The 58564-nt window shown below is 33.7% G+C and overlaps 6 protein-coding genes and 2 pseudogenes across 7 annotated transcripts; 2 read left to right on the top strand and 6 right to left on the bottom strand.

The window, feature by feature from the left end:
- Positions 1-5486: 5486 nt before the first annotated feature.
- Positions 5487-10685, top strand: LOC120137521 (inactive protein kinase SELMODRAFT_444075). Its single transcript, XM_039153253.1, is given in 11 exon segments — positions 5487-5636; positions 6040-6424; positions 6796-6941; positions 7034-7128; positions 7263-8305; positions 8768-8928; positions 9221-9297; positions 9386-9533; positions 9691-9840; positions 10218-10299; positions 10302-10685. Coding segments are annotated over 10 exon segments (2217 nt in total). The 5' UTR covers positions 5487-5636; positions 6040-6240; the 3' UTR covers positions 10433-10685.
- A 1456-nt stretch (positions 10686-12141) lies between these two features.
- LOC120137522 lies at positions 12142-18553 on the bottom strand. The gene is made up of 10 exons (XM_039153254.1): positions 18279-18553; positions 17418-17480; positions 17245-17326; positions 17079-17159; positions 16849-16927; positions 16623-16665; positions 16375-16484; positions 16149-16218; positions 12520-12602; positions 12142-12437 (listed from the first exon to the last, which is right to left on the bottom strand). The coding sequence occupies exons 1-10, from the start codon at positions 18462-18464 to the stop codon at positions 12407-12409; spliced, it is 828 nt and encodes a 275-aa protein (XP_039009185.1). The 5' UTR covers positions 18465-18553; the 3' UTR covers positions 12142-12406.
- Positions 18554-19860: 1307 nt separating this feature from the next.
- LOC120137538 lies at positions 19861-20945 on the bottom strand (annotated as a pseudogene).
- A 1241-nt stretch (positions 20946-22186) lies between these two features.
- Positions 22187-27909, bottom strand: LOC120137476 (protein FLX-like 3). 2 transcript variants are annotated; one of them, XR_005517434.1, is made up of 7 exons: positions 27792-27909; positions 27594-27648; positions 26183-26723; positions 25896-26041; positions 25532-25608; positions 25255-25433; positions 22187-22423 (listed from the first exon to the last, which is right to left on the bottom strand). XR_005517434.1 is itself a non-coding variant. In XM_039153209.1 (6 exons), exons 3-6 carry the CDS (start codon positions 26710-26712, stop codon positions 25359-25361), a joined length of 828 nt encoding a protein of 275 aa, XP_039009140.1. In that variant the 5' UTR covers positions 26713-26723; positions 27594-27648; positions 27792-27909; the 3' UTR covers positions 25109-25358. The 2 variants fall into 2 exon arrangements, 1 of the variants encoding a protein (XP_039009140.1); XM_039153209.1 differs by lacking the exon at positions 22187-22423 and having other exon boundaries at positions 25109-25433.
- Positions 27910-28363: 454 nt separating this feature from the next.
- On the bottom strand, positions 28364-36191 carry LOC120137518. Its single transcript, XM_039153250.1, has 4 exons — positions 36181-36191; positions 30262-30347; positions 29987-30166; positions 28364-28714 (listed from the first exon to the last, which is right to left on the bottom strand). Exons 2-4 carry the CDS (start codon positions 30302-30304, stop codon positions 28401-28403), a joined length of 537 nt encoding a protein of 178 aa, XP_039009181.1. The 5' UTR covers positions 30305-30347; positions 36181-36191; the 3' UTR covers positions 28364-28400.
- On the bottom strand, positions 30122-36841 carry LOC120137516 (annotated as a pseudogene).
- An 829-nt stretch (positions 36842-37670) lies between these two features.
- Positions 37671-40998, bottom strand: LOC120137515 (mini-ribonuclease 3-like). Its single transcript, XM_039153249.1, has 7 exons — positions 40741-40998; positions 40516-40655; positions 40333-40422; positions 40186-40238; positions 38957-39059; positions 38183-38288; positions 37671-37776 (listed from the first exon to the last, which is right to left on the bottom strand). Exons 1-7 carry the CDS (start codon positions 40952-40954, stop codon positions 37757-37759), a joined length of 726 nt encoding a protein of 241 aa, XP_039009180.1. The 5' UTR covers positions 40955-40998; the 3' UTR covers positions 37671-37756.
- Positions 40999-55622: 14624 nt separating this feature from the next.
- Positions 55623-56359, top strand: LOC120137507 (cysteine-rich repeat secretory protein 38-like). Its single transcript, XM_039153241.1, has one exon. The coding sequence runs from the start codon at positions 55628-55630 to the stop codon at positions 56345-56347; it is 720 nt and encodes a 239-aa protein (XP_039009172.1). The 5' UTR covers positions 55623-55627; the 3' UTR covers positions 56348-56359.
- The last annotated feature ends 2205 nt before the right edge of the window (positions 56360-58564 follow it).

The raw sequence follows: 58564 nt of genomic DNA, 5'->3' as shown, positions 1-58564 counted from the left end.
GAGTAAGGTGCTTACTAGGCACAACACGGTGCCAATCAAAACTGAAATTGAGATATGATGCACTTCAGTTCAATCATAACCTGTGCATCAACGGTGTTGATCATAAGGTACACGAATGTACTATAGTTGAACTGTTAACTGAAAATTACTCAACTTAATGGCATGCCAAATGTACTTACGACTCTCAATGCAACATAAAATGAACTTATATACCACAATAAATTCATTTATAAATCAACATTTGATAACTATAAACGTTTAAAAAAACCATCACCATAAATATCATATTTGGGTAATTCACACCCTAATTCATTCATAAAATTGACATAAAATATTATGGAAATATTCCATAATTAAATTTTATAAATCATATTGAAAAATAAAATGAGGTTAAGTCATCGCAAATCGTCATCAATTATAATAATTAAATAAATAAGTTGCACTCACATTTGTCTTACTACTTAACCTTTTACGAGATATTTCTAATCATGTGGTTTTTCATTTTCTTTCAGATCACTAGATTTATTGTGATCTAACAATGTTATATAATAACATAATATATTCAAACTAAATGTTAATATCGAACTAACATAATCTAAGCTTAAAAATATAAAAGTATATAAAATTGAAAATCAATACTTAATCGATATAACTAAATTATTCTCCCATCATAAATTCAAACCTCCCTCAAAAACTTACTAAAATTCATAAATATTTATTTCACCATCAACTTTTAAACTTTTACTAAATGCATAATTAAGCCACTAATTTTGAATTTTTCTAAAATTCACCTCAACTTTTTCACTAATTCATAATAGCCATTCACTGTTATGATCATGTCATATTAATCATAAAATTTCCAACACCTTAATAAAATATTCAAATCAACACTTAAACATCCAAAAACTTGCAATTTCATCCTAAACCTTCTTAGTTTTTTCAAATTCAACCACACAACTTAATAAACTTGCAATTAAATCTTCAACTTAATAATTAAACCAAAAAATCAACATAATAAATAAAATTTCTAGCATTACAACAATTTACTCAAATGATACTTCTGCATTTAATAACTTGCAAACAAGTCTCCATTTTTCTTACGACCCGAATTCCACCCCAATTTAACCAAACTTGCAATTTGATTACAAACAACTTTCCAACTAAATTTTCAGCATTTCAAATATAAAAAATCAATAATGAACCTTCAAATATTAAATTCTTGCAATAATATCCTATAATTCCTAAAACTTGTGTATTAACCCTTTTTCTAACCCAAGGCTCCAAATTGATCTCCAAATCACATAGAACACTTCTAATACCATTTCTAAACCATATGAAATTTTTTAACATTTCCCCCCTAATTTCTTTCCCATGGCCAAATGCTCCATATCATCTAAAGGAGACTTTTGGTTCAATTTCAAACATGAATTCAATCTCATATGATCAAATTCCATGCATTTTCAATCATCACAACATCAAATTGAATCAAAATCCCATCATTCTCACAAACCATAATATGACCAAACCTTATATATGCATGTACAACTAATTTTAACCATCACAAATGCTTTTAGAATAATCTCCAACATCAAGAACATAAAAATCTTTCATTAATTCTTTAAAATCACCAAACCCTACTTAAACCCTAATAATCCAATCTCAAAACACAAGCATCTTCACCAAGCAATATTCGTACCAAATGATAGAAATATTCATGTAGATTAATTCTCTAATTCATAACTTAGTCCAAAAATCAATCATATAAGCTTAAAAATCAAAAACAAAATATTACCTTGGAGAACTTGATGGTTTCGGTCAAAAGAGAAAAACAAGCTGAAAATGATCCCTTTGTCTTGATTATTCTAGTATTTAAATACTAATACACTTGACATTCATCTAATTTAATTGAATTTAAAATTCAATTAATGAGAAATTCTAAAAATATCATTAACGAAACTTAAAATTACCAAATTCCATTATATAATTTTCCATTAAAATGTTCCTTAGTCAAAGATAAATCAACTTGACTTTGAATTTCTAATTTGGCCATGAAATTTTTGAAAATTACATTTTAGTCACTAATTTTTCACTGTTCAACCAAATCTAAAAAATTATTATGTTTTGAGCCAAATTTATTTGATAAAAAATATTTAAATAATATTTCTAATCATTTTCTAACATCCTTCAAATTTTCGTAAAATTCTGGCTCGATTCTATTATTCGATTTCAATACCAAACTTCATCACTTTAAACACAAATTTCGTACTGAAAATATGATCCCCATAGAAATCCTTGTTCTAAGCCAAACTATTCATTTATTGGTTAAAATATATAACTTCTCAAAATTATATTTTTAGTATCTAAACTTTTACAAATTTATACTTTAACCAGCAAACTTTTAAATCTTCTATTTTAGTCACTAGTTAAAATTTGGGGTATTATCATTTAAATTTGGGAATTAAAGAGATTGCAAACACCTTAATCATTAAATCTAGTCTTATATTCGATTAAAATCTATAATATTATATATATATATATATATATATATATAATCATTAAATTAAGTTTTTAAATAAAAAAGAAAATTTTAGATTTTTAAAATATATTTATTTTTTTATAATTTCTTTATATTTAATTTAATTTTTAAAATAATTTAATAATTATATATATATATATATATATTTAAATAATTATTAATAAAAAATATTTGAAATGTAAAATTATAAAATCGCATGTTAACAGACTTAACGAAGAAGAAAGCAAGCAGCGAAAGATTTGGTAAACTTTTTTTTCCCTAGATTCATTATTAGCATTATCTAGAATTATATACGTAATGTTGTGAAAAATGGATGTCCTTTTTTCCCATATGTATGGGGTAAGGGGAGGTAAGATAGTAGGCTACCCCCAACACCAGGTTGAGAGCAGCTTCCGTAAGAGACCTCCGAATTATGAAATACCCTCAGTGGGAAAATGGCTATCTATTTTTTCCATATGTATGGGGTAAGGGGAGGTAAGATAGTAGGCTACCCCCAACACCAGATTGAGAGCAGCTTCCGTAAGAGACCTCCGAATTATGAAATGCCCTCCGTGGAACTCGATCCCACGACCTCAAGGTTAAGAACCGTGTGAAAATATACCAATTGGATGGCATAGCCTAACGACTTAGGTGTGTGTAAGGGTGCCAAAGGTCTTTGGTTCGATTCCTTTTTTGGTTGCAAATACTCACCACCTGATTGGACACAAAATAAAATAATTAAAATCAATAAATTATCTTTCAATTTAGTTGTGGCACGTTGTGATCTAATTGGGTATTAATTTTATTAAATTAAATTAAAATTATGACTAAATTAATAGAATATATAAATATTGATGATCGAATGTGTAATTATATCACTTTGATTAACAATCACATCAATACTTTCGTTAAATGTTAACGTCTAGTGGTATGATTAACAAGAATTCAAAAATAATGATCAAAATAAATAGGGATAATAGTTGGGTGGTCATTAGTATAATTTACCGAAATCTTAATACTTTTAAAATATAGTTTATTATTTAAAAATAAAATAAAATATAAAAACCCAATCTCCTCGAAATTCCACCCAACTTCAAGGGCACTCTCGTAATATCGTTATACCTTCCATGTTCCATCACCGTTCTCTCTCCCTCCATTTACTTCGAGAAAATAAATCAAACAATTGTGTATTTCTTTTAAATATTGAGGATAAAAATCAACAATTTTTATCAAACAGCTATCAACGCGTTTGTTTCTTATATCTGAATGATTTAGTACTGATTGATTCAGTAAAAAGTGCTGAATGATTCAGTACAGAAGTACATTATGAATGATTCAGAGTCATTATAAAACATGTCATATTCAGAGCTTAATTATACAGAGCATCTGAATCATTTAACATTTAAATCATTCAACTCTTAATTATTATGAGGTAAACAAACAGCCTGTATTCCTTGAATTATATTTTTTATATTTAATAATTTAAAATGTTTATCCTATTTCAATATTTAGAATATTAATTTATTTTGGTTTATCTCAAAGCTATAGACGTTGATTAGATTTTGAGTTTAAATTTTGATATTAAAATATGATATTTATTACTTCATTTATGTAAACAAGAATTACGAATCTATATATTTAAATTTGGTTCTAAATTATAAAATACATATATGTTTGTTAAATTTTAAATTTAGTCATTTAAAATCTTAATAGATTCAAATATAAAATTTTATAAATTTTAATATTTGATACATGATTTAAAGTTTTGAATTTAAACATATTAATTTTTATTAAATCAAGAATTATGATTATTTTAATTAGTAGTATGAGATGATTATAAAATAAACACATGTTAATTTTTTTAGTTATTGACAATATACATACACCTTACCACCACAATTATTTCAACTTAAAATTATCGAGGAAGACACCCTACAACACAACTATTTAAACTTAAATTTGTCAAGAAAGATACTATTTAAACTCGATCTATCAAAGAATAACAACGATTTCTTTATCATTGATGTCACTTAGTTCGGATTTAAATCAAACTTATAAAACTTTATAATAAAACTTATAAAAAATATATATCCATTTTCTGGCTCTCCTTTATTGTTTTTTTGGTAGAAAAATCTTCTTTCTGGTATTTAAATGAAGAACCAATTACATTTATCCGTATTTAGTTGATTTAGTTCTTCAAGCTTTGTTTCTTCTTCCTTTATTGCATCTCAGACGATGTGAAAGAAGAATTTAGGTAAAAATAAATAAATAAAAAATTAAATGAAAACAAATGCATATCTTTTCGTGTCTTTTTCTTATATATATTTTCTTCAACAATGTTATCCTTTCCTTTCTTTTTCCTTTTTTTTTTTCAAATGAAAGTGGCTTCCTTTTTGTCAACGGGCGTCTGGGTTTTTGTTTAAAAACAAATTTATGGGGTTTGGATCGTTAAAGGAAGGTAACTGGTAATGCTTGGCTTTGTATCTCTTCTTCTTTGTTTGTATTTTTAAATGTATTTTTATGTCTGTTGTTTTGTCCACTATTGTTTTAGTTAATGAGAAGATTGATGAACCTTGAATATTAAAATCAATGGCACGTCTGGGCTTAAGTGATCTTTATTATTATTATTTTTCGATTCAAAGAGTTGCAAGGGATCTGATTTTGTTTTCTTACGTTTTCTTACTCTTTTCTATGATTCCGATGGTTTGTCGTTATGGGTTTTGTTTACTGAAAAGAAGGGGGGAAACCATGTTGTTAGTTTGGTAATTCTGGTTGTTCTTGTTGTTTTCTTGCATTTTCTAGCCAAACAAACATACTATTTTCTCTTTTCTTTTGAATGTATGTTTAAATTTTAAAGTATTGATCTCTTTTTATATTTTGTACATTTTTTTGCTGGATTTGAACTTGGGGTTTGTGGCTTAAAAACGGTGCTTCCTCTTTTTCTTTTTACGGTTCCGGATGTGATATTCAATAGTCAAATCCATCTGCCGAGAAAGCTGTTCCCTGGCAATCATATACCAATCATTGTGATTTGATCATCTTTGTATGGACGCTTACACAAAAGAATCGAACGGCTGAATTTTTGTTCTGTTTCTATAAAGAATTGAACAAGAAAAAAAAGGTGGGAAAACTGATCTTTTGTATCCGAAATTTCTCAGTTCAATTTTCTTCTTGTTTTGTAGCTTTTCTGCTGACCCCAAGAGTTGATCCCTAGTTATCCAAAAAAAAAAAAAAAGAAGAACTAAAGCTAGTTGTGTTGATTGGATGTTTTGAAGTTCACTTGTAGGGTTGCTGTCGTTTTGCAGTCAAACAATGGTTATCTTCTTAATCCAGTGCCTAATAAGCTGAAGGACTTTTTTTCTTGTTTTTTCAGAGACAAAGGCTAGTAGCTAGGTCTTCTTCAAATTTACAATTAGGAAAATGGGTTTTCTTTTTCATTGGAGGGTGACCAATTATGAGGAGTTCATGTGAATTAGTGAAAAGGGTCTTGTCCTGGATGCTGGTGTCTCTCTGTCTCTCTGGAGATTATCTGGAATGAAATAGTTAGCCATGTCGGTCGTACTTGTCCTAGAAGCCAATATGGTGGGGGCATATCAATAATGCAGATGTTTTGTTTTGTTTGTGCCTTTTTAAGACTTGTTGTTTTGGCTTCTACAATGGTAATTGGTTTTTGAGTGTTGAATCTGTTAAGTGAGGAAAGTTTTGTAGAAATTTGTTGGTGCCAAATGAGTCTAGAACAGAAGAAGGGGAAACAGGAGAAAGGCGGCTCGAATGTGGCCAAGAAAGTTGTGGTTGCTGTTAAGGCATCGAAAGAAATTCCTAAGACTGCTCTAGTGTGGGCTTTGACTCATGTTGTTCAACCTGGAGATTGCATTACATTGCTTGTTGTTGTTCCTTCCCCTGGATCAGGTACTATTGTCTTGTTCTTTTACTGGTTTTTATTCTACCTGTAATATTTTCTGTATCACTTCTCATGGTTATAGTGATTTATGTTATTTATCGAGCTTTGAAAACATTGATTACTGCACATGGTAACCTTTGAACCTCCTGTCCAAGTGGTTTGGTTATACTTCGTTGCACAATTAGTGTTTGTCCGAAGAAGTTAGTGTTTCTTGTTTCGATGAGCATGGTAAGTTATGTCTTGGCACAGAGAAATGTGATCAAGGCTTGAAAGGATCATAATTAGGAACAATTGTGGTGTTTAACTTATGAAAAATCCTCTTTATCTTCATTTTCTTCTGTAACCCCTGCTTTTCGGGTAAACGCTTGTACTCCTACAGGTAGAAAATGGAGTTTTCCAATATTTGTTGGGGATTGTGCCAGTAGGAAGTCTCATGCAGGATCAAATTCAGAGCAAAAATCTGATATCACTGATTCCTGTTCCCAAATGATTCTCCAGCTTCATGATGTTTATGATCCAAACAAGGTAAATAACTTGCTCTGGGTGCTAGAGTAGATACTGTTGTATCTAAATGTCCTTCCCTTCTAAGGTTTTGTTTCCCAACTCAACCCGTGCAGATCAATGTCAAGATAAAAATTACTTCTGGATCACCATCTGGAGCAGTGGCTTCTGAGGCCAAGCGAGCCCTAGCTAGTTGGGTCGTATTGGACAAGTAACATCCCATTTCCTCTATTTTTTCTTCGCTTCTTTACCTTTTCCCATTTTCCTCGTGTTTGATCTAAAATGGTATATACTCACACTTTGAATATCCCCCATCCTTTTGTCTTTGTTTCTTGGATTTTATAGGCACCTCAAGCACGAGGAAAAACGGTGCATTGAGGAGTTGCAATGCAACATTGTGGTTATGAAAAATTCACAGGCAAAAGTTCTCCGCTTAAATTTGGTTGGATCACCCGAGAAGGAAACTGAAGCTTCTCGTCAGTTAAATTCTGCAAGAGATGAAGCATCCGAAAAGTATCCCCAAAACAAAGACGCATCATCCAGTTCTATTCGAGGGCCAGTTGTCACTCCCACGAGTAGTCCAGAGCTCGGGACACCATTTACTGCTACTGAAGCAGGAACTTCTTCAGTGTCAAGCTCTGATCCAGGCACTTCTCCATTTTTCAACTCGGAAGGGAATAGAAACCTGAAGAAGGAGGAATCATTGGTCATTAAAGAAATTCAGGATATTGATGAATGTGGTTCAGATTCAGAGAGTGAAAATTTATCCTTATCTTCAACGAGTTTAAGGTTCCAACCATGGATAACAGAGTATCTTACTTCTCATCATCAATCCTCACAACGCCTTGAAGAAACTTCAGGAAGAGCTCATGATGGAGCTCAAGCTTCAACAACGAAAGCTTTGCTGGAGAAATTTTCGAAACTTGATAGAGAGGCTGGCATTGGAATGTCAAGCTTTAGGAGTGATACTGAATTTAGTGGAAACGTGAGGGAAGCAGTTTCATTATTGAGAAATGCCCCTCCTGGCCCTCCTCCATTGTGTTCAATATGTCAGCATAAGGCACCTGTATTTGGAAAACCACCAAGGTGGTTTACCTATGCTGAATTGGAGCTTGCAACTGGTGGGTTTTCACAAGCTAATTTCTTGGCTGAGGGTGGGTTTGGATCTGTTCATAGAGGACTACTCCCTGATGGCCAGGCAATTGCAGTCAAGCAACATAAATTGGCTAGTTCTCAAGGAGATGTTGAGTTTTGCTCAGAGGTTGAAGTTCTGAGCTGTGCTCAGCACAGGAATGTTGTTATGCTGATTGGATTCTGCATCGAGGATAGAAGGCGCTTGCTGGTATATGAGTACATATGCAATGGATCTCTGGATTCTCATCTATATGGTATTTCTTTCAGTTTAAGTAGAATAAAATTTTCATGTTGATCTAATGCAACTGTGATATATATGTGCTTATTATTGGCCCTTACCAAGTAACCAATTAACTTGATACAGTCATCATGTTGGTCCCTTCAAAGGGTTTGCTGTGATGGCTTTGAGACTTAAAAGACCATGTAATCTTTGTATATTGAAAATGTGTTTCCGTAATTTTCCTAACCGTTAGGATTTGGTGATTGAATTGGAAAAAAGTGTTCTGCAACCAGTTTACCCTCTACCCTGACTTGCCCCCCAACATACTTTAAGGAGAGTAAATGAAAACTCAAAAACTAATGATAGCTGAAGTTACTTGCAGCTAGGTTTAACATAATCAGAATCAAGCATCTAGGAAGAAAAAAAAATTGTCATACTTAAATTTGCTTCTATATATATCATGGTTTTGACTGTAGCATAAATTCACGTCTTTCAGGGCGCCATCGGGAGCCTCTAGAATGGTCCGCACGGCAAAAGATTGCAGTAGGAGCTGCTAGAGGTCTGAGATATCTTCATGAAGAATGCAGAGTTGGCTGCATTGTGCACCGTGACATGCGTCCGAACAACATCCTCATCACCCATGATTTTGAACCTTTGGTATGCATAGTTTCTAACTCTTCTGCATGGTTTTGAATTGGTATTTACAAGCCAAAAGATCTTCATTCATTATTTCTTGCATCAACATTAGAGAGAATCCTTTTGTTTTTCCTTTTTGTTGTAGTAAAATATTATTTATGTGAAAACTATTAAAATAATTATTTTAATATCCAATCTTATCACCTTGAATTTTTTTTTTAAAAAAAGAGAAGCCATTAGTGTAACTAAACCTTTTATAGCTTTCTTGAATGGTTGTATCTTTTCGGTGTTCATTCAGTTTTGTTTTTGACAGGTTGGTGATTTTGGCCTTGCAAGATGGCAACCTGATGGCGATACTGGAGTGGAAACCAGAGTGATTGGAACATTTGGGTATTATTCAAAAACCTTTTCCCATTGTATAATTTACCTTCCCTGTGTGCCATTGCAGAATTCAACAATGTTTTATACTGTGATATAGGTATTTGGCTCCTGAATATGCTCAAAGTGGTCAAATCACAGAAAAAGCCGATGTATATTCCTTTGGAGTGGTGTTAATTGAACTAGTTACTGGACGGAAAGCCGTGGACCTTAATAGGCCAAAGGGCCAGCAATGTCTAACTGAATGGGTAATTTTGAAACTCTTCTTGTATATCTTGCTACAAGATACTAGTCTTTACTTCTATGTAACTTTAAGAACAATTTTTAAAATACACGGTGCCATTTGCCATAGGAATGAAGGGCCAAAACAAGATTACTTAATTCTTGTGTTACAATCTTGAATAGGCACGTCCACTTTTGGAAGAATATGCTATAGATGAACTGGTGGACCCCAGATTGGAAAATCGCTATTCTGAACACGAGGTCTATTGCATGCTTCATGCTGCATCAATATGCGTAAGGCGGGATCCTCATTCTAGGCCTCGCATGTCTCAGGTAATGAGAAACATTATACCAGATGAGACATATTTTACCTGCAATATACTGTTTCTGTATTGCTATTTTTATACACGATCTTTGTCGCCTTAAAATCAATGCGAACTCAACACAATATGGTTTGATTTTTGAAGCTGTGTTGAAATGTCTATTCAAATAATAAATCGGCTCTGATTGTTATTTTTCTAGCTGTATATTTTCCTATTTAATATTTGGAATGGAAGACAAATGGTTAGATATCATATTATATGCTTATAATGTAATTTATTTGGAACCAATGCCTTAAAAACTCTTCCTTTTCAAATCATGAATTTTGAAGTCACTGCTCAATAAGATTTGGAATTTTTCATTGATTGGTTGAATACTTTTTGGAACAGGTGCTCCGCATTTTGGAAGGTGATGTGCTCATGAATGCAAATTACTCATCTCCAAGTTATGATGTTGGCAACCGTAGTGGCCGTTATGGACAGAGCAACAATGGCATCACAGTGGACCGCTAACTAGCAATTCATTAGAGGGGTTCAGTGGAAAGCTCTCCCTCGAAGGACTAAGGCCGGGAACAAGGCGGCCTTCATGTGAAGATCATTTGTAAAAGGCTCACTTACCGGTTTCTTTATCGTACGGTAAGCTATATATGTTACATATGTGGCCTTCCAAGTTTTAGTAGTATCTTTTCTCTTTCCAAGTTTAGATTTTGCTTTTGTATAGCAGCAGCAGTAGTATTAGCATTGGAAGCAAGGTTCTTAGTGAGTTTTTGTAATTCGTTTTGGAAATGCCCATTTTCAAAAGCTATGGTGAATATGCCTCTAATTAAATCAATGAATCAGCTTGTGAAATTTGCTTCTTTCCCTCTCTTTTACATGCTTTGTGCACTATAAATTCAAGTAATCTGATCTTTATGCTCGATATTGGTGCAATTGTAAGGCACATTTTACTTTCAAAGAACCCAGATTTGTACATAGACAGAAGATAGACCATAAAAATGATGACATGGATGTTGACCATACAGTTTAGCCCCTCTTTCACATGCATGTGGGTTCAGGGTTTTGTTTGATAGTGCAAAGGCACAGGGGAGGGACCGGTTGCTTTGAATCTTTTATTGGTGAGCAGTTCAGGGTAAAAGACTGGTTTTTCTTTCCCCATTGTTTGGTTTTTGTGCAGACCGAAACGGGCAAAGCAAACAAATAAAACTGGTCTGTAATTTTGTCTTTGCATTCAAGAAAGATGGTGGAACATCCTTTTCAATAACATGGAAAGTTACCTTTGCATTGCATGTTTTTCTTATGATGACAAGTCTGAAGGTTGCAGAAAGATGGGTCATCCAGAAGGTAAAAGCAATTGAATTTGTTTTACCCTTTCTTTAATGGGGTGCTTTGACACAAGTGAAGCCATTGGGGTTCGTTGGTTCTGTTGTCTTGATGTTATCCTCTGTAACATGACGATGATCGAACGTACATTTGTCCTTTGCTGTTGGTTTGGTCTGGTTTTGAACAATCAATCTTTCTTTTGTGAAATCTTAGCCGTTTCATAAATTTCAGTGTAGCGTTAGCCCCATTTCCAGGGAAAAAAAATCTGATGAATAGGTCAATGGATGATAAACGAACGCCTATGAAATAGAGATGAACAAAATTCAACTTGGAAAAAATTGAATTTTTTTAACTTGATTTAATTCTAAAAAGCTCGATTTAACTATACTTGTAATTTTATAAATTTGACTCAAAATTTTTTTAAATTCAGATCGAGTTAAAAGTAGAATTCAACTAATTCAAAAAATATTTATAAATTAATAGATTGATTTTAAAGTTTGAGTAAAATCCTTTAACAAATTATATCATATATGAAAATATGTGTATCTTATATGTTTATAGAATACTGCTTAAATTAAAATTAAATTAGTGTAACATTATAAATATTTATAATTAAATTTAAATAAAAAATTAACAACTAGACTTAAAAAAAATTAAATAAAATTTAAGTTATAAAATAAAACTAATCAACTTGAATAACTCAAATTTTTTTGACTCATTCGGTTGAATATTCATACTACTATGAAAAACTTCAACTGTCTGTTTTTAACTTTCGTTCCAATACCACTAGTATACCTTAGACCAATCTTTCAAGTTCTGGTACTTTACCGGATTCGACCTATATATGGTTGAACTACCCAACCAGTTGGCTCTCGGTTCAACTGGTTGAACAATCCATAGACATGTAATTCAACAATGAAATTGCACACTCAAGTCCACAGCAACATAACCAGAATCTGGCCATTCATGCAAAAAAAAGTGAAACAGTTTGCCTGGTGAATAAGTTTGTATCCATTTCATGAATGCACTGAAATTGCCTTTTCCCATTTTTCCAGGGTTCGCAACAAAATGATTTATGAGAATAAGGTTTAATTTGATGATATCAGAAATGAGGGTAGTAATAAGTTAGCCTTTACAATGTAGGAAAGTTAAGTCACCCTTCAAATGGCGTCACGAGACTGCTTTGCTTTTATAATACAACTGGGATAGTGCCCTTCTGAACCATTTTGTGCAAGTCCGCCAGCTCCATTCCCATTTTCCTAGTGCTTCCTCATCTTGGACCTTGCATATCTACAAAAACCATTAAGATATGTTATTCGATTACCATTGAATGAGTCTACCGGACAATAGTATTCAAGGCAGTTATATGTACTCTATGTGCATGCCGCCTCGGTCTGATGAAGGCAACAGGCTGCTCTGGAGATCTGTTAGCACTTTAGTGGCTTGTTCTATTTGCTGTGATGCAATGACAGAAAACGAGAGAGAGCTTAACAAGACAGGGCATTAAAAATTTAAGATACAACATTGTTATTCTGTAAATTGTTCAAATTGATGATCTGAAACTGGATTTTCCCAGAATTTATTAGGAGCAGAATCAGTTCTTAGAGCAGGAGTTTTCTGAGGAGGAAGTTTGGGATGTTGTGAAGTCTTGTGGTAGTAACAAAGCTCGGGTCCTGATGGCTTTAATCTGGGATTTTTCAAGAGGTTTTGGCAGGTCCTTAAGGTAGATATTATGAAATTCTTTCATAATTTTTACTTGGGGAAGGAATGGGAACATGGAGTAAATCACACATTCATCACTCTTATTCCAAAGATTTCAAACATTGGTGGTCTGGACGATTTTAGACCTATAAGCTTAGTTGGTGGATTGTATAAGACACTCTCTAAATGTCTGTCAAGAAGACTTAGGAGCTGCATTTCAGATTTGATCAGTCCAATCAATTCGCTTTTATCCCCGGTCGGCAAATCCTGGACTGTTCTCTTATAGCCAATGAAGGGATTGACTTTTGGAGGAAGAATGATTTAAAAGGTTGTGTTTTTAAGGCTGATTTCAAGAAGGCATATGATACTCTTGACTGGCCTATTTGTTCAGAATAATGAAGGAAATGGGCTTTGGTTCTAGATGGATAGGTTGGATTTCGAAATGTATCACATCACAACTGTTTCAGTTTTGGTGAACAGGGTTCCTACCGAGGAAATTCCAATGGCGAAGGGTCTTCGGCAGGGCTGTTCTTGTCTCCATTGTTGTTCAATATAGTTGGGGAACTCTTGAATTTATTAATACTTAAGGCTGTTTCAGGAGGGCTTTTTTCGGGTTTGGTCATTAGAAAAGAGGAGAGGAATTTTAATTTAACTCATCTGCAATTTGTTGACGACCTTATTATGTTCTGTGTGCGTCGAAAAAACAGATCTTGAATGTAAAGAGGGTGCTTCGAGTGTTTGAGATTATTTCTGGTCTTCAGCTGAACTTGAAGAAGTGTAAATTATTTGGGGTGAACTTAAAGGAAGAGGAAATTAAGGATTGGGCAGCTATGATTGGATGTTCAATGGGTTCTTTTCCCTCAGAATATTTGGGACTCCCTCTAGGTCCACATAGGAACTCCAACATTCTATGGGATCCAGTGGTTCAAAGCTTTAATAAGAGGTTAGCGGGCTGGAAAGGCTCCTCTCTGTCACTGGCAGGCAGGCTAGTTCTAATTAAATCAGTCCTAAGCTCACTCCCTATATACTTTTTGTCAATGTTCAAGGTTCCAGCTTCAGTTTACAAGACTCTAAATTCTATTATGTCAAATTTTTTATGGGGTGGTGGAGATGGGAAAAAGAAATCCATTGGGTAAGCTGGTCAGACGTTTGTAAACCAAAAATTGAAGGAGGCTTGGGGGTTCCTAATTTAAATGTGGTGAATAGGGCACTTTTGGAAAAGTGGGCTTGGAGGTTTGCTATTGAGAGGAAGGCGGTTTAGAGGGAAATGCTCTGAATCAAATATAAATTGGACCCTTCCTTGATGCAGTTCGACAGTAAAGTTTCTCCTAAATTTTCTTGGATGTGGAGAGCTATGGTGAGTAATCATTATAAAGCTGATTCGTTGGGCTGTAGTATCAGAGGCAAATATAGCTATAAAATTGGCAATAGGAGGAACATTCGGTTTTGGCAAGACAATTGGGAAATGGATCATCCTTTGATGGTATTGTTCCCTAGACTATTCTCTATTGCAGTGAACAAAACAAGAAGATTATTTCAGTTTGGGGAGTTCAGTTCAGGGGGCTGGTTTTGGAACGTTCAGCTGAGAAGAGAGTTGAATGACTGGGAATTTGAGCAATGGGCAAATTTGATGGCTGTTATCTCTGATTTTTCTATTTCTGCCGATGCTGCTGATGGACTGTTTTGGAAGGGGACTGGAGAAGGGGTTTTCACTGTGAAATCATGTGTCAATATATCTTATTCGGGTTCTCCCGATTCGGAGGAAGCTAAATTTTGGAAGTCTATTGTTTGGAGGGGTCTGTTGCCTCCAAGAGTAGAGACTTTTCTTTGGCAAGTAATCTTAAAGAAGTTGGCAGTGAAGGCAGCTCTGGTTAAGAGAGGTGTTCTAAATGATACTTTGTGTTCTTTTTGTAATCTAGAAGAAGAGTCTTCATCGCATTTATTTTTTTCCTGTTCGGTTGTTTGGCCAATTTGGATGAAATTCTTGGGCTATTGGAATTTTCAGTCTGTTTTTCATGCAGATGCTAAAAGATTCCTATTGGCTTGGAATGACTTGAAGACCAACTCTCTTATCTGGTCATTTATCCCTGGAGCTGTTTTATGGACAATTTGGAAGACCAGGAATTTTATAGTGTTTGAAGGAGGGAAGCTTGATCGAGCAGAAATTTTCTTTCTAGCAAGGTGCAGGCTTGCTTCATGGTTTCTAGCTAAGGAAACTCAGATTACTATTTCCAAGGATGATCTTATTGCTGACCCTTCATTAGTGGATTCCTACTCGTCCCATTCTAATCGGATTTCAACCATGTTTCCTTGGTCCCCTCCTCCAAAGGGTTTTATTAAACTTAATGTGGATGCGGCTACTTCGAGTGATTGGAAGAGGAGTGGTTTAGGTGGTATTTTGAAAGACATGTCTGGTTCGATCCTTGGCTCCTTCAAAGAGCCTGATGGTCCGGGGCCCCCAACTTTAATGGAATTGAAGGCTATCCTAAAGGGTTTAGATTTTTATGAATCTATTCGCCATAGGTTTAAAGATAGATTGATTATTGAGAGTGATAGTAAGGTGGCAATTGGCTGGGTTAAGGATGTGGTTTCTTGTCCTGTTGTTTATGTTCAAATTGTTAAAGACATTATTCAAAAGCTTAGTGTTTATGAAGGTTTTATTAGTTGGGTTAGTAGGACAACCAATATAGAGGCGGATGTCCTAGCTAAGGCTGGTATTGGTTGAATTATGTTCTGTTAAGGGCTGTTTCTTTCTGGTTTTGTATCTCTTGAGGGAGATTAGTTTGTATTACTTTGTTATATTTGAGGTTAATGAAATCCTAGGGCACTCTTTTCCTCCTTTTGCGAATTAAGGAACTATTTTTAAGTTCCGTTAATCACGAAGGGGGTTTTATTGAGGCCTACTATTCCTATCAAAAAAAAGAGATGCTTGCTGTTATGTTTGTTGGTTACTTTCTTGCAAAAATACTTCTCAGTATCACATAATACAAGTGTGCATTTATCACCTATTTTGCTTTCTTCTTTTCTACTTTAAGTTTTAAACACTCTTTCTACATTATCAACCAGTCTTGCAGTGTATGTTTTTGCAAAAAACTTGAGTATATTTTACATTCAAGGTTTTATAATGCTTCCAAATTTCTAATATGGTCCAAAATACACACAATATGGGAAAAACAAAGAGTTTAATTATCCTAAATTTAAATATGATTCATGGGAATCAATAAGATAGTGTGTATTGTAATGAAAGGGTTATGCTGTGAATCTCAAGGTCTATGAATTACAGGTATCAAGTTTGGATACCTCAAAATCAGCAAATGCAACTGGCATTCCTCCTTTAGCCCGAATCTTGAGCATATTGAATCCAGGATACCTGGGCCGGTAAAATGAGAATGAAATCAACTACTCTTACACGATGGTAAGGATGTGCTCAGAGGAAAAAAATTACAAAATTCGGAATTTGGTTCTAACAGAGAACATTTTCAACAAAATATATTACTAGCACCTAAGGATTAGAACCACAGCTTACTTAGATATAACTTCCTTCAGTTCATATTCAGAGCAATTTGGACCTAGATTTGCTATGAACAAAGTGGAGCATGGTTGAGCCCCTTCATTGACAGTCCTTTCCAACTGCTCCTGTAATAGCAATGAAATTAAGTTTAACTTATCATTCTTTCTTGGTTACATCATGTGTACTTTATATAAAATAGTTTTGAATGCTTATCTAGTGATTCATGATGGAACCAAGATGTAAGTGGTTTACATTTAACTTACATTTGCAACTGGTACAGTGCGTTCTGGATCCAGTACCGTATCACTGCACATCACCATACCATAAGCTAAACTTAGATATCCAATAAAAGTTCAACACAACTAATTAAAAACAAGCTTCTCATTATAACTAGTAGTATGAAGCTTTCTATACTGGTCGTGCTAGACATGAAGCTTAAAACATTTACTTTTAATTGAAAAATTAATGTATCTCCATAGAGTTTTCAACCTCTTTACAGTTTGCAATTCATCATTGTTTGAAGAATCAACATTGTCAGCCCCAGATGGTCCTTCAGAGTCACCGTCTCCTGAAGATAAAAAATCTTGATAACATGAGTAGGTGATAAACGACCATGGTAAGAGTGCAGAGGCTCCCACATGAAGAGCCCATAGATATGCACTTCCTCTTTTAACACAATAAATAGGGAAAATGCAGAGAGGATGATTGTATGAGCTTACCATCATCACTTGATGTTTCCTGGGTATTATTATTAGCTGAGGCCTTGGTTCTATTATCAATAACAACATATGGACCACTACCTGAGCAAGTCAAGAATCCTTAATAGTTTTGGAGATGCATACCATTGATGTTTCAACCACATGAGCAATTTAAGACATTATCTACCTGGTTTACGTTTTCTCCTTGAGTTTGATCTGGCTATTTCAATATGCAAAACAGATCCCGCTTGGGGATCAAACTTCACACCCTAAATATGGTCAATCAAAAGAACCAACATAATATAAGGTCATAGAAATCTCCAAAAGCTTCAACAACTATTTTTAAGCAATTATACTCACATTTAATGCGTGCATTGCAGCAATTGCAGATTGATGATTTAGAAAGGTAGCAAATGCAACAACCTGCGGTCATAAGATGCAGTCCCCTGTTATTTTATTTCTCCAAGTACTATTTCTCTTAAAAATGCAAACAACAACAAACTTCTGCTTAGTAATACACAAGTCTCGAAGAGTATAAAGAGGTCAACTTAGAGATTAGCCCGGTCAATTCATGTAGACATACTTCAGAGGTCGCCTCCAACAAGTCCGGGATAAGAATCCCAGCATCCCTAACCTTTCCCCCATCCCCAATTCCCCAAGCTTTGTACAAAAAACAAAAAAAACAAGTACCATACAAATGGAACTGCAACATTAATATTCCCCTTTGTATTTATGTTCTCAATAAGTGTTCCTTCATCGAAGAACCACGGAAGAAATATTGAACAATGATGTGATCATAACACAAAAGGCTGAGTTCACAAGCATACCAAAATTGGTCAATACCATCATTAGATAGCAATAATGACGCCGCCTTTTCTTTCTAAAAAAATGGCTAAACAGATAGTTCAAATGTAACAGAAACTCAAACAGCACAGTTCCATATAAAAAAGTAAGATTTCTGAAAAAAGAAGAAGCAAGTAGCAAAATTAGCTAGCAATAGAAGGCCTAAACTTTACATTGCTTATCAAATTTCTACCTAAATAACTCCAAAATTTAACTACTTGTAAATTCGAAACACCTTCATATTTCCTTAAGTTAATAAATAAGAAGATTGCCCTAAGCTCCGGGCCTTATTACCATGTTCACTGCTACGAATGGATAAATTTCTCGAAAACCAAACAGAAATCAAAGGATTGGCGAAAATTAGAAATGCTAATTTACCTGGTTGCCACGGCCAGTGTATTTGAGTTGACAATAATCGAAGCCAGCGCGTCGTCGAAATAGGTTGTGAATCTCACGAGCCTTGACGTCGTCCGGGAGCCCCGAAATGAAGAGTGTGTTGATCAAGTTACGGTCTTGGTCAGGTTGAAGGTAATAGGGGTCGAATTCGTATGGCGGCCGAGCCATTGGATTCTTATAGTGGAGACCTCTCGCGGCTATGATTTTCAGATAGCGTGGTGGCCGGCGGTGGAGACGATTAGTCTGGAGAGTTTCAGCCTTCGGGGGCTTATAACTGAAAATTGTGAAGATTAAAAAGTAACAAAACTTTTTTTATTTGTTTTCACTGAAATTGTTTTTTTAATTAAACAATATTATTTTTTAAAAAATTAAACAACATATATTAAAATAATATTATTTCAAATTCTTTCATTAAAATGACATGTAAATAATATTATTAATCAAAATGTTATCCTTTTGCGTCATGTGAAAAATACATTTTAAAACAATATAGGAAGTGATTTTATTTATATGGTAACTTTTTTAAACATTTCCCGTTCATGTTATCCAAAATCAAAATAAATAAATAAATAAATATACAAATTTTATTAACAAAATATCGTACATGACACATGTTAAAGATATATATATTTATGTAAATATGCACATAAACTAATCAAACACACGTTCATAAATTGAAATTCATAGTAAAAATATTAAAATAATAAAAGTTAATTGTATCATATGTCCTCAAATTATAATTTTCATTTTAAATTAATCCTTAAACTTTAAATATTTCAATTTTACCCTAGACTATGATTATCATTCTAAATTGATCCTTAAAGTTTTAAGCATTCAAATTCATCCTGAAACTATAATTATATTTTAAAATTAATTCCCAAACTTTTAAATATTTCAATTTCATCCCTAAATTCATCCATATATATAATTAGTTTCAACCGTAGTTTAACTTAAATTTTGTTTTACAAACATATAATAATTGAACCTAACGATTTTATTAGCAAATATGTGATTAGTATATAAGTATAGTTTGAGATGAAATTGGAATGTTAAAATTAGTTTAGAACGCAGGTCATCATTTGAGAATAAAATTGAAATGTTCCAAAGTTTAGACTAATTTAAAATGATAGTCATAATTTAGAGATGAAACTAAAACATTTAAAAGCTAGGAATGAATTCAAAACTTTGAGGATAGTTAACCCAAATAATAACATAAAACTTGTCATTAAACAATAAGTCTTCAAATGATCATAATTCTATCAGTGAATACTAATAATTATTATTAATTAATAGTTAATGATATTTGGATATATGGCTCAAACAGAAATAATTACTTATTTTTATCTAAAACACATCAAATTTAAAGAGAGACACAGAGCCAATTCGGCTTAAAACACAAAAGCTCGTTTTGTTTCATACAATTAAATTGAAACAAACGTTAAGAACTCGTTGTAAATACATTTCCATTAATTCTATTAATCACTGATTTAATTAATTGATTTTTTTAATAAAAAAATCCTATTTGAATTTGGAGACCAACAGAAATGAATAATGGCAGATCAGATTATCCCAAACGTTTAATGACAAAACAAAGGTTTGGCCTCTAACAATTGTAATTGCTTCAAACCCCCAAATCGCATGTTATTGGTATTGCCACCTTTATGTTACATGACATGCCCCAATTGCACCCTCTTCGCCACTGATGTCAGGAATTAGTGTGGAAGACATGGGAAAGAACAATACATATAAATCTTCAAGAACAAGAACCATAACCACACTTTTTCAACATGCAGTTTATTGCACCAATTATCAAATCAACTCTTCACTTGAACAATGCGTGTGATTTAGAGGATCTAACATCTTTCGGTTTTAGCACCTAACAATGTCAAGTTCAACAACATTCATAAGAAAAAAATACCAGATATGTAACTCGATTTAAAACTCGAAAGAGAAAAAGAAACCCTGAACTATGAAGGATATGATGAAGGCCAAGAAATCAAGCCGGTAGTCTCTTCACCATACAAATCATCAATCTTCCTTGCCAAAGCGTGCACCAAGGCAACTACCACACCGATCAAAACCGACACCAAGATATTGCTGGTGGCATCGGTCAACAGAACCCCAACACGGCGAGCAACACACTATCGTCGATCGTGCGGTTGAAAATGGCCAAGGGTTTGTCCCGTAGGAAGTACAGGTACAACCAAAGGGCCATCGTTGTAACGAGGACTACGAGGGAGATGGGATGCCATAATAGGAAGAGGAAAAGGATGATAAGCACGATCATGACACAGTTCAATCGGAAGTAAGCCACGTTAGTTCTAAACCTGGAAATGGCTTCAGAGACTGTTCGAGGGCAGTTGATGGAGTGAATGTTAAACATGACATTCCATGGATGTCGAGCTCCAAGGCTGTCTTTGATACGATCTTTACCTCGAGATAGGTACTCTAGGTTTTCCGAGGGGGTTGAGGAAGTTGGGATCGTTCCATAGGTTGTCATGGCCGAAGCAAAAACTTCGTTTTTTGGGGAAGAAGAGAAACGAGTTAGAGAATGTTGTGAAGGGAAATCAAGAGAATATGGGAGGAACGTGACAGCTGTCAAGCAATAAAGTATTTGTGAAGGGACGATGGCTTTAAATATGACATGTATTTCAGTTACTATCTTTTAATTCTTCTAAAAAAATTACAATTTTTAAGAGAAGCACTAATTTTACCCTTGATTTTTTTAATACTTATTTAAATATATATTTTTATATATTAACTAAACTTCACAAATCATCCAAACAACATATTTATCAAATTAATATATTAGCAAGTACACAAACTCGAACCTACCCACAACTTCTTAAGTTATGACAATAACCATATTAACTGAGTTAAGAAACATACTGCAATCCCATAGAAAAGTGGGTAAAAGAATAGTTTTAAAGGAAACAAGTTATTATGCTCAAGAAACCTAAATATAGAAGTGTATTCTTTTCAAAAGAAAATGAAATATGTAGTTTTAGGCATAATTCCTAACATTACACGTGAATTATGATTAAATGCACAATGTCATATAATAAATTTGAGTTGATGTAATTATACACAAAAACAAATAAAATGAAAAGAGAAAAGACCACGCCAAGAGGAGGTAGGGACAGAGAGTGTTGGGATTCAAAACAGAGATATTGCAGATCCTAAACAAGCAATGCAAGAGGCTGTAATGATATGACTTTTGTGTATGCCAGTTTGTTCTGACAATGTTACATGTATATATATTTTTATGCTATGTAATTTAGAGGGTTGGCGTTTCATAGAATATCATATTAGGTCTACTTTTTCCATCATGCATGCAACCTAATTATGCAGGTGAGCTTGACTGATTTAAAGGGGGGGGGGGCAAGACTTCGGTTTCAAAAAATATTTTCTCATGATAGAAACATGCTAAGTAAAATAAAAAAAAATTCTTGAAACAAGTTATCATCAATGTTGTTCACTTTCCAGAAAAATGGAAATGTCACCCCTTGAAATTAAACGGATCCTATCTTTTATCAGTGTGAACCCTGTTTTTATTGATCTATTATATTAGCAAGACTGAAAGACATTTTATGGAAATCTTAGCTTAACTAAAACAATCTTGTATGCAAGCCTAATTGGTTGATCAATGATCATACCCAGGAATTGCAATGTCAAAATCATACCATTACTAGAGATTGCAGGAATCTGGGAATGAGAGGTAAAACAGAGATGGTTGATATAGTGTAAACTGTAACCTACGCCTAGGATTAGGAGAATAACTTACAAACCTGATTTTCACAGGCTTGGAACTTTAGCCTAGCAGACCACATGGACTTGGCTGAAAGTCGCTTCCTAGTACGTCTAAGTTTACCTTATAAACACTTGTCTTGGGGCCAAGAAGAGAGTAACGGTCCCGTCGACTTGCATCACCTTTAAGATTTATGCATGAGTATCAATGAATTCACATTTGGAAAGAGGGTTGTTTTTTATTATTATTTTCTTCATGTTTCTCTGGAAGCATATGCAACTTTACCTCTTTCATCATATGACATATGTCCTCAAGCTCATGTAAGATTATTACACGCTCTGTCTTCACTGTTATGGGTGATGAATACCAGGTCCCCGATCTGCAAACAATTAAAAGCACAAAATTAGTAAGAATCTCGAATAAAAAAGATGTAAGAATCTTCTATAGGTGAGTGGTAACCAAGCAACAACTTTATTTAACCACCAGAATGATCCAAGGAAACAACAACTATTCATTAACTGGTATAAAAGAACTTGCAAGGAAAGCATCAGTCCACGAATAACTCTACTCCTGCCTCCACTTCTACAATTACGTAAACAATCTTATTAACGTGACATTCCTAATTAAAAATTTCAGATCAGCAACAAGTTAACTCTTCAGAACTGCTAGCATCATTTTCCACATATCTTCGGTTACATGAAGGAAAGCCTTAAGTAGCAAATGGCAACTCTCTAACAATGTACTTCCAACAGTCCATGCTCAAGAGCACATCTTTGTAGAACAATAGATCCTATTTTTCTTCACATTGTTAGCATGATGCAGGGAAAACATCATCCTGAAAATGAGGAAACTATTTTTGGATGAGGTTTGCATCCAGAAAATTCCACCTTTCACAGACTCCATATTTATGATGAAACAACTACTTTCTCCCATAAATACAGTGCTCTAGCTATAGAACCAGAATGATTCAGACCTTGATGTCATTAAGAATAAAGATACCGCAATATTCAGTTGGAGATACAAATTTTTCACTTCCTCTAACAGCCTAGCATCAAAATAAATCATAGACCAAAGAAATTTAGCTTTTACGAATGATTCATCAATCCAACAGATTCTCTCTATCTAGTTAGAGAAGCCACTCAAGTTGTTCTTAGACAACCTAACAGATAGGTCTATCTATACAAAGCAGGAAATGACAAATTAAGAGAATGAAATCATACATAGAGTGTCAGCGAAATTCAACTTATAAAGAAATTGAAGATCCATGGAACACAAAAAAATGACAGAAAACTTGCCTATGTAAGTACGATCAGTAGTCAACCTCTTCCACATGGCTTCCCATCATCTTTCAGATATCTTTCCATGTCAATGAATAACAGAACTACTTATAACTATGGAGGGGCTGGAATACGTTGACCACCGAGTAACTTTGCAGAACAAAAACAGACAGCAGAGCTGTAGACTTGCAGCAGAACAAACTGCAGATGATTCTATGTGCAGGGAAAAACTGCAGATGATGGCTATGAGATTTAATTGAAGGATGAACTGAAAACTTCATTCGATCAAGGTGCCACGAGTTTTGTCTTCAAGCGCTGTTTGTTCTGAAAGGATGTATCCACGGAACTGGACCGTTTATGCAAGCAGATTCAATAACTGACTTAATATTCCAAAATCTAAATCCTTTTTCTATGTATACAAAATATTCCATTGCATAAGCCACCTGCTGAATAAGCTTAATACTAGAATCCCCTCAGTCATAGAAAATATGATCAATCCCTATTGCTAAACTTTCTCGTAATTCTGGCAAGAGTGGGAGAAAACATGTGTACATTGGCTCACACTTCTTTGCTGGGACAATCTATTTTAAAACTTCTATCATAATAGGAAACAGTTCTATCAACTTCTACAAACAATGTCAAAATTAATACTTTCTCCATCCAAGATAAGTCAAAATCCATTAAAAGTCAAAGTCAATTACGGTCTAGCTCTTTAGCGCATTCTCAACCGACCATAAGAATAAATGAAGACAAATACTTCAGCTCCAGTTTTCCAAGTAACATATTTCCAAATGGAAAAATAACATAGGAACCCCATTACAAGAAAGATATCTAAATAGGTCCTCAGACCATTTTATATTAGTGCCTATAACATTTGAACTCCAAGTTTCGAACACACCATATAGAAATGGATACCAAAGGAAGCCTACAGTAAATTTAAGACAAATGATTCTCCTCTAGATCACCAAATACCGAAAAGCATGTCCTTTAATTTTGAAGCAACCATACATCATTCACCACAACAGCAGAAATCAAGAAATAAGAGCTAATAAAAGCAGGCAAAAGGGAAGCTCCTGAATGCCTAAAACAATATACTTCTAGAGCATGAGACCATTCTCACTAGCCAATCGAATGCCTATATCACTTGGGAAAAGAACCCATCCTCACATATTTCTTCTGCAGACAAAACCCCAACTTATAACACCCTGAATGACATACAAGAACTGCACAGCTTCGAAGGAATAGCATGCAATCAAAATTTAATTAAATTCCCAATAGTGCCCAAAAAGTGACTGTTAGAAGTTAGTTGAATCATACCCACCGGCAGACTTCTGCTTCCCGTCAATACTTGAAATGCGTATCACGAAGTAATAACTATCAACTTTCAAGAGAAAAATGCCCTCCATCAAAAACACTAGTATTCAAGTGTTGCATGAGACGAATTAGAAAATAAAATAATCTACTAAGACATGGAGTTTGTGTCCAATTGGAATATTGGATGTTACATTATCTTTGTGCAACAAGCAAAACTTCATTGCGGTCTTCTATGATCTACTACCCAAGATAAATGGCTCCAGGAAATTTGCCGAATAGGTCAAAAAGGTAGCATGTATATTAACATGTAGGTTGTAACCAAAAGCTTCATTCATGGGTCATAAATTTCAAATGGACCCAAAATAACTACCTTATTTAGGGGGCAGCATTTCCACCCGAAGTAATATTAGTTATATTCAAGCAAAACAGTTAATAAAATAAAACAAACAACAATAAGAAATGGTGATGAAGGATTGGACCCAATAGAAGTTCAAATTATCATATTACGATCTAATGCATATATAAAGGGTATCACTTCCTCTACCAATGAAAAGAAAGCAACACAGAATCTTATCTAAGAAGCTTAAGATGACTAACTACATATTTAGATAAAAATTACTTATGTAGCATGCACAGATATATGATGAATTCCATGCTGGCCAATATTTTGCACTTCAAAACGGAGCAACAATTTTGCCTTTCTTGCATCAAGCAAAAACACTCCTAGCGACGAGAATTGTGAGGCTTCTCCCAAGTCCCAGGACGAGGACCGTGAAAAGGACCCTTATCAGCAGCAACCTGTAGATAAAAAACAAGTGGTAATTGGGAAAAAAATTCCCAATGCAATAGGTTTCCGGTCTAACAAATAAAACAAACAAGAACATGAGGATAAATACCATATGAGCCCCATATCCTTCATATGAAGCAGGAAAAGCCCCCTCTGAACCATTGAATTTCATTCCATAAGGTCCACCTTGAGCCATCAATTATCAAGACATTGAAATTAGAAGGGAGACAAATATAATTACAATCATTCAATTGAGCAGATCAAAAGAGCAAAGCAAAAAGCAGGAAACATCAATGCGGGTTCAATGGAATCCACAAAATGCACCTGACAATTTGAACTTCAGACGTTCCACAAGAAGGTCCCAAGTTCTAACCCTCTTAGTTCTAAAAAGATGAAAGAAGGGGAAGGGGAATCTAACCAGCCAGAATTTTTTTTAAATAACTCTACGCCATATAATAGAAGTAAGATCGTACCAGCAGCCCAAGGTCTACCATCCACAACGGTAAGTTCTGCACGCAGCTTTTCAACTTCACGTGCCATGGAGACCATGTTCTTCTCCATTTCTCGTCTCTGTTCCATCAGCTCGATATTTGCCTTCTTTTCATAATCAATGGCATTCCTGCAAAATAATTTCTAATTTAGCATTTAAATATATAAATGGATATATTAATGATTAGCACTGCAAGTTAAATACTCAACAGAAACATCCATTTGTTCGGATTTTTTTAAAAAAAGGATGAAAAAGGATTCAGGTATCTACCTCGCACGCATCAACTCCTGGTGCAGGCCATCAATTTCTGCTCTTAAAACAGATATCTGTTGATTATCAGCTTGCAGCCTGGAAATATCTTGCTTGAGAGCCTGCACTTGACCAGCCAGTTCCTGCTTAACATTATTCAGTTTCTGAACTTCTGCACGGAGTTGCACAGCCTCCTTCTTCAATGGCTCAGTTGCACGGAGATCTGCCTCCAGCTTCAAGCCTTTGTCAATAAGTCCCCTTGAGTGCAGCTCTTGTTCAGCATGAATTTCACCAATGACAAGATTTAAACGATGAATTTCATCTTTTGCAGCACCAAGCTCTTGTTGTATAGCCATTCGATCTTCTACCAGCCTGCTGTTATCACTCAAAAGCCTCCGAATTTCTGCATGCTGCATTTCTAGTTCTTCCTCCAACAATGCAGGATGAGGAGGTCGTTGTGGCAGCGGTGGACCACGGTGAAAAGGTCTTTCAGGAGGAAATCCACGCCTGTCATTGAAGGCCTCTCGAGGAATGCGGTTTCTCCCAGCCATTTTTAATTATTCTGGGAAAAGGTGACACGATAAAACAATCTTTAGTAAGCTTTTATGAATATTTGGATTATTTTTAAACCATCTTTTATGAATATGGTACCGGTGAAAGAAATAGTATACACAAAGGGCATTTTCATGCAAAAAGAATTAATCAAAACCTTCATGAAATTTAGGTGGCCTACTTCCAAGAGGAAAATGATATATTAACCACACAGCAAGTGGCAACTAGACCCAAAGATGTTCTGTAGTTAATAACCAGAACAAAAGGAGATCAACTGAGTCTAGCATGCAACTATTCAAGATAATCCAAATGAATGATATATATGATACTGAAGAGCAGAAGCACCGAAGTACAGATTTTTAAACATTTTCCTGTTTTTAAATCAATGAGTGTGGCCTATCAGATATTAATTCACCTTCAAATTTCCCTTAACTAAATCATGTTCAAAACTCTTAAGGCAGAAACCTAACAGCAAAGTCGCCATTCTTTATATTGGTACCCACCCATAGCAGGGAAAAGAGAAATAAAGAGCACTGAGATCCGTTAGGTTGTTCTCATCAAATACCCATCTGCAACACACTAGAAACCACACTCCACTAAAACCAACTTGAAACTTCTAATCGTCTATCTCCGATTGCAATATTAAGTTCTCTTTTGGCAAGTTGTTGCAGACAAAATCTATACATAAAATTACTTTTCAATACATACACGCGCGGGCACACACGCAAACACAAACATTTATATAAATTAGCAAAAGCAAACAAAAAGATACAAGGAATAAGTTAGAGATCGAAACCTAATATTTCATTAAAAAAAGCTAAATAACTCGAATTCCCAATGTAAAACAGTGATAGAGAAAAAAAGACATTTTTCCTCGTACTTGAGCAAATTGAGTTGGGGGGTCACTTCTTCTCTTTGCTTCAGACCCGTTTTACCTGCACAACCAAACAGAGAATTAAGCAAAAGCTAACAACCCAAAAGAAGAAGAAGAAGAAACTCTATCTTGGAAACATCCGAGTCCTAGGTTTCTGTTAATGTTAAGGAAAAGAACAATAATAAAAAGAAGATGAATTGAAACCTGGGAATGATTAGGGTCAGTAAGAAGGAACTTGATTGAAATATTACATAACCCTTCTTTTCGGGGGAGATAATTTGAGAGGAACAAATTAGCTTACACCCTAAGACGAATCAATTGAAGCTAATAAATATTTCGAATAGAGTTCTTATAAGACCGTCAAATAAATAATAATATGATATATATATAGTTGTTATATTCTTTTCAAAAAATATTTTTTTTTCAATTTAAATTTCTGTATCATTCAAATCTTCAATTTTTAATACTTTATTCTTCTTTAGTTGTCTGATAAAATTAATTTTAAAATATATATTTAATTTTTAAAAGTAAACCCAAAATTTCAAATCCAATAAAACTTAAATTAAAAAAGTAAAATTTATGTTCTGATTTTATAAATTTTAAAGAGATACTGAGAATAACAACTAAAAAGAACTCTAAATTTGGATGTAGACAATAAGATGAGAAAATTAAAAAGATACATTTTTTATAATTTTTTTAATTATAATTCAATGATTAAAATGAGAAAGTACTTGTTAAGAAAATTATACATTTCGCAAACCTAAAGGGAAACACAAAACATGAAATTCAGGAATTCAGCAATGGATTATCAAGTCATAACTGCGGTATCGATTTCGCTCGGATAAATTGTTTCAGTATAGCTTTCTCTTCATCGAGCCTCCTCTTCTCCTCGGGATCTTTCGGTTTGATTTTCCTCTTCTCTTTCAACATATACTTGAACAGTTCACGCTGCTGGCTCTCCGGAATCGGCTCAGATGACTTCAAATGCTGTGTGACAATGGGTGGTGCAGGTAATGTGTTTTCAGTAACTTGAGTAGTGACAGCTGTAGTTGAAACATGAGGGCTTGAATCGACATCTTCTTCCGTTCCGTTCGTGTCTTTTTTCTTCGTTCTCATGAAAAGATAAGCTGTGCATTGATCATTCAGATTTTTATCAGACCGGAATAACACCAAATTGTCAAGAGACAAGCTAAAATTTCCAGACTTTACAAGTTTGACAATATAGAAAGAGACTTATGTTAAAAGGTTGAGTTCGGAACAGGGGAAATTAGCGTAAGTTGGAACACGATTGAGTGTGTGATTTTTTCGGACAAGATGAATTTATATGAACTGTTAAATTGTTAATACAACCAGAAATCACGAGTAAAGAAGTGATACATTCATTCTAATTATTATGGCTCGACAACAACAAAAAAATCAAGATATGATCCTCGAGCAAACATGTGTAGAATAACCATCTGATCACTCGTGAACAATAGTTAGTTCCCTGTCCTATGATATCTAAAAGTAATTATCAGAACACGAAATCGTTAAAATTTCATACACCAAGGATCAGCAACCACTCATCTTACTCTCATTTAACCATAATTTAGGCTCTCTATAGGTAATTATCAGAGCTGATAAGAAATAGAAAGAAAACTGAAATGAACGATGAAAGAAAAGCTTTCACTGATTTGAGAACTAGGAATCCAACTTTACCTGAAAGTGATTGCTATATGAATGCTATTGCAGTATCGGTATCACTTACTCCTCTGTAATCACTCATTAGTTATAACTTACGGCATATACATTTTGCAACTTATCATAGAAATGTTGATGCAGATAAGAAATCAGTCAGTAGCTTTCAAACCGTCATCACTCTTACAATGCTCACTAAGCAGGAGACAACTTGGGAATCAAGTCATTCGTCATTCTCGTTATAAGTCCCAAAGAATATAGAGATAATCACTCAACAATGATCGGTACTTCAGTTCAGTAACAATGGATTTAGAAGAATACCGTCACATGGTGGTCGGATGTAAATATTTTCTAACTCTCGAGTGAATTTCGATACCCATCAGTCCGATACACTAATCGATTGTGAATGCACCTAAAGTTAGGGATTACTCAATCATATATCTGTACATATAATCAAAGCTCCTCTTTTGGATGAATACCAGAAAAAGCAGCTAATTTTTCCCATAAGTTCAACTAAATATTTAAATTTTTGAAAAACAATCTACTTGGGTCAGTTGGGTGAAATCACCATTGTTCTGGGGAATAAGGTAAACAATTACCCATCAAAAACAGAATCGAGAACCACAATTAAAAAGCATGAAAATTCAACATTCAAGCCAAATTAAAAAGAACCCATTTGAACTACCGATCATTCAACAACTAAAACAAAGAAAGGGAATCACCTCCGACAGTAAAGTTGACAGCCAATAGAAGGGGCCAAAGGAACTTGTAACGCCTTGCAAACGATTCCTTTGGAGGCTGAGGCGGCGGCGGCGGCGGACCCATCGTATATGATGCTACTGCGGCACTAGATGAAGTTGAAGGAATATCCTTTACTTTCTGTTGAAATTGTTTCAATTGAGCTGCAGATTGTTTTTGCAATAAAAAAGGAATCAAATTTCAAACACCCATAAGCCTCTATTATTTGAGAAGAAAATGGATTTGTGTTTTGTTATACCTTTCTTGGGTTTGTGATCGTACAGCCTGGGACCTTCGCTCATTGTTGAGATTCGTTTTCCAGCGAAGCTTCGATTTTTCTGAGTTCTCAGTCACGTTTCCCTCTAATGCGATCGCCCTTTATTATTTGATTAGCCACCCAATTTACTTTTGGCTTAATATTATCTGAGGTCCTCGATCTTTTAAAACAATCAATATAATTTCTGAATTCATTTTATACTATTATATATATATATATATATATATTTATAGAAGTCACTAATATTATTAAAAAATAAAATATCTAGGATATAATCTTAAAATCATTGACGCAAAAATTAACAACTTTAAGATGTTGGGATTTTCGGAAGCTCAAATCGACAACCGGAACGGTTTACAAAGAGGGGTCGGAACAGTTTTGTGTTTAGGGAGTAAGGAGATTGAAAGATAGAAAATAGCACAGCGATTTAGAGTGGTTTGACTTTCTCAACCAAAGTCTACATCCACTACCTTAGCTCCTCACCAAGGATTTTCCAACAAATTCACTAATTTATTCTTTCTTTTGAGGACAAAGAGATAACCTTACAACTCCCTAGTTTTTCCGGGCTAAACTAGAACCTTTCCCTAGCTTTTACACGGGATAAGCTAGAACCTTTCCCCTTTACAATAGGATAAAAGATGTAAACAAGAAAACCTCTCTAAGGTAGGTGTTTACAAGATTGAGCTCACAAGAACAAAATATTTACAAGAGAAAGATGAAATAAGAATGAAAAACTCTTCTCTTGTGTTTGATTGCTTGGATAATTGTTCTCTTACTTCTTCAAGTGTCCTTAGCTTGTATTTATAGCTTGGAATGTGTTTGAAGTCATATCTAGCCGTTGGGGATGTTTTGGAGCCGTTTGGGAATGATTTTTCTACAAAAATAGGCTGCCCAGAATGGGGGGAATCGGTACCCCTTCATAGAGAATCGATACCCCTTCATAATATTCAAATATTATGACCGTTGGGCTGATGAACAGTGAGGGAATCGGTGCCCTCAAGGGGGGAATCGGTTCCCTTCGAGTAATATGTTATTTCTCGAGCCAAACCATACAGGGGGAATCTGTTCCCGGGGAATCGATACCCCCTGGGGGGGAATCTGTACCCCTGGACAATCTGATTTTTCTTGAAACCCTTTAAAAAGAGAATATTTTTGTCTCGATTAAGGCTCGAAATACTTTGTAAAATTGTTTTAAAATAGTTTAAGTATAAAACACAATTTTACACTTTAGTAAGGATTAAAATGAACTTTGAAAGACTTAGAGTAATATTTTGATACTCGAATAATTACATCGAATATACTTAGAAAATCTTTTGTAAAATCTTAAAATTCATTTAACTTAATTTGTTATATCGAAACATCAAAATGTTTTCAACAATCTCCCCCTTTTTGATATAACAAAACATTTGAGTAATTTTAAGATTTTGAAATAAAGTTTGAAATTACTCCCCCTTACTTTAACACTTCTCCCCTTTAAAACACCTTAACACTTCTCCCCTTTTTGTTAAATCAAAAAGACTCTAATCTTTTAAAGTTCAAAATAACTTTGGAGAGTAAGTTGTAAATTTGAAATTTTAAAAATCATTTGAAAAAAATCAAAGTTCCCCTCAATAAATGCATTCCAAATAAAATTTAGCTTTAAGAACAAGACACTTAAACAAAATTGAATTTCAACAAAGAATAACAAACATGTTAGTAGCACATGAAATTCAATATATCGAAGACTAAAATACTTTATGCAATACCAGTTGTTGAAATTTGATATCAATACCAATTGTTAAAATTAAGTGCATATGCATAAAGTTTTCCAAAAATGTTATGCATTTGAAAATTTTGATATCAATTGTTAGAGAGATATCATTTTCATTTAAACCACATGCATAAACATTCAAATTTAGGTCAAAAATTTTAAAATTTGTAAAATCAAAGTATTTGAAAAATTGATATCAATTATTAGAGAGATCTCAATTGCATTAAAACCAATTTTGACCAAAATTTTATTATGATGAACTAAAAATTCTTAAAAATTAATATAACTTTAAAATGTTCATCATAATCATCTTTTCAACATACATGAGATTAAAACAATGATGCATAATCATTTAAAAACAAAACTCATGCATGCTTAAAAGCAAATGAGCAACCAAATAACCAAAATTAAAAGCATTAAGCTTAGAGGTTACCCATTCCTTTTTCATGTGTGGCTAGAGCATCTTGAATATCATCACTCTCATCATCATTGCTCCCACACACCTACAAGAGACATTTAAGTAGATTTTAGTATCCAAATTGCTCTGGATCCTTGGACGTTAGTTTCAATGCCCCTTGTTCCTTTCGGAACCCATACTTGCCTAATTTTAAAATATTTTCCTTTCTTCAAAGGACAAGTATGTTCCAAATGACCATGCTAATGACAATGTGAGCATATTATCATTATTGAACTAAATGAATTATTTAAAATGATTTCTTTTTCTTTTGTTAAGCATTCAAGCTTAACTTTTAAATCAAAATTTTGTTTTTCAAAACTATCAATTTTTATTTTTGAAAGCTCTAAATCCTTTTTCAAAATTTCATTTTGGCTTTCAAAATCTATTTTTGTTTTCAAAAGAAAATCGTTTTCAATTTTAAATTTTGAAATCATTTTCTTATATTTGGAGTTCATGGTCTCAAACTCCGAATATAACCTATTAAAAGCATCTTGTAACTCATCAAACGTATATGAATTAAATTCATTTGAGTTAGAAGATACCTCAGGCTCTTCATAAGCCATTAGAGACACCACCTTTGTTGGTTCTTCTTTCTTGTTTCCATGGATTTCCTCGAGCTTATTCCAAAGCTCCTTGGCACTTGAACATGAAGAAATCCCTTCATAGATTTCAGGACCAAATGCACAAAACAACATGTGCATGACCTTGGCATTAAGTTGAGCTTTCTTCCGTTCGTTGTCACTCCGCTTCTTCTCCTTCTTCTTTGGAGAAGAGTAGCCATTCTCGATTATCTCCCATACATCAAGATCATTGGATTGGATGAATACCTTCATTAATTTCTTCCAATGATGATAGTTGACTCCATTGAAGTATGGAGGTTTGTCTGTTGGTAGGGAGTCTTCCATGTGGAACGAGCCGGAGGTGGAAGCCATCTTCTCGGTTGTGTAGGGAATTGGTAGAGCTTCTTTTAAGATCGTCTCAAGGTGGTTAAATCTTCTTAACGAGTTAGGCTCTGATGCCAATTGTTGGGATTTTTGAAAGCTCGAATCGACAACCGGAATGGTTTGCAAAGAGGGGTCGGAACGGTTTTGTGTTTAGGGAGTAAGGAGATTGAAAGATAGAAAATTGCACAGCGATTTAGAGTGGTTCGACTTTCTCAACCAAAGTCTACATCCACTACCTTAGCTCCTCACAAAGGATTTTCCAATAAATTCACTAATTTGTTCTTTCTTTTGAGGACAAAGAGATAACCTTACAACTCCCTAGTTTTTCTGGGCTAAACTAGAACCTTTCCCTAGCTTTTACACGGGATAAGCTAGAACCTTTCCCCTTTACAATATGATAAAAGATGTAAACAAGAAAACCTCTCTAAGGTAGGTAAGAACAAAATATTTACAAGAGAAAGATGAAATAAGAATGAAAAACTCTTCTCTTGTGTTTGATTGCTTGGATAATTGTTCTCTTACTTCTTCAAGTGTCCTTAGCTTGTATTTATAGCTTGGAATGTGTTTGAAGTCATATCTAGCCGTTGGGGATGTTTTGGAGCCGTTTGGGAATGATTTTTCTACAAAAATAGACTGCCCAGAATGGGGGGAATCGGTACCCCTTCATAGGGAATCGATACCCCTTCATAATATTCAAATATTATGACCGTTGGGCTGATGAACAGTGAGGGAATCGGTACCCTCAAGGGGGGAATCGGTTCCCTTCGAGTAATCTGTTATTTCTCGGAGCCAAACCATACAGGGGGAATCTGTTCCCGGGGAATCGATACCCCCTGGGGGGGAATCTGTACCCCCTGGACAATCTGATTTTTCTTGAAACCCTTTAAAAAGAGAATATTTTTGGCTCGATTAAGGCTCGAAATACTTTGTAAAATTGTTTTAAAATAGTTTAAGTATAAAACATAATTTTACACTTTAGTAAGGATTAAAATGAACTTTGAAAGACTTGGAGTAATATTTTGATATTCGAATAATTATATCGAATGTACTTAGAAAATCTTTTGTAAAATCTTAAAATTCATTTAACTTAATTTGTTATATCGAAACATCATGAGGACCATACAAGTATAGATACAAAAATTAGTAACTTAAGATCATATTAGAGTAATTTATATGACTTTTAAATTAAAAAATATTATGACCTTTTGATTAATAAAAAATAATATTTATTAGGCTAAAGTATAGTAATGGTCACTGAACTTTTTTAAAGCTTTCATTTAGGTCCCTCAACTTTTAAAAGTTGAAATACAGTCCTCCAACATTTAGTCCGTTTGTAATACGGTCCCCGATGTAACCAATTGTTTGACGTCGTTACACTACCGTTAGTAAATTTGCAATATGGTCACTAAACTTTTCAGGCGCTTGCATTTAGGTCCTTAACTTTTAAAACTTGCAACACAATCCTCAATTTCATTCTAAACCCCAAATTCATTTTCGATCTCAAATTTCCTTTTTCGCTTCTCTCTTCTCATTTCCAGTGTAACTTTTCAGTCGAGGATGCATGGGAAATTCTAATCTAACTTTGAATTATGTGGAGGTGTTGAATTGAATAAGGGTTTATTGAGAGAAGAACCGACCAAGGGACTATCGGGACCTTCAACGGTTCAAGATGTAATGTTAGATATATGTCATTTCAGGTGATCAAATATAATGAAATCTCAAACAGCGCATTTACCTCTCACTCTAAATTTGCTAAATCCAAATGCCTACTCTAAATTTTATATATATATATATATATATATATATATATATGTTCTTTTAAAATATGGGTAAAGTATATTAATAGTACCCCAACTTTTAGAAATCTTACATTTTGTTCATCCAACTTTTGAAACTTATAATACAGTCCTCGTACTTTTAGTTTGTTTTTCAGTAAGATTCCTACCGATACCTTCCATCAGTTTTTGTTGATGTGACACTTAACTGACGTTAATTTTTTGATGTAGCAGTAGGTTCTCCTTCTCCTACTATATGGAGAAGAAGAAGAAAAAAAAAGGAAAGAGAAGGAAGAAGAAGGAATCAAGAAGAAGAACAAGAACTTGCTGCCACGCCAAAAAAATTAAAGGCAGTTAAGTGCCACATTAGCAAAAACTAACGGGAGGTAACGACATGGATTTTAATGAAAACGAACTAAAAATAAGATGATTGTATTGCAAGTTTCAAAAGTTGAGTGACCAAAATGCAAGTGCCCAAAAGTTTGAGGACTATTTGTATACTTTACCCTTAAAATATAGGTATGCATTTTAAATTTATAATATTTTATTTCATTTTTATATGTTATAACTTTTTTATATTATAATTAATTAATTTTATACGGTAGAATAATATAAAGAAACAAATTAAAAATCTTAATTAAAAAATATAAAAGTTATCGTTATCAGCGATGAAAAACAAACATCGTTAATACTATCATAATAATAAAATACAACAATATGTTGATTATTAACTTCTATAGCGACTCAAATATTACATTTTCATAATGGTCATGAGTAGTTATAGAACAATTTTTTATATATAAAAAAAATATTCAGCCTTGACCGTAACAAAAAATCTGTATATGTAAACACACACTTTTCATAAACTTTAATTATTTCATAGGCATAGTTTCGTTTCACATAGAATTGATTAATAGGTATTAACGAAAGGTTAAATTTCATATCTAAAGTTGCAACTGCCACCAACGACCCTACCACCCTCTTTTCCATCGCAGCAACTCGGAAGCTCGCCGATTATGCCGTCAAGACACTTCTTACACTCACCGCTAGAAAGGTCCCTCGTGCACTGAGTCAAACCGTAAAGCTTCTCCGATCCGTAAAGCTCCGACTCCCCGACGGCATACATTTTGGGATTGGCATAAGCTTGATTAGCCAACTCAGTGAGCAGCCCCTTGGTCTTCTCATTGAAGGCCTGGGATTCACTCACGTTATTCAAATTCCACATGTAGAACCTGTTCCGGTTATCAACCTGGCCCGAGAACTCGACGTTCGAATACTATAAAACAGTTATCGTACCAGATGATTCCCTCTTTGTTGTAGGGACATCGTATCTCGCCGCCTGCTTCGACGACGCAGGTTTTACAATCTCGGCTCGACACATCTCCCCTGCAAAGTGCGAGGACGTAATTTCGGTTCTGGTTGTGACCAATGGAACCGAGGCCGAACCCCGAGGGAGGAGCTTGGATGGAGAGATGGCCAGAGAGCTTGTGTAAGTGGATTCATAAGGATCATAGGCGGAGAAATTCCCAGTGTCTGAACAAAAATGGAACAGAGGTTCAGCTCCTGAAGCTGTCTGCAGAAGAAAAGCAAGGCTGATTAGTAGATAAACAAAGGTGGGATTTCTTGAAGAAGACATTTTGTGATTTGTATAAAATTTGAGCTTATTTGTTTGAACGTTAAGGACCATGAAAACTGGTACGTATGGGGAAAAGTTTCCAGGTACGATTGAAGAGATTTGTAGGTTTTATGTGAGAAGTTTACATTTTCAGATTTTACTGCTGTTATTAATTAAGGTGACGAGAAATTTTCAAACGCCGGCGATAAGATAACATCATGCACGAGGAGTAACATGCAGTTATATATGATTAATTCTGCTTGAAGAATCCATGGTTTGACCAACATAAATATACAAGTGTATCAAGGAATTGACTTAGTATCTTCAATCTCCCATGAATGTTCCACCGCACCACACATTTGTCAACCATATTATTTTCTCTCCTTATGCCAAATAGAATTGTTTGATAAACCAGACTGATGAAACCCGAATCACTATTTATTGGTTGATTAAAAACTAGTATTTTTATAACGAAAATTAAATGAATATATTTTTAAAAAAAATAATGGTTTGAATTGAAGGAGTTGCTGTGAAGAAATCAACCTTAGGTATTGTCCCTGACCCAGTAGTAAAACATGGATATGAAACTCTTCTCCGCGTTAACATACATTATTCGGTATAGGATGCCTAAACTCTGAACATTAAAAAATTGCTCATGCTTTCAGATGGTTCTCTGTATAATTGTATTTATGCACTTTGCCTTCGAACTTCACAAACCGAATGTTTTGATACACACAAAAAGCAAATGGCAAGATTAAAACCTACAAATAAACTTTGTTTAAACATCTTTACAAGAAGCCTCATCTTCAATCTTCTCCAAGGAACTGGCAAGAACCCAAAGGCAATAAATGATGTGGCCACTCTCTCTCTCTCTCTCTCGTCATATATATATTCGAGCCAGGTTGTAGCAAACAAAGTGTTCGGCACCATCTTTATCTACTCCACTGGTTTTGCAACTGTTTAACATAAGAAGAAGAATATTATTACTATTATTATTGTTGGATGCATTGACTGTGAAAAGATAAGAACACACAGCAGAAACTTGGAACAGCAATACTCGGTCATATTGCAGGGGCTTCTCATTCCATTTTTCTCTCTTTAATAATAAAAGGGTCATTTTGATACAAGTGGGAAGAGATCAAAAAGTAATCAGTTCACAAAATGACTACCGCTTCAACTTTCCAATAATTCTACACCACATTTGCAAGTTGCAACATTATCTAGAGAGCAAGAACCTTCTTCCCAAAATTAAAACATTAAAAGGATGAGTGTTTGAAAATAAGGCAACATTATCTAGAGAAAAATGGATATTTGAGACATGACAAAGAGCTGTTTTTGCACTCTGGATTAACTTTAACTTACCGTTCATTTCCTTCAATATCATTTCTGCAGATGCACCAGTGGAGAATCCAAGCCTTAGCATGAGTTTTTCCAAACGGTTCACATTTGTAAGGTAGAGATATCCGATCTGCAAAATAGAATATTAAAAACCTAAATCAAGAGAAAAGGTTCTTAAAATTTGACATGCGACTTCTTTTAAACATGTTAAATCCACATATTGAACCGAAACAAACTGGCCAAGTATCTAGAAGATACCATACATGCCCTTAGAGTGCAAGATTACAATGGTAAAACTCAATGCTTATACAATATGGTAAATTATAAGATGATTTTCAGAGAATCAGACTCCAAAGGTACTGAATGAAATCTCACAAATACATTTACATTTAAGTGAAAAACTATTTCAATAAAATCATCATATAAACTAGTAGTGGAATTATGTCAAATCTCTAGACATACTGGATGAAACATGACATTAACCTGTTATAGCACAGGTAGATCCCTTAACATGACCTGGATTACAGTGCAAAGTGAAAATACCAAAATATTTTATAAGTAGAAAACAGAAAATCTCCATATTTTTTTCCGCATCAACAGGTCATAAATAGAAGATTTCAGACACGATAAAATTCATGTTTACGATAAGTGAAATATTTTGGACCAAGCGGTAGGCTATTGGTAGCCAGAATTTTCCTCCAAAGAATAATTCAAGAGCAGAACCCTTTTCCAATACTAATATTAACTAAATAAATTATAAACTATTTCAGAAGAAACACAATGACGTAGGGAACCGACCAGTGTTTCTAGTGAAGATGCTCTATTATAAACTGCTGCACCAGCACGCTTTTTGGTCTTTGTTTTAGCAGAATTAATATTCTTTCCCCATCGAAGGACATCCCTGGCGTCAAAACAACAAAATTCCAATTATAATATTCAAATTACATTCAAAAAAATGGTTTTGCATAATCATGTTCGAAAAGCTGTGTTGCAAACATGAGATTTTAAATCTCTAGATCTGTGCTGACATGCACAACTGTATCTTGAATCTTGATGCCTCTTCTTAACCAACAGAATAACTGGTTGTTGTCCCTATGATTACTCATTGTTTTATATATATAAAGTTCTAGTCCAAATGTTACAAGACATAATATGCATCATGGAATCGCTTTACTGTCTTAAATGTCAAACCTTCTGTTCTCATCACCATTTAGAAGAGAGCACCACATACTTTGAAGAGTTTACTCTTGAGCTTAATAGAGAAATATTCACTTGATATACGAATTAATAATCACATGCAGAAGGTTCCACCAAAATCATATTATCATCTGAAATTATCTAGAAATATTGCTTTCTTAAATATAATCAGTCCAGAGGAGGAGTATTGTTACTATAGAAAAGGGAATTTAATAGCATAAGAATGTTTATCATAAGTCATTCATATGAGGCATTGCAAATGTCTGACTTTCCCTGAAGACTTTCAACCAATCATTTTCTAGCCATATACTATTAGTTTTAGAAAACCCACCCTGTCTGAGGTAGATTTGGTTGCAAATTTTGTATTCATAAGAAACAACATTACTAGATGAATACAATTAGGAAATCAATCTACACCACACACATTTGATGTCTACAGACTCTACACCAACCAATCCATCTATTCTAACTAATCGAACAACTAGAGCAATTTTTGTTTACAGTTGTTCCACGTTTATAAGTTATAAAACAGCATGACTGCGACTCAATATGTTAAAACCAGAAATTCCAAAATTTTAAAGATTGTAGTGGGCATGCATATACATAGAAACAAAGACTATGTTACTCTAGCACTTCATTTTTCTAGAGACGCCCATGCCCAACATCCAAAGCATATTCAAATATGGGTACGAGAGTTCTCTCCAAGGATCCTTCGCATACATGGCAACTTTTTTAAAAAGTTAGAACATACCATGATGCACTTACACGCAAGTCTAATTAACATGAAATAAAGATAAAAGCTTAAATATATGACGAACATTTCCACTAACCTTTCGGTGCTTGATAAGAAACTATCATTAAGAAGGTCCAGTAGCAATGCATCCTAAAACAATCAAAGAAACTTTAGATTATGAACATGCACAAATAACCGAAATACACCTCAAAACATCAATATATATTCATTAAAAAAATCATACTTGTGCCTCGCAGCGTACAACCGATGTCACACGATCATTATAATCCTCAATACTTAGCGGAGGGTACAAAAAATGTCTACGCGCATATAGCTGCAGAAAACAATAAATATTACATATAAGACACATACAAAGATAAGGTTTATGCAAAGTAAATAACATGTTCCAAGGGTATGGTAAAAGAACCTCGTAAATGCAATCGCCGATATAAGCTAAAGTCGCCGCATTGAAAACCGATCGAGGCTTCTCCACTTTCGGCGGGGAGGGTAACCATCGTTCATATCCCAAATAAGTCTCATCCGAATCTACCTTTACGGGCGCTAATTCTACAATTATTAATTAAGAAAATGAAATAATCACTCAAAACATCTGGTCTACACAGTGCTAAGATATTGACGACGAATGGGTTACCTTGAGTGGGACGCTGCTTGAGGATATCGAAAACCGATGGGTCTGTTCGGGTCGGGAGGGTAATGGGCGGTGACGGTTGAACTTTAAGGTCAGGGATGGGTTTCAGCTTTGGCGGTGCGTTGGGGTTGTAAGAGGGCCTTTGCTTGATGTCCCATGAAGCGAAAACCGCCATGGGCACCGCCGTGGGAGATGGTGTCCAGGTCAGAATGGCCATTTCGCACAGTTATCCGAAAGAGGGAAGATTTTTTTAGAGGGGGTTTTAGGGGAGGGTTTAAAAGGGCTTGGTTTAAATAAGAAGGTTGATATACATAGAGGTAACTAATGTTTTAGTAATCTTTTATTTGCATTACTAATATACTTGAAAAATTACGTTTCATGTGGATATGAAAATTGTTTTGGGTAAACTATGCATTTAGTACCTAAACTATCAGTTTTAATCTGTGTTAGTACCTAAACTTTCATTTTTTAAATATATATCTAACGTTTAATTTTTGTTTCATTTTAGTACCTCACGTTAAAAACATAACGTACGGGCCGACGTGGCATAGGTTCGGTGGACTGACGACCAATCCGAACAATGGATCACAAGAGAATGATGAGTCGACCAATATAGTTTAGGAGGATCGTAGAGATCGAATGATGAAGAAATCGAAGAGTTCATTATCGATTTAGGGAGATTAAGGCGTTTTCCAATGAAATGGAAGTCGAAATCGCATTTAGGGGGTAAAAGATGTGTGAGTTAAAAAGTTTGAGCTTCATCGATCAAAATACAACAACAAAAGCACATACTTAATTTTACATTAATCAAAATACTATTATATTAAAATCTATTGAATATAAAATAATTTTACAGGGGCCGGAGCTAGGGGTGTTCAAATTTTCGAACTAATTCGGTTAACCGACAGAACCGAATTAGTTTGGTTAATTTGGTCGGTCACCGAATTAGTTCGGTCGGTTAACAGTTAAGAAAATTTTTAGAATTCAATTAACGCTTTATTCGGTTCGAAATCGGTTAATTAACCGAAATTAAATTTTAAATTTTAAATATATTATATATAACATATGAGCTCAACCCAAACCATTTAAAACTCAATTAATAATTTAAGATCCAATAACTTTTAAACCTAAATCAATATTAATTAATTAAAAAAATTATATAAAATTTTTATTTTATAATTATATATTATTTAAATTAATTGTAAATGTTTTTTGAATTTAAAAATATTAAAAATATTATATATAATATATGAGCTCAACCCAAACCATTTAAAACCCAATTAATAATTTAAGATCCAATAACTTTTAAACCTAAATCAATATTAATTAATTAAAAAATTTATATGAATTTTTATTTTATAATTATATATTATTTAAAATAATTAAAAACTGTTTTTTTAATTAAAAAATATTTAATTTTTATATAAATTAGAAAATTTTAAAAATTTTCAGTTAATTCGAAAATTAACCGAAATTTATTTGGTTTGATTAATATTTTCAAAAAAAAATTCGATTCAGTTAACGGTTAAAGAAAAAAAAGTTCAATTATTAGTAATTTAGTTCGACCAGCCATCGAATTAACCGAATAAACAGCCCTAGTCGGAGCACATTTGGGCCCTATAAGAACTCTGCCCCTGCATGTTAGGAATTCTCTTCTACTTGTAGATATATAATGCTAGAAGTTCGAGCAAATAAGGAAGCCGCAGGCTTAGGTTCATCATTTATTGGCGGATTTTCTAGGCTTAAATGACTTTTTCCTTCTACGAATCCCAATTCGGCTAACACAAAGCAATGTATATTGTTTTAAGTGGCACGAGCTTCTTCTTGTGATGACACTTTGGATCAAATTATTTTAACATTGCGTTTGTGGGAAGTTCTACCGTAAGCAGCTTTAATATACGGCTAAGAAAATGTGCTAACGAAAATGTTATTATTTTTTAACATTTTTGGTAAAAAATTACTTAAAATATTATTATTTCTATTGGAAATATTGTTATTGGACGCTTCACCAGGTTTGGTAATATATACAGTAAAGCTCTAAATAAACATTATTTTTTCTAACTGGTATATTAACAATCCCGGTAAAACGCTCAATAATAACATTTTCGGTAGAAATAATAATGTTTTAAGTAAATTTTTACCGAAAATGTTAAAAAAATAATAACATTCCGGTAGCACATTTTTTTAGTCGTATATTAGGTTGTCGCACGTCAGACTTCCCTGTGTTTGTTGTTGTTATTATGTTATATAGATTTTTGTGTGCATGAATGTATTTTTATATGTATTTACTAATATTATTTATTTATTTATTTATTATTGTTAAAAAAATTAAAATCATGCATAAAAATGCATCAAAAAAGTATATATAAAACATTTAACATATTTTTTTACATAAGTAATTAATTTTATTCAAAATAGGAAATATCTCAAATTAAAATAAAAAAATACAATCACAACCATAAATTAAGCACATAATTAAGGAAATTTCATACACATAATTAGGGAAATTTCCTACAATCAGTAAAACAAAACTAACAATTTAAGATCACATAAGGACCATACAAGGAAATATTAAATCTAACCAAAAAATCCGAACAAATATAGATACAAACAAATCTGATCGCATGGACAAACGAACCACAAAAGAGGATCAAACTATTGAAATACTACCGACAAACCGCAAATCAGAATCAAACGACATGAAAATCTATCCGTGAACGTAAATCGGGTATCAAAATCCAATCTGAGGGTCCAAAGCAGGGAATATAAACAAATTATCAGATAAGCACCATCTTGATTAGTCGTGACGATATTAAATCAATCTTTAGAAGAAGAAAAAAATATAAATGAAAAAAAGACCAAAGAACCGAAAAATATACCCAAAAAATAAGAAAATGTGCCATAAAAACATATGAAAACGTATAACACAATATATTTATTGAAAAAAAATTAATTAAATCTATTTTTAACCTTTAAACTAATGATCAATTAAATCTAAATACAATTTGCTAAAGCTGTCACACTAAAATTTTAATTGATTAGGCAACTAAAACCGAAGCCATTTTCCAATAAAACTATATATATATATATATATATATAAAAATGATTAACGAGTTGCTGAAATCATCACCTTCTTTGCGCCGCTTGTCTTCGGCTAGTATGTGTTAGTCGCCTATCGTTAATGTTTATCGTTTTTTTTTAATATTGGGTTATCTTTTGTTTTTTTCCTAATAATTTTATCTTTTTGTTTTTATGACACATTTTTTATTTATATTTTAATATTTTAATATTTTAAATCATTTTTATCGTTTAATTTTTTATCGCTTCGACTGATAAATATTATACTTATTTGTTAACTTGTTATTTTGTCATATTTTGGATCCTCAACTTAAATTTGGATATACAATTTGCGTTCGAATATAGTTTTCTCATAGTACTCAACTCTAATTTACGAGTGTCGATGATCTTTCAATAACTTAATCTACCATTATAGTTTGTTTATTGATACATTCAGATCTACTCACATCTATATTTTGTCCGACTTTTTTTTACGAGTTTTGACATTTTCATTGTATGATCCTTATATGATATTAAATGATTAATTTCTTTTATCAATGATTATTTAAAATATCTTAATTATGCATTTAGTTTACGGTTATAGTTGTAAATCTTCGTTGTAATTTATATTGTTTCTTAATAAATCCAATGACTTATATTTGTATAAAAATATAGTATACATAAATTTTTAATTGATTATTAAATTGAATTTTAATGCTAAAATTATATATCTAGTTGGATCATAAAAATATTTAGGATATCAAATTAAATATTGAAATTAAATTCATATACTAAAAATGTAAATTTATCCTAAATGATTTTAAATTTGAAGTCTCTTTATTATTAATATGGAGTGAACCCAAGGTAATATTTGTTCTTAGATTTTTAATCATTTGACATTAAACACTTAATCACCCTGAGTAATTTTCTGGTACTCGAACCCGTAACCTCTAGGAACAATAACGATTCTTTTAACCACTTAGGTAAGTTAACTCATGTTGATTTTTGAAATTCTAAGTCTTACTATTTTTTTTAATATTAAGTCTTACTAATTTAAATAAAAATCATATTTATCTAGTATATATATAGATTTTATCTTAATAGAGAAAGATCTGATTAATTATTATATAAACTATTAATCCAATATATACTAAAACCAAAGTAACTATCTAATTAAAATTAATCATAATATCCCAACTTATTACAATTATTTTACTAAAAGGCCTAATTATCTTAACATATTAAAATCTTATTTATGGCAACACTTTTATTCCTAAAGCACACCATTTATTGTTATTATTATTTTTGGGTACCTTTACTTTTATGACCCCTAAACCATGAAGCTAAAAGCAAATGATAAACCAAACATTTTAAATTCCCTGTGAAATAGGGAATGTGCGCAAACGTGGACACCTTGTAACCGAAGAAAAAAAAAATAAAAATCTCATAACGTTGACACAATTAAAAATATTAAAAAAAATACATATATTTATATAGTTTGTAAAAATAGTTAACTGAGATTAATAGTAAGCAAAAAAGTAAACTTTTACGAAAATAATAATAATTTGTCATAAATTTTAAAGTTTTAATTTCAATCATTAAATTTAATTAATCTCAATTCAGTTTATACATTTTCTTCGTTTTAGTTTTCTTTTGAATCTCAATTCAGTTGTTCTTTTTTTATTAATCTGAAATAAGTATAAGTCAGTATCTGTTCAAATACAACTTTCAATCTTTTAACATGGAACACTCACACCCCTAACATCTATGCTGCTTGAACCCGGATCCTCAAAAAAAATAACAATTCTTTTACTACGGAAGCGACTTGGTTCGTGCTTGCTAAATTCAATAAACGTGTATTTATTTTAATTACTGTTTTAGGCATAATTCATTGTGTTGATCAATTTCCACCATGAGCTAGTCTTCCAAAGTTAATGGTTTATTAATCAAAATATCTTGAAGTTTATTTAGTTTAGTGGAGGATCCATAAATCAAGTTGTGTATTTAACTGCAACAACTGGCTGAGTAATTACCAACCTAATTAGTTAATGCTATTAATCTAACTTCTAAAACTAAATTGATCAAATAGTCATTAAATTATCAAACTGATTATATTTTAATTTTTGATTTATTATTATTTAACTAAATCACTTCATTATCAAAATTTTATTATTTGAATTATCAACAGTTAATAATTAACAAAACTACTAACATAACGATTAAAATTATATAGTTATATAATTCTTTTTTATTATATATTTTATTAATTTAATTCTTATTTAAATTCAACCCTTTGTGAAAATTTGATCATATAATGACTTGAGAAAAAACGATTTTATCTTTTACAGTGATTATTTTCTTATATATGTTGAATGCCACAGTGTTTCATATAAGACACACTCATAAGACCTGCCCACAGATTCCACTTAATATAATTTTGGTTCACTTATAAATTCAGGACACATCATTGTAACGTCTTAATCTAGTAAGATTCGAAGACCAACAAACTACGACGTCACGCGAATCATAAAAGAGGTTTATCAAAGTTTTTCCTTAAAATTCAACAAGATCATCTGCATAAATCCATAAATTGACATACAATTTTTTTTATAAATTCATGTAACTTATTTACATATTCGGGAGTCCCCAAAATACTTGAAATTGGGATTTACAAAATATTCAAATTTGCATTTTGACATGACATACCCAATTTCATTTACATTACATGCCACTAGTACAAAAGACGAGATATACTCAAAAGTTGACGGCTGGTGCTAGTCAGTCTAAGTATAGGCTCCTGCTCCTAACATGCGCACGGAAACAAATTCAGAACACTGAGCTCACAAGCTCAGTGCCACACTAATAACTGAACTATACTACATGCATCATCTAATGTTTATACTTAAAACATACTTAATTCATAATCGTTAGCGTACGAGTATACTAACTAAACATACATACAAAGGTAGGCATCATGGTGCGATTGAGGGGTTACATCTCGGAGCTCACACACCCCTCTATCGTACCTAGGGTGGAAATCCATAATTCTACATCGAATTGCGTCACCCGCTAACTTGCTCCGTCAAGCCTTGAGACATCTACGCTCAGTTAGCAAAGATGTGCCTAATGCAACATCTTAGAGTTGGCCATATCTTAGCATACAAACGTATTCTTATTCTAGAGTGGTTCGGGTGTCCGTCTTGTTTCCCGGACATCAATCAAGGCTAGTTTTATGTCGCCCTAATTTTTTTTCTTGTTTCTAATTAAAATTAGCAATATTTCATTCTAACTTATCTTTTTATTAGAAATTATCCCAATTAAAATCATACTATAAGTCCACGACCATCTGTGTACTATTCAAGACCTATTTGGTCCAAAATAAGAAAGGGTTTCGAAACTTGTTTCAGAGGTTTCGAAACCTCACATGTATCTTTACAATCTGCCCAGATGGTTTCGAAACCTCCCCTAGGGGTTTTGAAACCTCCCCTAGGGGTTTTGAAACCTCCAGAAAATGTTTACATTCTGGACTACTGGTTTCGAAACCAACCATAGGGGTTTCGAAACCTCTACTAAAATTTTAGTTCCAGCACGTTTTTAACTCCTTAAAACCTTCTTCAAAGTCACTCCAACACATCCAAAAGCCAAACATAGGTTTATACACCATCAAATAGATAAAAAGGGGGCCTTAACCAAGTTTAATAACATCCAACATTAAAATCTACCATGAATGACCATACAAGCTTACCAACTAAAAATTTCTAGATTAAAATGCATTCTAAGACTTACAATTGGTATAAAAAGGTTATAAATGCATTACCTTGAATGCTTGGCTGAACAAAAATCCCTAAAATACCCAAGGGCCAATTTTTCTTTTCCTCTTGCCTTGGATTCTTCTCCAACTTCTTTCACTAATGCATAAAGAAATGATGTTACTAACTTATTGAGGAGACTTCTAATGCCCTGATTCTCGGGTTAGTAGTTTTGGGTAAAAATCAAGTGAATTTATGTAACATCCTCCATACTGGGTTAGTGGTTAAATTGTGAGATTTAAAAATTCAGTGACTAAATTGGATAAATTGAAAGGTTCAAAGAATTGATTGAAATGTTTGGTGTAGGATCAATTAGCAAAGAAGGGGGAATTAAAGGGGCAAATGAGTATTTTGATAAGGAAAATAATTAAATCTTAGTTGATGATATTTATACCCACGTGGAAGCCAGTGAGAAAGACCAAAGTTCCAGATTTCTCTTCTTCTTCATTATTCTTTTCCACCGTGAAGCCAAGCTAAAGGTAAGTTTTCTTGTTGATTAAATTCTTGATGAATTTAGGGTTGCTTATTGATCATTAGATGATAACTAAGCTTAAGGAAAGCTTAGGTTATCTTAAAATCAAAAGATGATGGAATTAGGAAGTATTAAAGAAAGGAAGTAGAAAAGTGAAATTTTGGAATAGAGTTCATAATAAGAATTGGAAGTTGGATTTGACTTGTCATCAAGCTAATTAAGGAATAGGAAGTGTTAGAATTAGATTAAGAACATGTTGGATTTTGAGTGAGATTCTTAAATTCGTTATGGAGAATTGGATTTCTAAGTTTTAGAGGTATTGAATGGATAATAATTAGTTTAAGTAAGTGGATGCAAGTTAGGGATATAAAAGAAGGTGAATTATGTAGTGTTGAGAGGATTATTAAGTGATTTTCAAGCTCAAAACATGATTTATGGGCTAGGGGTATAGGTACCCATTCAATAGGTATTGATACCCTCTCAAACGAGAAATTCCAGAATGTTATGGGGGTACCGATACCCCCCTTGACGAAAAAATTACAGAATGTCATTAGGGTACCGATTCCCCCCATAGGGGTACTGATACCCCCTAAAAGAAAAATGAAACATTAATTCTTTAAATTTGTTTAAGCTATTAGAAGTTAATTACAAGGTTTAGGCATCTGATAATCAATTTGAAAAATTTATTTATGTAGATTCAGAGCCTAAACAAGTTCTAGAACAGTTGCCCAGTAGGATTGATCGAGGGAAAAACAAAGAAATATAGGTGAGTGCATATGCATAACATGATTATAGCGATATAGTCAGTTCTAGACTTGTGATAAGTCTAGATTCAATACATTGATGCATGATTCATTTCATATTGTGAAGCATGATATGAATTCATACTATGTGCATTGTGTAATATGTTTTAAATGAATATGTATGCAAAGTTATATGAGTCATGTGATGAAGGTAAGTAAATGATATGTCTATGTGATATACTATGTAATTTGAGAAAAGCCCATGTTGTGTAAATGAGAACTATATGTATAGTTGGCATGCCAAGAGTAGAGTGTCTACGCGGTCCTTCGGGATATATATGTATTCTTTAGAATATGTGTGAGGTCTTTTGAGACACATACTTGATCCATGGCATATGTATATGATTCTTAAGGAATTTCTACGTGGTCCTTAGGGACAATCTTATATGGCACTACGGTGCAATTCTATGCGACACTTTGGTGCAATTCTACGTGGCACTTCGATGCATTTATACGAGCTGTGGTGATAGCATAGTGCACAACCTCATAGTACTCACATACCTTAGGTTCTCAGTATGGTATCATGGACTAGTGAACTGATTAATATGAACTTATGAGTGTTAATATGATGAGTCTATGTGTAGGAGACATGGTTATGGACATTATACATATTAAATGCATATGTTTATTGCACTTCATTTCATTTTGGCATTCTCATGATATTTTAATATTATTATTATATTACCTCACTAAGTCGATGACTTAGCGTGTGAGTGTTTCACACGTAGGATCCGAGAAAGTGGATGAGACAGGTTAAGCAGCTGAACAACATTACTCCTGTAACTATCAGATCAGAGGTAACTTGATCAGTAGGTTCTTTTGTTATATAAATGAATGTTGATATGTAATCAAAGAGTCAAGTTGTGTATGCTCTGAGTATTTTGATAAACTTATATTAACATATGTATATTATTGTATTTTAATAATATAAGTTCAAATGTTTTATCGTTTTTTTAAAAGAATATTGTTTTATATAGTCAATGTGACATCCTGGACTCGTATCCGGGTTGGTTATGGGTTGAGGGTGTTATATTTAATAGTATCAGAGCTATGGTTTAGCCGATTCTAGGCATAAACAAGACTCTATAGAGTCTTTAAATGGAATCCATGCCAACATATAGTGAGAACTTCTGATCTGGTATAGTATGAGTATGTTGTTTTGCTAATAGGATAATGAGTTTATTTTATTAGATGTCCAGACATAATAGCTCCCGAAGTAAAGCGGGAGAAGATAGGTCTGCTGAAAGCAGTAATTCACCTACCCTGGCCAGGCAAGGTGAATGACAAACATCTCAAGGAATACCTGTACAAGACCAAGATACTTTCTTCAGGACGTTGGACGTAATTTTGACGCCTCTTCAACCTCTTGCCCCACCAATTCAAAGAATGAATGTAGCAAAAGAGTTGAGAAGTTTGAGAGATCTCGAATTTAAGGGAGAAGCTGATGAAGGTCCGGCTGCGGTAGATCTCTAGTTAAATGATTTGAAAATCATATTGGATAGTCTCAACTGCTCTAAAATGGAGAAGTTAGATGGAGTTGTCTCGTTACTGAGGGGTCAGGCGAGAATATGGTGGACGAACGTCACCATGAGGATGTCAAATGACCAGTTGACTTGGTCTTTGTTCTTAGATGAATTTAAAAACAAGTATATAGGAGATCAGTTCATTCGGCAGATGAAGCATGAGTTTATGAACTTGAAACAGATGAACCGCTCTGTATATGAGTACGAATACGAGTTCAACAAGTTGAGTCGATTTGCATATGAGCTTGTGCCTACTGAAAAAGATGCGTGTGAATGGTTTGTGGAGGGCTTGCACCATAGGCTTAAGGAAACGCTGATAGTATTAAACTTGTCCTCATTTCAGGAGGTGATCAATCGTGCAAAGGCTCTTGAAAGGGCTCAGAATGAGAGATTCGGGGACTCAAGAGTTCAAACATCAAAGAGGACGGGTGCTTCTTCCAGCTCAACACCACCAAAAAGAGGGAGAGACTCATGATTTCTATCACAAGTTAGATCAGAATCAATTGCATCATCTGCTAGGGGAACAAGTCAGGCAAGACCTAGACAGACACAGTCGATGGGATCTGGTGCTGTGAGATCCAATAAGGGTCAAGCGAGACAATGTCAACATTGTGGAAAAAACTATTTTGGGGCGTGTCGAATGGCTGCTGGGACTTGTTTCCGATGCGGGGATGCTGGATATTTTATTCGGGATTGTCCGTTGATGGTTAGTGAACCTGCACCATCTGAGAGAGTTGGTTCTGCCTCACAGAGAGGACGAGGAAGAGGCAGAGGAAGGAACCAGTCTGAATCCTCTGCTCAACATGAAGTTTGGTCAACCGCACGGGTATACAATTTAAAGACAAGTGAAGACCGGGATGATCCCGATATTATAGCAGATACTTTTCAGCTGTACGATAAATTAGTATTGGTACTGATTGATCTGGGTTCTAATTATTCTTACATTACAGTAAATTAGTAAAGGAATTGAGGATCCCCTTAGAAGCTACGAGTAGTGAGATTATAGTAACTAATCCTTTAGGGCACAGTGCTCAGGTGAACAAAGTCTGTAAGGGGTGTCCCATAAAGATTCAAGGAATTGAATTCCCTGCTAATTTGATGGAATTACCCTTTGATGAGTTTGAAGTGATTTTGGGAATGGATTGGTTGTTCCGGTACTATGGAGATGTTAATTACAGATCAAAAAATTAACCCTGAAGAGTCCTAGAGGAACAGAAATAAGTGTGATCAGTGAAAGATTTAATCCTTTAACAAATGTAATATCAGTAATGTCTGCTAAGAAGCTATTACTACAAGGATGTCAAGGTTTTCTTGCAAATGTGATAGATACAAGAGCTAAAGGGAAATGATTAGATGAGATTCCAGTAGTCCGGGAATTCCCTGATGTTTTCCCTACTGAGTTGCCAGGATTACCTCCAGATAGAGAGGTAGAATTTCAAATTGAAGTAATGCCGGAAACCACTCCGATTTCAATGGCACCTTATCGGATGACTCCGAAAGAATTGCAAGAGTTAAAGAATCAATTGCAAGAATTGCTAGAGAAGGGATTTATTCGACCAAGTTTGTCGCCTTGTGGAGCTCCAGTGTTATTTATCAAGAATAATGATGGGTCAATGCGTCTCTGCATTGATTATCGGCAGCTTAATAAGGTGACCATCAAGAATAAGTATCCCCTCCCGTACATTGATGACTTGTTTGATCAGATAAAAGGAGCCTCAATATTTTCAAAGATTGACTTACGTTCTGGTTATCACCAATTAAAGATTCAGGAGAAAGATATTCCGAATACGGCTTTCAGAACGAGATACGGTCACTATGAATTCATCGTAATGCCATTTGGAGTAACGAATGCACCTGTTGCTTTCATGGACCTCATGAATAGGATTTTTCAACCTTATATGGACCAGTTTGTAGTTGTCTTTATTGATGACATACTGGTGTACTCGAAATCCACTGAAGAGCATAGCGCACATCTGAGGATAGTTTTGCAAATTCTCAGGGATAAGAAGCTTTATGCGAAATTGTTCAAATGTGAATTTTGGCTAAATGAAATGGTTTTCCTAGGGCATGTGATTTCCACAGATGGGATTCAGGTGGACCCTCAAAAGGTAAAAGCTATAATAGACTAGGAAGTTCTAAAGAATGTATCCGAAGTTCAGAGTTTCCTTGGACTTATCGGTTATTATCGAAGATTCGTTAAGAATTTTTTGATGATAGTGCTGCCTTTAACGAAGTTGATGAGGAAGAATGTACCGTTTGTTTGCACTTCTGAATGTCAAGAAAGTTTTGAAGCTTTAAAGAGAATTTTGACAGAACTCCTGTACCGTTTGTTTGCACTTCTGAATGTCAAGAAAGTTTTGAAGCTTTAAAGAGAATTTTGACAGAAACTCCTGTATTGGTTCAAGAATTTTGTAGTATACAATGTTGCGTCCCACAATGGGTGGGGTGTAGCTAATTCTACAATTATTAATTAAGAAATGAAATCACTCAAAACATCTGGTCTACACAGTGCTAAGATATGACGACGAATGGGTTACCTTGAGTGGGACGCTGCTTGAGGATATCGAAAACCGATGGGTCTGTTCGGGTCGGGAGGGTAATGGCGGGGACGGTTGAACTTTAAGGTCGGGATGGGTTTCAGCTTTCGCGGTGCGTTGGGGTTGTAAGAGGGCCTTTGCTTGAGTCCCATGAAGCGAAAACCGCCATGGGCACCGCCGTGGAGATTGGTGTCCAGGTCAGAATGGCCATTTCGCACAGTTATCCGAAAGAGGGAAGATTTTTTTAGAGGGGGTTTTAGGGGAGGGTTTAAAAGGGCTTGGTTTAATAAGAAGGTTGATATACATAGAGGTAACTAATTTTAGTAATCTTTTATTGCATTACTAATATACTTGAAAAATTACGTTCATGTGGATATGAAAATTGTTTTGGGTAAACTATGCATTTAGTACCTAACTATCAGTTTTAATCTGTGTTAGTACCTAAACTTTCATTTTTTAAATATATATCTAACGTTTAATTTTGTTTCATTTTAGTACCTCACGTTAAAAACATAACGTACGGCCGACGTGGCATAGGTTCGGGGGACTGACGACCAATCCGAACAATGGATCACAAGAGAATGATGAGTCGACCATATAGTTTAGGAGGATCGTAGAGATCGAATGATGAAGAAATCGAAGAGTTCATTATCGATTAGGGAGATTAAAGCGTTTTGCAATGAAATGGAAGTCGAAATCGCATTTAGGGGGTAAAAGATGTGTGGGTTAGAAAGTTTGAGCTTCATCGATCAAAATACAACAACAAACGCACATACTTAATTTTACATTAATCAAAATACTATAATATTAAAATCTATTGAATATAAAATATTTACAGGGGCCGGAGCTAGGGGTGTTCAAATTTTCGAACTAATTCGGTTAACCGACAGAACCGAATTAGTTCGGTTAATTTGGTCGGTCACCGAATTAGTTCGATCGGTTAACAGTTAAGAAAATTTTTAGAATTCAATTAACGCTTTATTCGGTTCGAAATCGGTTAATTAACCGAAATTAAATTTTAAATTTTAAATATATTATATATAACATATGAGCTCAACCCAAACCATTTAAAACTCAATTAATAATTTAAGATCCAATAACTTTTAAACCTAAATCAATATTAATTAATTAAAAAATTATATAAAATTTTTATTTTATAATTATATATTATTTAAATTAATTGTAAATGTTTTTTGAATTTAAAAATATTAAAAATATTATATATAATATATGGGCTCAACCCAAACCATTTAAAACCCAATTAATAATTTAAGATCCAATAACTTTTAAACCTAAATCAATATTAATTAATATTCGAAATATTAATTAATTTAATATATAATTAATAAACCGAAATATTAATTAATTTAAATAATATATAATTATAAAATAAAAATTCATATAAAATTTTTAATTAATTAATATTGATTTCAGAATTATTTAACCAACTTCCAGGGACAATTCTTTTTAAAAATTAATTTAATATAATTATTTAAAAATTATACATTTCGCAAACCTAAAGGGAAACACAAAACATGAAGGAGAATGAAGGAGAAGAAGATGAGGAGTGTTTGGTGAGAAATGAGGGATGGCTTTCACGTTGGAAACTCTTAAAATAAAGGGGTTTTCAGCTCTTAATTTGAACTATGGGTAAACTACATTTTTAGTCCCTCACTTTTATTTTCATCAATTACTCATCACCCTTCTATAACTCTCTTCGGCCCTGACTACAACCCACTAACCCTAAACTTGATCCAACTATCTTATAGGGTCCTTTAAACTTAACTTTAGGTCTCGGGTTGACCTGGACTACTGACGCGGGATTTCGGGTAATACAACCGCCCTCGTTCATTTCACAAGGTAACTTAACAATTCTATTTATTCAATTCAGTTATCAATTCAATATACCAAAAAAACTATTAGGAAGATTGTGGACTGAAATTATCCGGTTAAATTGCATGTTCTGAGATTAGAGGTGTTATAATCATAATCATAATAGGGACAAATATAACTTTCGGTACCTAACTTTGATATTTACACGTAATGTGTGGTACGTAATTTTTTTATATAATTACGTGATCTATATTCTTTTAATGTTTTAATTATTTTTTATATTACGTATATTTATACTTAAAATTTTTATTTGTAACTTTTAAATGCATAACACATGTTTTTTTTAAAAATAGTATAACACATGTTATTTCGTGAACTAAAGGACATTAATATTATAAGCATGAAACAATTAGAATTTAACATATATAATAAAAATTAAAAAAATGACACTGAAAAAACAAAATTTATATGTTATTGCACCAAAAAAAGATAAAAACATCTAATTACATCATTAAAAAGATAAATATCTAATTGTAAAATATTTTTTTATTAATATGGGATAAATACATGGTAGTATCTATTCAAAGATAACTCTCAACCATTTGGCATTAAATGCTCACACCCTTAATATTTATAGTGTTCTAATTCGGGACCTCAAAGAGTAACAATAATTTTTTTAATTCGTAGGATTGTAAAATATTTTGAATACCACGTTATACATATATAAATTCCAAATTAAAGTAAGTAACAAAGGTTATATTTACATAATTTTATCCTCGGTCAACCTGGAAATATTTCCCTATAAATAACAGCCTTCATGTTCCTAAAGCTCAAACAAACTAAATCACAAATCACAATGTCTTCTTCAAGATTTATCTTCTTTGTTTATCATCTAGCCCTTGCTCTCATTCTCCAAAAAGCTTTTGGATCCCAAAACTGTTCAAACTCCGGCAATTTCGCTGCCAACAGTCCCTATGCAGTCAACTTGAATGACCTCCTTAACTACCTTACCAGTCAAACCCCTCAAACACGGTTCGCCAATGCTTCCTTCGGTCAGCCGCCGGACCGAGTTTACGGCCTCGCCCTCTGCAGAGGCGACATGTCGAGCCAAGACTGCGAAACCTGCGTCAGAGAAGCGGCCTCCGAGATACAAAACCGTTGCCCCAACAACAAAGGTGCAATCATCTGGTATTACGATTGCCTCGTCAAGTATTCAAACACGGACTTCTTCGGCCAGATCGATACTCAGAACAAGTTCTACATTCAGAACCCGAACAACGCGGCGAATCCGACGGCGTTTAATCTGCAGACCGAAGGATTGCTGAAGCAACTGACTTACCAAGCTTCTAGAAACAGCACACTGTATGCCGCTGGTGAGTTACAGGTCTACGGACTGCAGAGAGTTTACGGGTTGACTCAGTGCACGAGGGATCTTTCCCCGAGTGACTGTAAGAAGTGTCTTGAAGACTTGATCAGTGAGTATCTTCCGTTGTGCTGTAATGGGAGGGAAGGAGGCAGGCTCTACAGTGGCAGTTGTTTAGCTCAATATGAAGTATTCCGTTTCATTAGGGGTTAAACCACTCTGAAACAAAACTATGGGCATGGATAAAATATTAAATAAAGTTCATATAATACATATATATATATATATATATATATATAATGAACAAAAATATATTATATGAATAAAGTAATTGTGCCCTATTAAGCTCAAGTGCAATACTTAAATTTGAATACACAATATCCGAAGACGAAGATATTATATTAGATTATCATTATAACTTTACAGTTTTTAAATATTTTTAAAATATTGAAATACATTTTAATTACTGGAAAGTATTATTAAATAGTTATATTAAAATAATATTCTAATAGTAGTTATACAAGACATGTAAAGCTCCAATACAATGAATGAATTACATACCCTCAAAATACAAGGTATTATATATAAGTTATTTATGACACAAATTCATTCTAGGATTCAAAGCAATTAAATATATATATAAGATTTGCACAAATCAAATTATCTTAGTGGTTAAAGGAATCGTTGTTATTCTTAGTGTAACCCCCCAGACCGATGCGGATAACCCGATCCGATCTGGGTTGTCACATTAGGGCCACCGGAGCGACCCACTGTAAAAATAGCGGAAAATTTAAAACTTTTTATCAGAACATGTAAACTTATAAAATCATTTGTCACTATTTAAAAATAAAACAGATTTCCAGACTCGTATATAAAACAAAATACAATTACATGCCCCCTAATCACATGTACCATACTCTGCAAACAGCACCGGAAGAACTCCCTTACTGAAGTCGATAGCTGCACTGGTACAATTTTTTTAGCCTGAAAAGATGAGTAATAGAGTGAGCTTCGAAAAGCTCAGTAATACATAACTACCAGATGATGCTACATGACATGCAGATAAATGGGAAACCATAATTTCCTTATTGAATCATACGTATACCAGTGGGCAGAATAATCTGGGGTTCCCTTAGAAGTTCATCGAGTAGAAGCCATGAATCTCAGTTCATAAGAAACCTTTCATACTATCACACGTTTTTCATGAGGTCGAATAGGATGCCTAGTGTGTTCCATCAGTACGATAAAACTATAATAGGTACACTAATCAAATGATAGTTCAGTAAAATCCCATAAACCATACTGTAGTGGAGCTTTTTAAACTCGTATTTTAAAACCATATTACAAAGAGTTAACCTAAGGGAACATCTTAGGGCCTAAGAGCCTACCCAAGATAGATTTTGGGGCCGTGAGGCCTACTTAAGAACACATATTAGGGTCGTAGGGCCTACCCAAGAATGATTTCAGGGCCATAGAGCCTACCTAAGAGTCACATTAGGTCCATAAAAATTTTCCAGCTTGATCAGAGCTGTACTTTACAAATCTGTATCTCCAAGATACAATTTATACAATGATACAAATACATAAGCCATCACCGTTAAGTCGGTGCATCCATAAAACAATAACCATAGATTTCAGTGTACCACATGTTAAAACAATAAAACAATTTTTCAAAATATAAGGAACACACTAGAGAATCCAAATTTTTCCATATGCATTTTGTAGTTATCAATATGGATAACATGAACTTGTGCAATTTGATCGGATTCTAGGAATAAGATTTTATTGAAGAGAATCGATTTCTAACTGATCTAATCAGACATTTCAGATTGATACTTTAGAATTCCACTAAGTTTTCATGTGCATCAGGAAAACGTTCAGGAACCTTTATACATAATAATTCTAAATTCAAATTTACTGCGAGTGATTCCATTACCCAAACAATCAGAGGTATTCAGGAATATACTTTGAATTCATAGGATTTCAGCCCAATTGAACCAAATGAGGTATTCAGAATCTTTTCCTTCTGCGCTACTTGCATTTTCATACATGACCGAAGTGATTTTAGATGAAAATATAGAATCGAAGATTCAAGTCATTTACAATCTATGACTATCGATCGTATTATCAAACAAATCGAGTTACACAACTCTTAAACTGATGCATGTCAACAAGTCAATTCATTATCCTTCCAGTGTATTCACTCTTTAATACCATAGTGCAGATCCATAGATCATCCCCATAATCATCACTGAATAAATCTTCCAACGGTCTTTATTTCATTTCCACGTTTCAACAATATCAGGAAATACTGACGTACTTGATCCATGGATCATAACCCATAATGACAATCCATCATGTAAGTTCAACAGTGTTTCCAAACTCATCAAATCACCTATTTAATCCTTAGTCATTGATGTTACTTAGTTC

This window comes from Hibiscus syriacus, unplaced genomic scaffold, assembly GCF_006381635.1.
Source record: "Hibiscus syriacus cultivar Baekdansim isolate YM2019G1 unplaced genomic scaffold, ASM638163v2 tig00110674_pilon, whole genome shotgun sequence".
In the NCBI taxonomy this organism is placed as follows: Eukaryota; Viridiplantae; Streptophyta; class Magnoliopsida; order Malvales; family Malvaceae; genus Hibiscus; species Hibiscus syriacus.
This window is presented reverse-complemented; position numbering and strand designations above follow the sequence as displayed.

Coding starts and splice junctions, on each gene's coding strand:
- LOC120137522 (XM_039153254.1), bottom strand. CDS start 18,464: ATGGCTCGGCCGCCATACGAATTCGACCCCTATTACCTTCAACCTGAC. Junction 17,481..18,278: donor ACACTGGCCGTGGCAACCAG/GTAAATTAGCAT, acceptor TTATGACCGCAG/GTTGTTGCATTTGCTACCTT. Junction 16,219..16,374: donor CTGAAGGAAGTTATATCTAA/GTAAGCTGTGGT, acceptor TTACCGGCCCAG/GTATCCTGGATTCAATATGC.
- LOC120137476 (XM_039153209.1), bottom strand. CDS start 26,712: ATGGCTGGGAGAAACCGCATTCCTCGAGAGGCCTTCAATGACAGGCGT. Junction 26,042..26,182: donor CAGGAGTTGATGCGTGCGAG/GTAGATACCTGA, acceptor ATTATTTTGCAG/GAATGCCATTGATTATGAAA. Junction 25,609..25,895: donor TGGTAGACCTTGGGCTGCTG/GTACGATCTTAC, acceptor TGATGGCTCAAG/GTGGACCTTATGGAATGAAA.
- LOC120137518 (XM_039153250.1), bottom strand. CDS start 30,304: ATGAGCGAAGGTCCCAGGCTGTACGATCACAAACCCAAGAAAG. Junction 30,167..30,261: donor CGATCACAAACCCAAGAAAG/GTATAACAAAAC, acceptor AACAATCTGCAG/CTCAATTGAAACAATTTCAA. Junction 28,715..29,986: donor TGTCAACTTTACTGTCGGAG/GTGATTCCCTTT, acceptor ATCAATGCACAG/CTTATCTTTTCATGAGAACG.
- LOC120137515 (XM_039153249.1), bottom strand. CDS start 40,954: ATGGCCATTCTGACCTGGACACCATCTCCCACGGCGGTGCCCATGGCG. Junction 40,423..40,515: donor TCGGCGATTGCATTTACGAG/GTTCTTTTACCA, acceptor TGTTTTCTGCAG/CTATATGCGCGTAGACATTT. Junction 37,777..38,182: donor GATATTGAAGGAAATGAACG/GTAAGTTAAAGT, acceptor TATGTTAAACAG/TTGCAAAACCAGTGGAGTAG.
- LOC120137507 (XM_039153241.1), top strand. CDS start 55,628: ATGTCTTCTTCAAGATTTATCTTCTTTGTTTATCATCTAGCCCTTGCT.